This window comes from Glycine soja, chromosome 14 (genome assembly GCF_004193775.1).
Source record: "Glycine soja cultivar W05 chromosome 14, ASM419377v2, whole genome shotgun sequence".
In the NCBI taxonomy this organism is placed as follows: Eukaryota; Viridiplantae; Streptophyta; class Magnoliopsida; order Fabales; family Fabaceae; genus Glycine; species Glycine soja.
The window spans coordinates 42,151,302-42,223,390 of record NC_041015.1 but is presented as its reverse complement, the minus strand read 5'-3'; the positions used below and the strand labels follow the sequence as shown (position 1 = coordinate 42,223,390).

General features: G+C 36.9%; 1 protein-coding gene, 1 long non-coding RNA gene and 1 pseudogene across 2 annotated transcripts; 1 reads left to right on the top strand and 2 right to left on the bottom strand.

Moving 5' to 3' along the window:
• The window catches only part of LOC114383141, a 10,736-nt pseudogene extending 8,695 nt beyond the window's left edge, over positions 1-2,041 (bottom strand).
• Positions 2,042-14,610: 12,569 nt separating this feature from the next.
• Positions 14,611-15,171, bottom strand: LOC114383449. The gene is made up of 3 exons (XR_003660509.1): positions 15,112-15,171; positions 14,914-15,009; positions 14,611-14,833 (listed from the first exon to the last, which is right to left on the bottom strand). It is a non-coding gene; the product is annotated as an uncharacterized LOC114383449 (long non-coding RNA).
• Positions 15,172-54,233: 39,062 nt separating this feature from the next.
• On the top strand, positions 54,234-58,688 carry LOC114384068. The gene is made up of 4 exons (XM_028343747.1): positions 54,234-54,475; positions 54,813-55,126; positions 57,155-57,957; positions 58,041-58,688. The coding sequence occupies exons 1-4, from the start codon at positions 54,234-54,236 to the stop codon at positions 58,686-58,688; spliced, it is 2,007 nt and encodes a 668-aa protein (XP_028199548.1).
• Positions 58,689-72,089: the final 13,401 nt, after the last annotated feature.

Below are 72,089 nucleotides of genomic sequence, written 5' to 3'. Positions count from 1 at the left end.
CATGGAAATGTTTAAAATAATTTATTATTTTTGTTTTATTTTACCTTATTTATTTATTTATTTATTTAATATTTGTGTTTTTGAATTAAAATAAATTTAATAACATTCCTAAGAATTAGAAGTATTTATGAAACATCTTTGATGAGAATAACATTTGCATGAATATTATTTTCAAAAATATAATCAAATCCGTAAAACAAATGTTTCTCAATAACTTTTTTTTTAATAAAAAGTAACACACTATTAAAATGTTTTTTTAATTAAAAAACATTTTTTATTTTTTATTAGTGGGTTTTCTTGCTTAAATAATATTTTTCTATTGAAATAATAATAATACACGCACAAAGAGAGCGTTTAAGTTCAGTTTCATAAGGTTCATGCTTTAAGTGCGTCGACAAAATTTAAATGAATTTATTTAACTATTTTTTGTTTTTCAGTTAAATTAAGACTTTATCCCGATAACATACGAATTATTGAAATAAAGGCTCTTTTTTTTTTTTATTAATAGATAACACTTTAAGATTTGTCCTAAGATCTCGATGGAAAGAGTAGGGGTGGGTAAGCGGGCCGACCCGCCCCGCGTAAGGCCCGTCCGCATAAGTCCGCATTGGCAGCGGATCGGGTCAGTCCGTCCCGCTTCTTACACAAACCAAATAAATTGGTTCGTCCCCGCCCTGCAGACCCCACGGGCCAAACGGGCTGGTCCGCAGGCCTAATTTTAAGAGAATTTCAATTTTAATAAAAATATATTGAAATATCTTTAAAAATATTTATTTAACAATTATTTTTGGCTTAAATGATAAGAAATGATATTTTTATTATTTATGGTTTGCAGATATGAAAAGGATAGATAAAAAGAGAAAAAGATTGAAAAAATATCAAAAGGAAGATTTTTAGCACGTTATCACTTATCTTTTTATCTTAATCTTTTATTTCTATTATCTTTTATTTATCTTTATCATCTTTTAATTTAAATCTTTTATTTTTATCTTTAAATCTTTATCTTATCTAATATATTTCTTTATCTGTTGTTTTAAAAGAAAAATTTAAAATAAAAAAGAGAAAATCAAACCTAGTTAATTGGGTCAAGGTCAAATAAATCAAACCTAATGCGGAATGCGGACAACCCGCGGGCCAAACCCGCATAGTCCACGGGTTAGGTAGGGCGGGCAAAAAATATGACATAACCAAGGACCGTTTAAAAAAATTGATCCGTAACCCGCGCGGACCGTGGGCTCCGCGGGTCAGTTCATGGACCTGGACCCATTTACCCACTCCTAGGAAAGAGAAAGGTAGTGTTCAAGCTCTCATTCTCTTATTATCTTATTAGTTAAAATTTATTAAAATCAATAAAATTAATAGAAATTCATTAAATTGAATGTCAGACTTACTAAAATTTTAATTTTTTCCATAAATTTTATCAACGAAAAAAGGTGTTCAAAAGAAAATGTGAGAGATGATGATATTGCTATTGTTTAAACTAACCTGTAAGAAGGGGGGTTCTTAGGCCAGTAACGGTAGTCAATGGAGGAAGGTGGCCACACAGTGTGGAACAAATGATCCACCCACCCTTTCTTGCCATTCACCTCTTTCTGAAGCTTTGTGCCATACCCTTCAATAGAATCAGAACCAGCAGGTTTAGCAATCAACTCTTTTTCCTCTTGTGGCAACTCAAAGAACTCTTTGCCCACATTTTGCAACTTTCTAATCACATCACTGGGAATCTCATGGTTCACAATTTGGAACATGCCCTAGTCCTGACTTGCCTCCAAAATCTCATGCATCACTTTCCCTTCATCTGGGCCACTAAAGTCAATAATTGGCACCTCAAGGTTCACCCCTTGAACAGTTGTGATGCCTGGTTGCTCTGTCTCTCCCCTAACAAACATGACTGGGATGGCAGCATCTTTGGATTTGGAAGCTATGGTTTGCACCCTTAGCACCTTCATGTTGCGTTGTGAGTGTGTTGGTTTCTTTATTTTTTCTCACTTTTGTGATAGCTACTATGGGACTTGTTTTGGGTCTTAACTTTACAAGGGAAACTCACTACCTACCAGTTCTCAAATGTTATTGCATTCTTGGGCAATAAATGGATGACTGGGACATAGAAGTGAAACATTAATTGTGGGTGCAATCAATGTAATCCAGGTACGGATTTTGCTTTGCTAGCTAATTTGCACGTAACTGGGATGGTTTTCTCCATTAAAATAAAAAAATGTCTTCCGGGCATTCTAGAGTTATAGTTGAATAATCTTCCAAAAAGAAAAAGGTTATAATTGAATTAAAGTTGGTAAGATATTTTTGGAAATTCAAATATACATTGTATTTTTTTTATTTTAAAGAGATCTTTTTTTAAAAAAATTACTTTAGAACAAATATTTTTAAATTTCCCTAATAGATATTTAACTATCCGCTAGACAACTAACAAGTTGTTAATCTGAATGATAGTAAATTTGATTTCTTTAAATGAGATATTGATTTTGAATCTTATAAATAAAAAAATGTGATTGTGAGAAAATATCTCACTAAAAATGATCAATTAGGTTCTTCAATAATAGTCATTCCTAAGGTTTATAGATACACCATATCAAACTTATGAAAGTGAGCTAATTAAATTTAAATCATATAGCCATACTTAGAGTTAAAATTTAATGCCAAAAAGTCACCAAGATTTTTTTAAAAATTCACATAATATTAAATCTTGACCATCTATATTTGATTATACAATTTACATTTAATCATCTCACTCTCATATATAATCTTGAATGGGTGTGCCTTGTTACATAAATCTCAATTTCGATCAGTTATTTAATCAAAGTATAATGTCTCAAAAAATGTACTGATTAAGAAAATCAAATTTTACTATAAATAAATAAAGCTATTTTTTTAAAAGAAGATTGCATTAATAATATGTGAAAATTCTTTATTACAAACATATCATTTACACTTTTTTTTATCTCTTTCTTTATATTTATAAAGTATGATACCTATATTTTTCTTTTTTAATATTTTCATGTGTCAAGTAACATATGAGAGTCTGTTCATTATTTTTTAATAATATTTTTTATAAACAAAAACTTTTTAACTAGTATCTTTAGTATATTAATTACTATTTGTCTTTTTTAAAATATATAATTTTTAATTAAATAAACAGGAAAAGAAAAAAAAATAGTTATTTATACTCATAAAACAGTTAAACGATTTGTTATTACATTTTTTTTTGTTATTTTCACAAGAAGAAATAAAGTATGTTTTATTTTTTTTCAAATTAAAGGTTAAATTTATATTGAAATTGTGATTTGCAAAAATTACATGTTTAAGTGGAAGAATCTAGTCAATCTAGACTAGTGCAATGCATTGGCTTGCACCAATCCAACATTGCTCAGCTGCTGCTGCAGTATAAACCTTTGATCTTGGCGGTTGTTGAGATGGACGGTCCAAGTTTTGCTGCAGAGTAGTACGATATATTCCAGAAACTGCTTTCTAGAATCGGAAATATTTCTTAAACACCTTATATGTTAATATACGTCTTCGGAAAAAAAAAATAGATGTAACAACTATTTAATATGATAAAAAATATAATTTTTTTTAAAAAAATATCCAATCGAATGTCTAAAATATTAAGATGTTAAAGTATTATTATTCTTCTACGGTATTATTTTTTTTTTGGTAATGTGAGAGAGAAAGAAACAAAAAAGAGAAACCTAAAACCAAATTACAGTCTTAATTAAGGCACAAGCATGGCATCGGCTAGAATCAGATGTTGCATCTGAATCAGCGGCGACTGCATCTCTGTGAACCAAGCTCCTGAACCGGGACCAATCTTAGCTCCCTGAACTGGGACCAATCTTAGCCTGGAAATCAGCACACTGGTTTCCTTCTCTCAGCGAATGAACAAACTTCAATCTCTAATATGTTAGGAATTTTATAATTCCTAATTAATTAAGGTAAGTAATGTATTATATTTATAATTCTTATAATTTATATTAGTTATTTATATTTATGAACTCAATAAAAGTGATCTAATTTGGTGAGTTTATTGGACTATCATAAAAAATTAATATGAATTTGATAAGCGGAAATTAGTTTAGCCCGTTAGGAAATAATGAGAACTCTAACAGGTTAAAACCTAAAGTAAGATTGTGGTCTCCAACACACCAAAGGTCCCAAAAGAAAAATGATGATTTGGTTGAGGAAATATTTCCTCAGACTCATCAATTTCATTGCTTATCATAGATCCAGGTATTTTTCACAACCCCTCTTGATAACCAATGTGTTTCTGGTGTTTATTGATATTTTATTAAGATTCCTAAAATGCCAAACAAGTGGTATCACAACCACCATTATTGTTAGATTATCGAGAATTAAAGTTATTTGGTTTGTGTTATACCTGTATTATTTTGTTAAATGAATCCTAGTTTTATTTTGGGATTTTATCTTTGCAATTATAATTATGATTGTAAGTTTGGAATTTTTTTTTCATTTCAATCACGATATAATAATCATCATATGCGCGTTCATGTTTTGCGTTCGGATTCCATGAGAATTTTTTTTTTCACTCTAGAGTAGTCATCCATTTTTGTTTCTCGTTCACATGTTTGTTTGTTTTTTTTTTATGGCTATTGGTTTTGTTTCCTTATGCATGCCATGAATCCATGCCATGACATGATATACATGTGATACATAATCTTTGGTTTTATTATATCATCATAAGAAAACCCCTATTGCTAATCGTTAAATGCAATTTGACTTTTGCATTTTATTTTTGTTTTCCTTGTTTTTATTTGTGAATTATGTATATTAATTGGTGATTCCCATTATGTTTTGGTGTAAATTCAGAAATTACAAATTCTCAAAATTATTCTTTTTTTATGTCTGGTAATTTTAATTGAGTTGATTGAAATAATATATTGTCAAAACAATCTCTATTGCATAAATTAATTTAATTAAAATTGCATACATATTAGTATAAAATTATTTATGTGAATTGTGCAAATCCAAAGGAAGACCAATTTGGGCAAATAATTTTGTACCTATGATGATAAATGTGTGACAATTATAAGGTATTTTCATGTGAATTATAGTCGGTTCAAAGAAAGACTATAAATTGACAGAATTTATTGTCAATATTTGATCATTGGATTGAGAGTACCAATTACAAATTAATTTCTCTGTCCAAAGACTGTGAATTAATGTTGTGCTGGATATCTTGTGATGGGTTTGTTATGTGAACTATTTTGCACATGTTCAGTTTCTGTAGCTAGTGCTGCAAATGTATCTGCTTAAGTGAACAGTATCGCTATGCTGAATGGGACAAATTTTAAGGTCTAGAAGGAAACCGTAGAAATTGTTCTCGACTGTATGGATTTGGATTTGGCACTGAGAATGGAATGACCCAAAATTGAGAAATGGGATCGTTCTAATCGAATGTGTATTATGATTATGAAGCGCTCTATTCCAGAAGTGTTTCGGGGCTCTATTTCTGAGGGTGAAAATGCAAAGAAATTTATTGATGAAATTAAACAGTACTTTGCCATAAATGAGAAGGCAGAGACAAGTAACCTTTTGGCTAAACTCATCTCCACGAAGTATAAAGGCAAAAGTAATATAAGGGAGTACATAATGGAAATGTCTAACTTGACATCTAAACAACTTAAGTTAGAGCTTGGTGAAGACCTGCTCATGCATTTAGTTTTGATCTCACTTCCTGCACACTTTGGGCAATTCAAAGTGAGTTATAACACTCAGAAGGACAAATGGTCCCTTAATGAGCTTATACCTCACTGTGTGCAAGAGGAAGAGAGGCTACAGAGAGACAGATATGAAAGTGCTCATTTAAGCTTCACCTCTCAGAATAAGAAAAGAAAGAAAACTAAGGGTGTTGCTGAAGGGTCTTCTCAGCAAATGAAACCAAATAAGTATGAGGAATTTACCTGCTACTTCTGCAAGAAGTCTAGACACATGAAGAAAGAGTGTCCCAAGTATGCCATATGGCGTGTAAAGAAAGGTAAATTTCTTGCTCTTGTTTGTTGTGAAGTTAATTTAGCTTTTGTACCTAAAGATACTTGGTGGGTAGATTCTGGTGCTACTACTCACATAAGTGTAACCATGCAGGGTTGCCTGTGGAGCCGACTACCAAGTGATGATGAAAGATTCATATTGGTTGGCGATGACAAAAAGGTTACAGTGAAGGCTATAGGAACTTTTAGATTGCAGTTAAAGACTGGATTTTATTTGGATTTGTTTGAGACATTTGTTGTACCGTCTTTTAGACGGAATTTAATTTCTATTTCTAGTTTGGACAAATTTGGTTTTTCTTGTTCATTTGGAAATATTAAAGTTAGTCTCTACCAGAATTTGAATTTGATTGGTTCCGGTTTCTTAATTGATAATCTATATATGTTGGATGTTAATTGTTCCTATAATGAAATACTGCAAACAAATTCACGTGGTATAAAAAGGAAATTAAAAGAGAATTCAGCCACTTTATGGCACAAACGCTTAGGTCATATCTCTAAATAGAGAATTCAGAGACTTGTGTCGGATGAAATTCTTGAACCTTTAGATTTATCAGACATTGAAGTCTGTGTTGAATGCATAAAGGGAAAACGAACAAACATAAGGAAATTATGTGCCGAAAGAGCTAAAGACATATTAGAACTAGTACATACAGACATTTGTAGTCCTTTTCCAACACCTTGGAATGGGCAACAGTACTTTATCTCGTTCACAAATGAATACTCTAGATACGGTTACCTTTATTTGATACATGAGAAGTCCCAATCCCTAGACGTTTTTAAAAGTTTCAAGGCTGAAGTTGAACTTCAACTTGGAAAGAAAATTAAGGCTGTCAAATCTGACCGTGGTGGTGAGTACTATGGTAGATATGATGGATCAGGAGAACAACGTCCAGGACCTTTTGCACTTTTTCTCAAAGAGTGTGGAATTGTTTTGCAATACACTATGTCAGGCAAACCTAGCATGAATGGTGTTGCAGAACGACGAAACTGAACTCTTAAGGATATGGTGAGAAGTATGGTTAGTCATTCTTCTTTGCCAGAGTCACTTTGGGGAGAAGCCTTAAAGACCGTAGCTTACATCCTTAATAGAATGCCAAGTAAAGCAGTTAATAAAACCCTTTATGAACTTTGGACTGGCAAAAAGCCAAACATTAAGCATTTGCATATTTGGGGTTGTCTGGCTAAGGCACGACCTTATAGGCCACATGAAAGAAAGATGGATTCAAGAACAATTAGCTGCTATTTTGTTGGCTATGCTGAATGCTCTCAGGGCTATAAGTTTTATGATCCCACTTTAAGATCAATATTTGAAACGGGAAATGCAAGATTTCTTGAGGAAGTTGAGTTTAGGAAGAAATAGAACATAAGGAAAATTGTCTTTGAGGAAGAACCTGTTATTAATAGTGCTCAAGTCCTCATACCTATTGCTGTTCAAGAAACAACTCCAGCAATAGAAAACAATGTTCAAACTATTGTTAATGACATTGTTCAAGAACAAGACAACGATGAGGTTCTTCCTCAAATACCTATACAGCAACCTCAACAACCTCAATAAATGCCATTAAGGAGATTTGATAGAGAGAGGAGAAGTGCAATCCCTGATGATTATATTATCTTTCTCCAAGAACATGAGGATGACATTGGTTTAACAGAGGATGATTCGATTAACTTCTGTCAAGCCATGCGTAGTTCTAACTCTTAAAACTGGATCAATGCCATGAAGGATGAGATGAAATCTATGCAAGACAATGACGTTTGGGATCTCGTCGAATTGCCTGAAAGTGTGAAACCTATTGATTGCAAATGGATATTTAAAACCAAAAGGGATTCAAAGGGCAATGTTGAGAGATATAAGGCTCGTCTAGTCGCTAAAGGATTTACCCAAAAGGAAGACATTAACTATAAATAAACCTTTTCTCTAATATCTTCAAAGGATTCTTTTAGAACAATAATGGCACTGGTAGCTCATTATGATTTAGAGCTACATCAGATGGATGTTAAGACTGCATTTCTAAATGGTGACATTGAAGAAACAATTTATATTATGCAACCAGAAAACTTTGTATCAGATGACTCAAAGTCTATGGTTTGCAAACTAAATAAATCCATTTATGGTTTGAAACAAGCTTCCCGTCAATGGTATTACAAGTTCCATCAAGTCATTACCTCATATGGTTTTGAGGAAAATGCAGTTGATGATTGTGTATATCACAAGTTTAGTGGGAGTAAATACTCATTCTTAGTGTTATATGTCAATGATATACTGCTTGCTAGCAACAATATAAGCTTCTTACAAGAGACTAAGAAATTTTTGATGAAAATTTTTGAGATGAAAGATCTTGGGGAAACCTCTTTTGTATTAGAAATTAAGATACTAAGAGATCGCTCTCAAGGTATCCTAAGGTTGTCACAAGAGAGTTATATCGATAAGGTCCTAGATAGATTCAGCATGAAAAATAGTAAACCAGGAGATACCCCAATAGCTAAAGGAGACAAATTTAGTCTCAAACAATGCCCTAATAATGACCTTGAAAGAACAAAGATGCAAAAGATCCCTTATGCATAAGTAGTAGGAAGTCTAATGTACGCTCAAGTTTGCACTCGTCCCGATATAACATTTGTAGTAGGAGTTTTGGGCAGATATTTGAGTAATCCTGGAATGCAGCATTGGAAAGAAGCAAAACATCTGATTCGTTACCTAAAGAGAACAAAAGGATACATGCTCACTTATCAGAAGTCTAAAATTTTGGAGATCATTGGGTACTTAGACTTTGATTTTGCTGGATGTCAAGATAGCAAACGCTCTACATCTGGATACATATTTATGTTGGCTGGAGGAACTATCTCTTGGAAGTCTGCTAAACAGATTCTCATAGCTTCTTCGACCATGGCCGTGAAGTTCATTGCTTGTTTTAAGGCATCCAACCATGGGATATGGTTGAGAAATTTTGTCACTGGTTTGCGTGTGGTTGACGGCATTGAAAGACCATTAAAGATTTATTATGACAATAACTCAGCAGTTCTTGACTCCAACAATAATAGGAGTGCAACCAAATCAAAGTTTATTGACATCACGTTTTGGATTGGTAAAGAAAGAGTTCAGAATAGACAAATTTCCATAGAACATTTAAGGACTAATGATATGCTAGTTGACCCACTTACGAAAGGTTTGGTACCTAAAGTTTTTCATGAGCACACGACTCATATGGAATTGATTCCTTATAGTACCTTAGTTTAGTGGGAGTGCCATTTATGTTCTATATATGCCTTATGTTTTTTAGATATTTGTATAGATTGATTTTCTATAAAATAAAGTTGAAGGTTATCATTTCATTTTGAGATTGTTTTGTTTGCAATATTTATATTGTGTTTGGATTGATCTCTATAAAAAATAAAGTTTGAACTAGTTGGAAATGAACATGAATGAGATCACATTGCATGTTATTTTCATGCCGCTTATCCATATTAGATCTATGTCATCAAGTATATGTGACATTGGTGATCATTGTGGCTCAATCACGTTGGATTGTGAGGAAAACTACAATAGTTTTGTGTTACTATATAAGATGAACCAGATTGTTTAAGGAAAGTCTAAAAGTAAATAACATACGATTGTGCGCCTAAAAACTTTTGCAATATAAATGATTAAGGTTAATATGAAGCTCAAGTTGGAGATTGTTAGGAATTCTATAATTCCTATTTAATTAATTAGTGTGTGCTACATATTATATTTATCATTTATATTAGTTATTTACATTTATGGGCTCAATAAAAGTGATCTAATTTGGTGAGCCTATTGGACTATCATCAGAAATTCATATAGACTTGATAAGCGGAAACCAGTTTGGCCCGTTAGGAAATAATGAGAACTCTAATACGTTAAAACCTAAAGTAAGGTTGTGGTTCCTAACACACCAAATCAGAAATTGTATTATGTTCTTCCCATCTGACGAGAAACCTAAGGTCCCAAAAAGAAAACAATGATTTGGTTGAGGAAAAACACAAAACCAACAGTTCCTTAGACTCATCAATTCCGTTGTTTATCATGGATTTAGGTATTTTTTACAACCCCTCCTAATAATCTAACATAATATGTTTTCGGTGTTTATTGGTATTCTATTAAGACCCCTAAAATACCAAACATAATATTCTTACAAATAACCACGGATATTTTCAACAATGGTTGCATAACGGTGATAGCCATCAACACCTTGGTTGATGAGATTAATTGCTTGTAAAGAATTAGAAACACAAACAACATCATCCAAATGCATCTCCCAAACCAACTTCAACAAGCAACGGATCCAGAAATTTTTTTCGGTGGAAATAAAACATAGACTAATATTTTTTCAAACAAAAAATTATATAAATTTTATTGAAAATAATAAAAAAATTAATAATTAATAAAATATAAAAGGATAAAAATTTGAGTAAAATTAATATCAATTTATTTTTTCTTTTAATCTTTTACAACTATTTACATTTATCTTATTAATAAAATTATTTAATTGAGACAATCTATTTTTTTATAAGGCAAAAAATATATTTAATTAATATACTGAGACAATCTATTTTTTTATAAGGCAAAAAATATATTTAATTAATATACTCAAGTAAAAAAGATTATTTTGTCTGAATAATTCTTCCCTCTCCCGTCTACATGTAGGCTAAACTGGTTCTCACTAGCTCTAATATAGGTCACCCTTCGAGAAGAAGTAGCCATGGCACTATCATTAACCAATCCATAAGCATGTTGCACATTCACCAACAGATTACTTATTCCAGCAATAATAGCATGAGGCTGCAGACAGTTACTTTGGAATAAAGCATCATTTCTAGCTTTCCAAATTTCCCAAAAGAATGATTGGGAAGATAACCCCACTCGCTGCATATGCACGTACACCCAACTATGCCAATTAGATATAACCTCATTCAAAGGAGGGATGTTAGAACATTTCTCATGAGAATTTTTTTACCTTGATGGAGGATTTAAAATTTTTAAAAAATTTAAATACACAATATTTTAATTATCTTGATTTAAATTTATTTTATTTTATAAATATTTTGTTCAGATGAAATAATCCAATTTCTTGTATATTAATTTTTTTGTTTGGATAAAATAATTCAATTTTAATGAAATTTAAATTTTTATTTTTAAATATTTATTTAAAAATTAAAATTTCAATATTGAATAAAAATAAATATTAGTCATTTTTTAAATAGTTAAATATTCGAAATAAATTTAATGCAATACAATATTTAATAATCAATTTTTTAATATTTAATAATTAAATAATCAAAATAATTTTAAATCTTACACAATATTTTTGTATTAATACACAACAAAACTTGGATTAAACAATACTGCAAAAGTAAAGATGAATGATATGTAATTCCTTGTTCAATCTAATTCCTTGTTAAAAAAATTCAATTACTTAGTCTCGCAATAATTTTAAAAAATATATTGAAATTAAACAATTATGTAATTTAAGAACAACCATCTCATACAAAATTCTAATATTGATGTTAATTTCATTGTTGGTGAGAGAAGAAAATACTTCAATCCATATCAAGACCTAAAATCATATATCATCCATATTGATGTAACTTCACTTATGATACTCAATCATTCACGAACTATCTTACAAATTAGATGGTTCAAAACATACAACATAATCAAACAATTTTAGAAGAATCAACTTTTTTTCTTGCTTTGTAAGAATGCAACTCCTCTCTATTAGTTGTTCATAATAACCTGACATAGAAGAAACAAAATAATATAAGTCACAACAGGAAAAACAAATAACTATAGTGGAAATATCACTTCAACTAGGCATAAAAAAGACACAATCTTCTAATTTGAAAGTTGAAATTGAAAATGTAGACAAAAGGTTACTCACCAAGTTTCATTTTGCAAGATGTGTTAAAACATAATTTGTCTTTTTGGAAAGACTTTCACAATAGCTTAGCTAACTGCTTCGATCGTCAGTTAACCATTTAATATCTTTAGTCCATTGTTGTCTATTAAGATCTAGTATCAAAGCTTCACTTAACACTTCTTGAATATCTTCATCATCGACTCTACCATCTATTTTTTCTACCATCCGGTCAAAAGAGTTGGCCATTTTACCCAAAGAAGCTATTATTTCTTTCTTTTCTCCAATCTTTCTCTCTCGTGAGAATGTGTGCCAGAAGAAGTTGACCCTTGTCTTTTTCCTTTTGTATTAGAGTTTGGTTCTTCTAAGTCTATAGTAGCAGTAGCACCTAAACCCATGCACTTCATTTGTTTCTTTACTTATCACTTCATCAGCATCCATAGCAGTTTCAGCTCCATGACCAGTGGCTCTATCTTTAGCACACAAATTCACTATATCATCCCAGTCTTGAAGCACTTCGAATCGAAACAGTTTAGCCGATTTATGTAACTGGAAAAAAGAAAAAGTCAAATTCAATATGCTTTGAATAACAAATAGCATATATTAAAGAATATTTACCGTGCAATATTCATTCCAAGCATTTTCATTCTCAACTGTGATCATGTGCTTAGTGCCATCCCAATTAAACTCACTTTGGCCAAGGATGTCACTTACAATACCATATCACGATCTCCATAATTTGATACGATTTTTGACATTATTTGATGTGACATTAACATTGAAGCTTGTAGACAACACTGTGGCTGCAACATTCAATGCTGACCTTTTCCAACCAACCTCTGTCGCCCTTGTTGCCCAAATTCCTTTGATATCTCATTACATCAGCCAATACAAGTTCCATCTCCATAATTTGATACGATTTTTGACATTATTTGATGTGACATTAACATTGAAGCTTGTAGACAACACTGTGGCTGCAACATTCAATGCTGACCTTTTCCAACCTCTGTCGCCCTTGTTGCCCAAATTCCTTTGATCTCTCAGTACATCAGCCAATACAAGTTTCATCTCCAAATTACATGTAAAATAACTTCTTGTTTCCTCATTATTTTTTCCTAAAACTTTTCTTTTGTCCGTCATTTTTTCATTAGATGACTCCATTGAAGTTAATGTCACTTATTTAACCTGCACATAACAAATATTAGATACAACCTACTTTATTCATTTGATTAGTCCACTTCTCAATCATAGAAAATATTTCAAGCAAAGTTTTTATGCAATAGCAAAGTACATAAAAGTCTATCTTCAATAGCAAAGTACAATAGTAACAAAGCACACAAAGTTTGTTTGCAATAGCAAATTACATTTAAAAAAGAACTATCCCTAAGCAAAGTTTCTTCTCACTTGATAGTTAGCAAACATATTCATAGCTAATGTATCTCGAAATGTTGTCCATTCCTTAGTAGCTTGAATAGTTGTGATATCATCTATGACATTATTTTGAATTCCTTCCCTTCATTGATGAACTAACTCTTCATTAACAATAGATAAGAATTCTAAGTCTTGAACTTCTAAAAGTTGATCAGTTTGTTGTTCGTCTCTTATGAAATTGTGTAACACAAAACATGCATTGATAATTCTTATTTGTGTCTTTATATCAAAAAATGAAGAAGTTCTTAATATACTCCATCATTTTTTCAAGATCTCAAATGACCTTTCTATTGCATTTCGTGCACTTGCATGACGAAGATTAAATAACTCCTTGTAACTTTGAGGGGTGTTTCCAATCCAGTCATTGAAATGATATCTAGTCCCTCGCTCCAATACATCTCTACAAACAAGACAATTTCTTTTTAGATTCTAAGAAAATTTTATAAATAACTAATCTCTCCTAACAATTGATAAACTTACCTCAAACCATCTCCACTTGTTTGCTTCCGCACCTTCTAAAGTACAAGCACTATTAGAAAATATGCTTTCTATATCGGTTATTTATGACTTTCAACATCGGTTTTTGAACCGATGTTGAAAGTACCGACGTTGATAGTATTATCATTAACCGGTTTTTTAAAAACCGATGTTAACGTAAAATTACCAACATCGGTTATATAAATAACCAATGTTGCTAATATGAATTACACCCAGAAAATGTATATTAATGTTGAAAGTTAACATCGGTTTTTTAAAAAACTCGATGTTAACGAATATGTTACTATTGACAGTTAACATTGATTTTTATAAAAAACCGATGTTAACGAATGCATTACTATTGACAGTTAACATCGGTTTTTTCAAAAAACTGATGTTAACAGATGTGTTACTATTGATAGTTAACATCGATTTTTTCAAAAAACCGATGTTAACCCACGTTAACATCAGTTTTTATAAAAAAACCGATGTTAACGAATGTGTTACTATTGAATTTTAACATCGGTTTTTTCAAAAAACCAATGTTGACTAAAGTTAATATCGGTTTTTTACAAAAAACCGATGTTAACGAATGTGTTATTATTGACAGTTAACATCGGTTTTTTCAAAAAACCGATGTTAACGAATGTGTTGCTATTGACAGTTAACATCGGTTTTTATTATTTTCAGGAATTTTTTTTAAATAATGTCTCTGTTTTTACAAAAAAACCAAAATTTAACCTGTAAATTTAAAATCAGACCACATGGCACACAACATATATCATTTGCATTCTATTTTCAAATAGATTTTAGCAAAAAACTAGCTATCAACAAAGGTTGTTGAATGTTAAGATGAAACAACAATTGTAAAAAATGTAATGCAAAGTATGTAAACTAATTAATTAACCTAAAGTTACATAGTTGCCTAACATCCTATGTTTGATTTCTAACTTTTAGATAATACTGTGCCCACTGTATGCGAAGTGTCTTGAATCTCTTTGCTTCCAATGGTCTAACTTCATTAAAATACTGCATGATCAAATAAAAAATAAATTAATAATGTAATAACAATTATAAAAAAACCAAATTTGTTTGTAATAAACAATTACCGTCTCCCAATTATTCCCGAAAGATCCTAAGATTATCGTGGACATCCAATGCATCACGTAGTAGCCACATTCAGTGATTCCTTTTTGTCTATTACACTAAATACATAATGAAATTTGGATATTAATTAAACGTTAACTACAATTAGTGTACACACACATAAAATATATATAAGTAGAACTTTTATTTAAATCACGTACCTTAACAACAATCCACCTAGCAGCAGCCTTGGATTTCGGTTGTGGAGTATCATCAAGTCCTTTCAAAGCACTAGTGTTGAATATGAGGAACATTAAAATATTGATGTTGTTGAGTTATACCAATGAAAATGTATTGAAAACAATACTGACCTGTTAATTATTCCCTTAAGGTAGTTGTCTGGCCTGTTATGTAAAGAACAAAACCAGACAACTAGGTTTTCCTTAGGCAGAATGACGACCATTTGCCAGTGTCCGCTGCAGTAGAGACGAATATGGGTTATTGTAGTAGTATAGATTATTTAAATTCAATTATCGTGTTTGACTTACCCATTTAGGTAGGCTCCAAGGTAAACATCTCGTTTTGAACTCTGTATCCAACTCTTGATGTAACTTTCGTATTCAAATTGTGATTGCCCAGATCTCTGAATGGACTGTGGCTCGAGGAATCCATACACATCAGAATTCCCCGCTCGCACACTTGTCTCAGTCAGATGACTGTGTTGTTAAGTCAAAGTAAATTATGTATGAATTTAAAACAATTACTTTGGTAATTAATAGTAATCTAAAATGACTTACAAAATCCACAACTGTATAACAGATATGCTGAGACATTGACCACCGTGTGCAATTTCAGAGAGATCTTCGTGCTTTATATACAATGGGAAGTTTTGATTAAACACCCCGAATATGGTAGCATCCTACATAACCTAGAGCGGCTTCAAAAACAGTTGTGGGATGGTCAATGTCATTAGGTACAGGGGATCATCGACCTCTTCATCTGGGCTTTTTGGAGGTTTTGCTGGAGACACAACTGCCTGTTGAATAAACATAGTTAATTAGCAAGTTTTGATTACAGTGAACAAATTAATTGAAAAAAATAAACATATAATCAGAGTAAAATACCTGTTCTGATAAACGCTTCACAAGATGTGTTGGCCAAGCAAGGAAGGTGTTAAGTGTCTGCCCCACTAAGGTAACCTCATCAGTGGGTACAGGAACGAGAGCCTCTGCATCTTTAATCTCCTCAACACCAACCTTGACTTGGCCATGCAACAAAGGGATGTTGTGAACTGTTGTGGATACCACATAAAGTCTTCCTAGGGCAACCAGGCGGGAAGGATTTTCTTCAATATATAGCCCGCATTTGTCTGAGTCACCTGTCCCTAGATCGTTCCCTGAGGGAGCAACGCAACTCTCCTTTGTGCTGACACGAGGACCTGAGGGACCAACCTCTGGCTCTGGAGGTAGTGCAAGTCCTTGTGATTGCATCTGAGACTGAAACTGGGACTGCATTTGGCTTAAGGATTCCATTATCTTTCGAGTCACTTTTTCTGTGATTGACTCCTCCAGTTGGTCTCTGATTTGTTGGGTCAGCTGTTCTAGGTCTTCAGGAGGCATGGAGGAAGAACTGCGAGACGTTCGTGAAGCCGATCCAAAGTATTGCTTTATGGTGACACCGACTCCAATAGCACAAACACGGCCAGGGTGCTCTGGTCGCCCAATGGCAGAAGTCAAGATATCCTGACGTCCATGGGGGACGAACGATCCCTGTGACGCCTACTCGTCCAAAGAATCCTGTACCGAACACATATTTGTTCAAGGAATTCACAAAATACACAAAGATAATTACAATTATTAATTAAAAATGACTTACAATCCTGTCAGCTATTTCCTTTGCTGCCTCAGACGTCATCTGTCTAGTTTTCTTCGTGCGGGCCATCTTCCATTTCACGTGGCGTCTGATGGGAGATGGAGGGTCAATGATGTCCTCAGTGCTTCCAGACTGGGCAGCTTCTTCCAGTCTTTTCTTTGTCTTCTCAGCCATGAGCTTTTCTTCTAAATATTCATAACCCCCATGAGACAATATGTGGGGGCAGTGTTTTGCTTCTGGGAGGCCTGTGCCTTTTTCCGCACATCTTGCAAAAGTTGAACATTAATGAAAATGATTATTACAATAAATTATAAGAAGTGATTTTGTTGTGGAAAACAACTAAAATGACAAAGTACACTGTATGAGGAGGAGGAGGAGGAGGCAAGGCAGGTGGAGTAGCCATGGTCCTTTAAAGAGAAAAAGTTGAGTTAGTTAATATTATCAAAAAACACTGTATGAGTTATGTAAATGAATGTACCGAAATGAAATATTATATTAGAAAATTACGTTAGACGATGTTAATTAATTCTCCTTCATCATGATCATTACGATTAGCATGAACGTCGTCAGCTTCTTCTTCTTCGACGCTGTTAGAAGTCATTTGTGTAGACAAAGGACTAACATAAGTGTCCATGTATGAATCATCATCTTCTACATTAACACCAATTGTTTTCCCGTGTAGAACCACAGACCACCTTTCATCACAAGGGTCTTGCACATAAAGTACTTGCTTAGCTTGTTCTACCATGATGAAAGGGTCATTCTGGTAAGCTAGTTTCTTTAGGTTTACCAACGTAAATCCTACATCATCAGTCCGCACACTGGTGTTGCTGTCAACCCACTTACATTTTAAAACACAAACAATAAATTTGACATAGTTAAGCTCCCATATTTCATCAATGAAGCCAAAGTAAGGGATTGAAGTTACACAGGGATTGTCATCATGTATAGTTGCAAAGTGTTGAGATTCAACCCTTAGGGTGACCCCGTTGTTTTGCATTGTACTTTTGTCATCTTGTGTTTTTGTATAAAAGGAATACTTGTTTATGTCGTATCCTTGCCAAGTTATAACATTTCTTTTAGGCCCATGAGCTAGCTTTCTTAATATTTCAGAAGCATTTTTGTCAGCAAAGATTGTATCTTTAAACCAATCAGAGAAAGTCTTGTTATGATTTTTCAAGACCCAATTCTTTAACATTTTTGGATTACTTTGTTTGACTAAACATTCATGTTGAACTATGTATGACAAAACTTCATTACTGTTGTTCAACACATACAAGTGAGCTTGTAACAAATCTTCTACACTTGGAGTGATAACATGCAGTCCTCTTGAACCCTTACTGCCCACTCTGTCGTCATGGCGAGACTCAAGAAGGCCAACAGGTTTAGCCTTTTCAATGTACTCTGAACAAAATTCAATGGCTTCTTCTGCGATGTACCTTTCAACAATAGATTCTTCTGGATGATGTAGATTCTTGGTATACCCTTTTAAGATCTTCATGTAGCGCTCAACCGGGTACATCCAGCGCAGATAAACAGGACCACAACATTTGATTTCTCTAACCAGGTGAACAATTAAGTTAACCATGATGTCAAAGAAAGCAGGAGGAAAATACATCTCCAACTGGCACAGTATAATTACAACCTCGTTTTCCAGGTCATCAAACTTGACCGGATGAATGACTTTGCTACATATGGCATTGAAGAAAAAACACAGGCGAGTTATGGCTAACTTGACTTTGTTAGGCAAAATGTCTTGTATGGCCACGGCTAACAATTGTTGCATCAACACGTGACAATCATGAGACTTTAACCCCACCAGCTTAAGCTCCTTGAACTGCACAAGGCTCTTAATATTTGAAGAGTATCCTTGTGGGACTTTAACCCGGCGCAGACACTGGCACAAACTGATCTTCTTCTTTCTGGATAAAGTATGACAAGTTGGAGGCAAGTATATTTTTTTACCATCAGACCTTGGATGCAACTGCGATCGTATGCCCATGTCAGCTAGATCTTGACGGGTATTTAGACCATCTTTCGTCTTGCCCTGAATATTAAGGAGTGTCCCAATGACACTGTCACATACATTTTTCTCTACATGCATAACATCAATACAATGTCTAACATCTAGATCAGACCAGTACAGAAGATCAAAGAAAATGGACCTCTTCTTCCATATGAAACTCTTACTTTTATCCTTCTTTTGGGTCTTTCCAAATACAATATTAAGGTGTTCAACCCGCTGGAAGACCTGCTCACCAGTTAGTGGTGTTCGCGCAGTTTCGTGCTCTTGACTTCCATTAAAAGCTTTTTTCAATCTTCTGTAAAGGTGATGAGCTTTTAGAAAACGGCGATGTCTAGTGTACACTGTTTTTCTACCATGTTTCAGTTGTATGTAGCTTGTGTCTTCTTCACAGATGGGGCATGCATGATGACCCTTAACACTGTAATCGCTGAGATTCCCATATGCTGGAAAGTCATTAATGGTTCAAAACAACATTGCACGCATTTGAAAAGTCTCCTTGCGAAACCCATCAAACACTATCAGCTGGATGACAGACCATTCCATCAGATTTTCTCCCATTTGCATGCCAGGTAAGATCTTTTGCGTCGTCCTCATTAGCAAATAAACGCTTGAACCTTGGAATGATGGGAAGATACCACAACACCTTCGCTGGAGGGCCCTTCTTTGAGTTTTCATTAGAACTGCAGTCCTCATCATCCTTCACCTTGTACCGTGATGCCCCACACCTAGGGCATTTAGACATTTCTTCAAATTCATGTCTGTACAGTATGCAATCATTAGGGCAAGCATGAATCTTCTGATACTCCATACCCATCGGACACAATATCTTCTTTGCCTGATAGTAGCTTTTAGGCAATGTGTTATCCTGTGGAAGCAGATCGTGCACTATTTGAAGCAATGAAGTAAAGCTTTTGTCACTCCATCCATATCTGGCCTTGACATTAACCAGACTTAACACCGCCGACAATAGCGTCAAGGAATTGTTGCACCCCGGATACAAAGGCTTCTTTGAGTCACCCTGCAATCTTTCATACACAGGGGCATGTGCTTGCTGGAAAGACTCTTGTCCAAGGTCACGAATCATATCCTCCAAGTGATCTCCCATTTCTACATCAAACGGTTCGGATTGTTGCCCACTCTGCATGTCTGTCATTTCACCATGCCATATCCACGTCGTATAATTTCTCTTAATTCGATCACACAACAGATGCTCTCGTATGTCATCCAGTATTTGTCGTCTTCCGTTCAAACAATTGTTGCAAGAACAATAATATTTTTCATCTTCATCCGGTTGACCTCTTTGTGAAGCAAATTGTAAGAATTGCTCGACGCCTTCCTCATATTCTGGGCTGATGCGACTTTCATTCATCCAACTTCGATCCATCTAAGTAATAACTCGGTCATACTCTCAAAGTTATTCAATGCATGAAAATCTCACTTTTTTATTAAAGGTGTGACCCTATCCCATTCGGGAAGACCGTCTTTTATGGTAGCTTCATACATCAGGGTTAATTCTATTTTGTTAGATTTGACAAAATTTTGGCAGCATTTCGCATTGGTCTCCAAGTACATGACATGAAATCGGTGAAATTAATTTCCCGATAATCAAGTATGCACTCAGAGAACAACTAGAAATGCATTACCAAAATTTCATCAAATTAGACAAAATAATTTTAACCTTAACACATGAATCTACCATAAAAATATCAGTCTCCCCAAACTGTCCAAACGGACAATTCAAGATTGAATACAATGATTAATGCAAACTGTCCGCAAGAATCATTGCATCCAATCTCAAACGGGAATCTAAGGTTCACTCATCATGAACACAATTTGTATAGCATATGTCAATTGTCATTAATGGCAGTGAACACGTAATAAAAATATTCATTGGTAACAAACATTTGTACCGGTGATGATGAGCAGCACGGTCCAAAATGAAAGCAAGAATCAAAGAAATAACTGAATGAACACCTACATAAGACAATCTTGTGTATGATAAAAAAAGAGTAAGATTAAGTATAACAAGCGCTCAGAAGATACGAGAACAATTTATTCTAGATTATATCAAAAAAATTTCTTACTTCTTTCTCTTTTCGGACACACACACACACACACACACACACACACACACAACTTCTATTACCTCTCAGAAGATCACAGAACTGCACTGTGGACAGGCCCAGTCACGGGGTCCCCCACTTTCTTTATGGCTTCAAACGTTGTGCCATCCACTAGTTCCTTGTCATTGAATCAGAGACTTGTGTGTTAATTACTATCTACAACTACTCTCAGCAACTCTCTAATAAAGAAGGGTATTCGATCGTAAGTACTAAATTAGTCCAGATAAAATATTTACTGCATATGAGTCAAGTCGTGTTATTGCATGTCTCATTAGAAAATGACATGACATGAGTTTAATTTAATTATAACGAGAAGTGTTAAAAACCTATATATTTTTTAACGCATTCTTTTAATCAAATTTTTTATAACGAGTTAAACCTTATTGAAAATTATGAAATTAGTTGAAAAAAATATTAAATATTATATCATAACCCAGTAGTGTGTTTGATTGTACATCTTAAATCACTAGACACATATCCATTGAAAGCTACAAAAGAATAACTTTCATGTTATTTCATTATTTGATGTGAAAATGTGACAGAAAATGTTAGTTTCATCCAGCTCATCAGGCTAACCAAAAGGTAGAACAATTATGTCCCTTATAATTTTAGGAGAATGAACATGATCTTCAATGATCGTCTCTAGTGTTCCACATCAAGGAAAGTGTAATTGCAAGGACTTCAATGTTAAAATCAGTATACGTCAGAATGATCTCATGAGGTAGAGTGATGTGTACCTTTTAAGAGACTAAATTTAGAGTTTTAATATCCTTTTATCCTTACTCTCAGTCACTATAATAATGAAGAACAAGCTATTAAGCCTTTGTTAGGCCGTATAATATTCTAGAACAAGTATAAATTCACATATCAAACATTTACTACAATTAATTTAGTGAATCGAACAATCCAAGTAACCGAAATTGATAAAGTTAAAAATCATGAATCTCAAGTAATGGAATGAGAATTTTAATTATAGAAGTAACTAACTATATTAATTGAAGGAATAGGATCACGCTGATCTATATATATACCTTATTTATAAAGCCAAGGCTATACACAATTAAGTAGCAATTACAAGTACAACATTAAGTAGCAATTAAGTCCTCATTATCATGAAGGTTATGATAAGAATGCACATGATGAGAACGCATAATTAAGATGAGTTTAGCACCTAGAGCGGTGCAAATTATTACCTGTGGAAAATTTGGGATGGTGATATCTTTGTCGCTAACTACTAAGGCTTCCAATAGTTCACCTCATTCCTTCCTATTCGTGATCATCACCTGGAAATAATTTCTCAAAGAAAACCATATCGTAAGCAAAGTTACTTCAAAATTCACCTTTCAAATTAAGCTGTTTTAATTGGCAGCATGCAGTTTTCAATCTTAAATGCTTTAGTTGCAGTAAGATAGACAATTAATTAGTATGATGTGGATTTATAACTGTATATATATGTTGCAGTTTGTTTTCAACCTCATTGCGTCCAAATCCAACTATGATGGTGCAATTCGTTTCTAATTCTAACACTAGCTAGCTAGCATCAATCCAAATCGAACCAACATCCCTATAGCTTAATGGGTCACATCTAGCATTACTGAGTAATCAACATCAACTAGCTTAATGGGTCACATCAAACTAATAAAGATGGGTAAATATCCAAGAATAAAGCAAAACAATTATATAAGATTGAGGACAAAAAGAAAAGATTTGGGGGGAGAAGGGTGTCGGCGTGAGTGATGATTACTCCAAATTTTTTTACTGCAATAACATAAAATTATATGAAAAAGGATTAAGACAAAAGTAAATGAAAAAGGATTAAGACACAATCAAATTAATTAATTTGCCAACTATGAGCTTAATTTGCTCAGGATTTAATTTGCCAACTATGAGCTTATGACTATGTAGCAAAGCAATAAACACACACACGGGTCAGGGGAAATAATTTCTATCTTTTTTCTTCTTCTCAAGTTTAGAACTAAATAACACATACCAACCAGAAAGAAGAGAAAACATGCATCTAATATCAAATTAATTAATTAATACTGCAAACATCTAAATCATTTCAAACTAGAGCATTTCTTGCATTTAGCAAGCAATTAATGAATGAGGCAGGGAAGGGTTGGGATGTTCGTTTCTATCTCTAACAAGTGACCTGGCGTGGCAACTAGCAATTTGTTCATTGCATAAAGAAAGGAAGGGTAGCTTAGACACATCCCACTACTAGTATTATATGGTTATATGGGGTTGAATTGAAGATTTAAAGGTTCATGTTGGATGCTTCACTGAATGCAAGGGTGCAATAGAAAAAACAAGGGAAGCATTAGACAACGTATTTTTTAAAAGCTTTTCCTCAAATGGCTCAAATTCTCCCTTTTTAAGAAAAGAAGAAACCAAAATTAATCACAGCACGACTTTGGTTTTTATAAATGCAATACAAAGGAGAGAATCGGAGGGAAGAGAAGACAATATGTGAGAAGAGAAAAAGAATAAATAGGTAAGAAATAAAATAAAAATAACGGTGATTTGATGCAAGAAAAATAAAGGAAAAAAGAACAGAAATATTTGAATTAAAGTGATTTGATAAGTAAGAGAATAAGAGAAGAGAAATTAATATTAAATAAAATTATATTATTATTATAACATATTTTTATTATTTATTTTTAATAATATTATTTATTGTTATTTATTTATTATTATTATATTAGAAAAATGTGAGAAGGAGGCATAAAAAATAAAAGTTATTTATTTATTATTTATTTTTAATAAAATTATATTATTATTATAACATATTTTTATTATTTATTTTTAATAATATTTATTTATTATTATAGCATAAGTTCTAAGTCTTGACAAATACATTCATAAACATAGGCCGGTGAACCTAACTTGCAAATTTTTAGTTCAACAAAATTCCATCACGTTTACTAAGCAACATGATTGATTAAAACAAATCATAATATCACTATCAAAATAAAAGATGCTAGTCAACTGCCACTAGGAAATTTGTTTAATAGTCATCAGATTCCACAACTAATAAGGCAGATTAATTTAAAACCATCCATTTTCAAATTTATATCTCAAGAGTAGCACGGTTGGAAGAAGCCAGGCCTTGTAAGGCCGTATACAAGTTCTTTCCAACCCAAAAGAAAAAGCACTTAAAGAAAACATTTTGCTTTCCAATAAATACAGAACACCAAAAAATCTATAGACATAATGATTGAAACATGTCAAATATTTGTTATTTTCAGTTCAACCCTTTGCAAGTCAATTTCCAAATCAAATTCCACTTTAATTATATTTAGACACAACAAAAAGACTAGAAAGGTCCTCTAGATAACTGCCAAGCTAAATTTTAAAAAATAAATGGAAATATAGAGTAATATATGCTACGGAGGCAGCAAATATGAAAAGTTTAACAGTATTACAAGGTTGACCATGGAAGGAAAATATTCTTTACCTCAATATCAAAGTTGTTACAAATTCACAGACCAGTGACTTTTCCCACGACAACAGTTTTTCCTGCAAGATAGAATAAATCATATCGCTGAAACATATATTAATATTGGAGACACATTCACATGAAATATGTTCTAACTCTTACCCTCAGTGCGAAGAGTGAACCTCCCAAGTTGTGGAAAATCAGAGAACTTCTCGATGCAAATAGAGTTATTAACCTAAAAGTTTACAATAACAAAATGAAACTAAACCCTAGCCCATGGAGAAGAGTGAATCTGCTGGAAGTATGTGATGGAAGGAAGAGAAAGAGGCATTATAGTACCTGGAGCGAGCGAGGGAGAGTGAGTGAGCGGCGAGCGAGGGAGAGTGAGTGAGCGGCGACGAGGGAGAGTGAGTGAGTGAGTGAGTGAGAGGAAGTTCTTACGCTTCTGCCACTATTATGCCCTCCAACAACTTTGTTTGCGCTATAAATTCTTACGCTTCTTTCCACACACAAATCAACACTTAATAATATAATACTATATAATATCAAACGTTTTAAATGTTAATCGGAGTCCTTAACTCTCATTTGGGATCAGCTTTTTGGCAGAGCCATGCTTTGTTTATTATTATAAAATGATGAGAGAAAATATACCAAGGGTGGCAAGTTTATTATTATAAAATATGTCCCTTTAAATACACTTTGTTTTCAATTTAATCTCCCTAAATATTCTCTATGTTTCTAAATAAAAGTCAGAAGAAAAAAATATTTCAAAATAAATATCTTGTTAACTTTTCAATATAACATTAATTGATTTTTTTTTTATTAATTTTTACAATAAATATCACCTTAGCTTTTTTAATATAATATTAAGAAAAAATTTAAATATATTTTTAGTTATAAAATTTAACATTTTATTTCACTTTTTGTCCTTATAAAATTATTTTTTTTATTTTTAGTCTTTATAAATTATATTTATTTTATTTTTGTCTTCAAAACTCTTTAGATAATACTTTGGACAGTGAAAAAATCATTTCTAAAGCATTATAAAAAAATAAAATAAACATAATTTATAAGGAATTACAAAATGAGGCATAATTTAATATTTTTGTTACTCTACGTCTCTACTCATAATTTAATATTAGTGACTGAGGCATGAGAGATAATGCGTAAAAAACTAAATGATTTTTTATAAAGTAAATTTTTTAAAAATTGTTTTAGAAATATATTTGCGTATTTTTTTAATTAATATAAAATAATTTAATATAATTATTTATTTATTTTTGCTTTCTTTTACGTTCATTCAAACAAGTAATATTAATATTTTCACTTATTTTTCTTTTTCTCTATTTGCCTAAACAACACTTTTTCGACTATATTTATCTTTAATTTTTATTTGTTTTCTTTCATTCCTTTTAATTTTTTTCTCTTTATTAATCTAAACAATTGATAAATCACATTTGCACAGTAAAATCTATGTTGTAAAAATTAAATTAGAATGTTCTTAATTTTCCTTTTCTTAAAAAAAATTGTCCTCACCAAAGTCATGAAACCCCTTGCAACCTCATTTTTTTTTTGTTTAATTCCAATTTGAAGTCGTGAGTTTATCCATGATTTATTTCTTTCTTTTTCGCATTTTTCTTACCTTTTATTAGTAAATAAATATTTTATCCTTAATATTAAAATAATCATATTAAATAAATTAAATAAATTTTTATTTTAATAATACTTATTTCAAAAAAGAAAGAAATCCCTACATATTCTACGACCTCTATTTCAAACATATTAAAAAAAAGGAAAACTAAAAAGTCATCAGCCCAACGACTTCTAAAAAAATCAGATTTCATAATAAAGTCAAAGAAATTTGGACCAACAATGTTTTTTTTTCATCTACGAGATCCAAATCCGAAATCTTACTTTAACTCACTACTATTTGGACCAACAATTTATCGATATACAACTTAATATTTGATTTATTTTTCTATAATCAAAGTTTTCAAATAAAAATTAAATAAAAATCAGGAATACATGGATATTTATGTTTTTTTTATATATATCTAATCAATATCTCTTATTTATCTCTTCATATCTCAAATCTCATTACCTATAACATTTATACTTTTTTCTTACTTTTCTTTCTCTCTCACTAGGTATTGTTAGCATATTAGGTATTTATCAATAATTTTTCTATTCTTTATGATATACTTCCTCATCTGTTCTTAAAAATATAAGATTATTTTAAAAAAAATCCTTAAATACAAGGCATAGTGCATTTTAATTATTAACAATTATTTTTTATATAATGAATTGTAAATTTTTTCTATTTTAAATAATCATCATAATTAAAGTTTTTGACTCTATAAAGCTCAATATAATTTTAAAAATTTGGATCTTTTTGAGCAAATCATTATAATGTTGATTAATTTTCATGGGATATAATCACATTTTTTAAAATATGTATCTTTTTAACGGCATGTATTTAGTATTATGCAAGAATCATATCTTAAATTAATTTTTAGAATTTTTTATAAATAACAATGATTTTATGTATCTTTTTGAGCAAGTCATAATGTAGTTTAATTTTTAAATGTTTACCTTTTGAATTTATAATTGTTTCTTAATTATTATATTTTTTTAATTAAAATATAATTAATAACGCAATATATGATTTTTTTAAAAAATATATAAATAATTAAAAAAAAAGTTTATATTAACATCGGTTTTTCAAAAACCGATGTTAACAATGTTAACATCGGTTTTTGAAAAACCGATGTTATCGTGTATGCATTAACATCGGTTTTTTGGAAAACCGATGTTAACATATCATACGTTAACATCGGTTTTTCAAAAATCGATGTTAACTGATGACGTTAACATCGGTTTTTAAAAAACCGATGTTAATGTGTATGCATTAACATCAGTTTTTTAGAAAACCGATGTTAACATATCATACGTTAACATCGGTTTTTAAAAAACCGATGTTAACGTGTATGCATTAACATCGGTTTTTTGGATAACCGATGTTAACATCATTAGTTAACATCGGTTTTTGAAAAATCGATGTTAACGTGTATGTATTAACATCGGTTTTTTGGAAAACCGATGTTAAGAAGGATACTTTATTTACAAATATGCCACCGCGTTTAACTTAACATCGGTTTTGTACAAAACCGATGTTAATAAGCCGATGTTAAAATTGCTTTTTGTAGTAGTGAGGGTTGAAAATTCAAATAGTCTTTGCTCACTTTCATTACCGCTCTCAAGACATCGTTGAATTGCCTACTTATAGTTTCTTTAGATCTAGAATAACTAAATTGTACTACCCTATACTTTAGGTTGTGAGCAATGATATGTAAAAACATTGCTACTGCTTCAGTTGTTGGAACATTTCTTGTTCTTACTAATTCACACTTTTCTTGTAAAATTCTACTAAGGTTAAAAAATGCACTTTTACTAAGCCTCAGTTGTTTAATGCAATCTTTCTTTGTCCCTCTATAAAGACGATTAAGGAAGCTGTGACGTTCTAGTTCCCAATTACGGGTTGGTTCCTTAACAAACTAATTATTATGATACCATGTCACTACACCAATGACCATATGAACAACACGAGCAGCAACTAATAAAATTATCTTCTTATACTATTCTCTTTTACGTTTTCTTGAAGTAATTGCAGTGTCAACTACGCTAGAATCCATTTCTTTTTAATCCAAACTGCATGATAATGATATAAGATAATATGTGCATATACTATTTTGAGATTTAAAACAAATATCAAGGTAAGAGATGTAAAACAATGTAAAACAATGAGTTAAGTGACAAATCAAATAACTCGTGTAGGTAGTAAGAACGCCACGCCACAGGTCATGCAATCTAAAGTTTGAAATCAAGATGTGAAGTCCTAGTTATTATATATCAATCTTCATCTTTATATAACATATAGTTGGGTTTTTTAATTTGAGAAAAAATTAATAATAGTCTTTCGGATAATAATATATCTTAGGTTGAAGTTAGTGGGGAGCCATAACATTTCCTTGGCATATAAAGCTATAAACTGTTCAAATTCTGAGGAAATATCTAAGATCAGGGTTCATATGCTTATGCGTGGAAGATTGTAAGTATTACATCTCTAATACATTAGTATTAGTTAAACAAACTAAATCATCAACGAGTTTATAAGAAAAGAAAAGTTAGAAAACCTACTCGTATCAATTTTGTCACCTAAATCAGACAGTCAAAATATGATTTGTTTCTACTTCAATTGACATGAAATTTTTTTATAAAAAAAATTACTACATAGTACCTTTTGTAGACCAATGATTGTTTCGGAATGCTCCTCTGGAGAGGTCTAATCCTGGGGACGTAATTCCACAAAACTATAAGTTACTACTTCAGCCTACATGTGTCTGACATTGTGACTGATGGACATCATCAAAATGCACTTAGCTGGGTGGTATAGTTATAGGACATCAATGTTCAGTGGGTCTTGGGAGGGTGTCCTTAAACATATATGCATTCAGAAATATACGTAATAAGGAAAAACACAAAATAGAAATAGATTGAAATTGATTATGAAGTTGCAGACAATGCAATACCCATCCTTGAATGTTAGCTCCATGATACATTCTTTAGGTTTTGTATTTTATAATATATTCCTAAAAGTGTAGTTATTTTATTTAATTTTATTTTACAAAAGAACATAATATTCCATTTTTTTGACCTATTTTGATATATTGTAGATCACACGTTAATCAAAAGAACACATTTATTCTTTAGTTGCCTTCATTGATCATTTTGTGCATGCTTGGACTTTTTAAGTTTACAGGCTTAAGTACTTAGATTCCCTTATAAAAATGAATGTTCCCCATGTTACATTTTTTATTTGAAGCAATTTGAATAAATCCAACTAACTGTGTACTGAGAACTAAAACATGAACAAATTTTATCCAACTAATAAATTATATACTTCCCTTGCTTTGTTGTGCTTTAGTTTTTTCAAGATAGCTGCTACTAATTAAGCACTAACTTAGCATCTGATTTGGTGTGTTGTGGGAATAGGCAGAACTCATTGAGCAGTATGGTGAAGAAACAATAACGAACCTTCTGAATGCACAGACTACTGGCATTATTTGTATTGAGAATTGTCCTTGTACTTAAGCTAGCTATCTTTCATTTTATGAAATCCTTTGCTTAAAGTCTCTAAACATATAACTACTATTAATCTTTGGGAGGGTGTCCTTAAACATATAGCTGGTATTACTATATGCTGGCGGTATTTTAGAGGGGGTAAAAGTCTCTAACACAAGAAAATATAGCATATGTTGGGCTATAGAGCCTACAACATCATGCAAAAAAACAAAACAAGAATGTAGTTTAAAGACTGACCAATTTTCTGTTTTCTTCACACCTTTTTTCTGCAATAGTGCATACACATGTAGTATTTATGTACTGATAAGTGATTCCTAAATTACTAAAAAAGTTACAATATAAAAGAGTCACACACACTTATTGGCTAAATAACTTGGACCAAGTATTAGACAAGGAAAATGTTTGTCGATACAAGATCAAATCAACAACAGTGTGTTACTTGGACCAAGTATTAGATCGTGTGTTACTTGCCACCCTAAACTGATTCAAGTTCCAATCATTCATTATTCTGAGCATAGCCTAGAAACTTAAGAAACCTTCATGCGAAGCGGAATTTTGACACGAGGGTATAATGGTACATCCGCTTGATATATACATATCAAATAATTTAAGTACAAAGAAATGATAGTATAGGTACATTACTATATGTATTCTTAATTTTTTAACTGTAGCTTATTAGTATATTGCAGTATTGTATATTTTTAATAGATGATGGCAATCAATTTGTTGTCACTCTTATCTGCTGAAGTAACAGATCCAGGAAGTCTTACTCTAGAAATAGTCCAGCAGGTAGGTATCTAACTTAAAAGACTAGCCTAGAAATTGACTTACATCTACAACAGGGGAGATTGATCATTTTGATCTCCTCCTGAGCATGGATGAATAGATATCAAAAGCAAAAGAAGGGGCTTCTAGTAGGAAGGCTATCATGGAGAAAGTGGAGAAGTGGATGTTAGCATGTGATGAGGAGCGCTGGCTAGAAGAATATAGCAGGGTTAGAATTTTCATTTGAATTAATATTCTTAAATAGGTTTAAAAGGTGATTGTATCTATTGTATTGTATGTTTCACTATCCAAGTGTGCTATATCTGGATGAAAATCGATACTCAGTCAGTAGAGGAGCTCACAAAAACTTGAGACGTGTCGAACGTGCCCGTATAATGGTCAGCAGAATGCCAGACACACACACACATATGATGAAAACAAATAATTTGGACCAATTGGAAGTAAACACACTGTGCTTACAAACAATTCACAAAACCTTCTTCTGCTCCTAAGTTAGAGAATCGTTTGGGAAGAAGGCACATCAATCCCTATTCACATTTCCAATCCCCTAATAAGACAATTGTGACATAAAATAGCTCAACAAATAATAACTCCCAGTTTAATCAACACAAACCCCTTCATTGACAACAAACAAACAACAAAAAACAATAGCTACACTACCAGAGGGTGATGAACCCTAAATTAGACATTGAAGGAAAAAATCATAATACGATTAAAAGAAGACTCACCAGAGAGTGATGAACAAAGTGTGGAGAACAAAACCCTAGAGAATAGAACAGAGCATGTGAGGGAGAACGAGAATGAGCCACTGCGAGAGAGAAGAACCCACCGCTTATATCTGGATGAAAATCGATACTCAGTCAGTAGAGGAGCTCACAAAAACTTGAGACGTGTCGAACGTGCCCGTATAATGGTCAGCAGAATGCCAGGCACACACACACATATGATGAAAACAAATAATTTGGACCAATTGGAAGTAAACACACTGTGCTTACAAACAATTCACAAAACCTTCTTCTGCTCCTAAGTTAGAGAATCGTTTGGGAAGAAGGCACATCAATCCCTATTCACATTTCCAATCCCCTAATAAGACAATTGTGACATTAAATAGCTCAACAAATAATAACTCCCAATTTAATCAACACAAACCCCTTCATTGACAAAAAACAAACAACAAAAAACAACAGCTACACTACCAGAGGGTGATGAACCCTAAATTACACATTGAAGGAAAAAATCATAATACGATTAAAAGAAGACTCACCAGAGAGTGATGAACAAAGTGTGGAGAACAAAACCCTAGAGAATAGAAAAGAGCATGTGAGGGAGAACGAGAATGAGCCACTGCGAGAGAGAAGAACCCACCCCAGAGAGAGCGAATCGAGTGAGGGAGAACGAGAGTCACACGAGAGAAAGGGTCACTGGAGAGGAAGTGAGGTCCGTGAAGGAGGATAAGTGAGGTCTGTGAGAGAGAAGAGTCGCTGGAGAGGTGAGAGAAGAATTGTAAATTCTCTTTATTTAGGTGCAATTTTAATTCTCACATTTTCAAGTGATCATAATTCTTTTCCAAAATGACGTGAATTCAAATTCTCTTAAAATGTTTTATCCAAACAGCTTAACAAATTACACAGTAATTTAAATTCATTAAATAATTGATTTGTTTAGTTAAATTACCGCATCCAAACGCACAATTAAGGAATTTTTAGATGAAAAAATTATTTTCTTAGAATAAATTTATGTGACAATGAGAATTTCTTAAAAATAAAATATGTATTTTTTATAAGAAATTACAAGAAATTATTTTTTTAGTAATACAAAATAATATTTTATTAGACACATAATAATACTATAATTAAGTTTAAATAAAAATATAAAAAGGAGTTTCTTAAATTTTTTTTAAAAATTTATTACCATTAAAATAAAATTGTGTATAAATTTCTTCTATATAATAACATAATATTTTGAGAATCACACAAAATAACGTGAAAACAAAAAAAAAATAATTAAAAAAATTCACTTAACATACAAAAATTAAATCCTAGATCCTAAATCTAGTTAACATACACAAACTTCCAAACATGATGCACAGTTCCACACTCCCAAAAAAAAAAAATATGCCTCATGTCCTCATTCCCACGCCACACCTTGTACTAACAGCGTTAAGAGTGATATGCCTCTATACCAAGAAGGTCCTCGTAGGTAAGGCTTCACGGCCAAGCTGCCACAGAAAAAAATTAATAGTCTCTAGAATGGTACTTCTCCACACCCAATTCCACGTCATCAAGTCACCTTCCTTGGCTCGGTCCAACAACTGATTGTACCCAGATCTGGCAGAATAATCACCAGAAATATCACATGTCCACACAATCATATCATCAACAGCAGGAAGTAAAGTCAACTTTATGGAAGAAATGTTGTCCTTAACATCCTGGGGAATGAAAGACATAATATTCCTAAAATTCCAGCCGAGTTGTACACATCCTTCACTCTGAGGTCTACATCTATATATCAACAAAATCCACATCATTGGCCAAAAGAGTCACACCCTTCCAGGGGTCGTGCCAAAAACTGCATTCACCCTTCCCAACTTGCAGCTGAAATCCTCCATTTATCAAGTTGTACGCATGGCTTAAAGAGGTAACAAGATAGGATCTCTTATAATCGAAAATATCATCAAAGTCATCCCAAGGGTATTTGGAGCCGCTAACTTGAACCCAAAGCTTGTTTGGGTGATGTAAAATATCCCAAATCAGCTTAGTCAACAAAGCCACATTTTGGAACCGAGCCACTCGAACACCAAGACCACCATTCTTTCTTTTCCTAGTAATTGTGTTCCACTTCACCAAGTGAACCCTTCTCTCCAAATGAACTGATAGCGTTTGGTATTCGAGGCCCAAACAATCCTCTAGAGAAAGGAAGAAGGAGAGAGAGAACTTGAGAACGAGAGAGAGAGAGGAGATCTTTTTCTTACATTCCTCAAAGCTTGTTCATACATTTATAGCCACTAGTGGTGGTTACAACAGAAAACTAACTTCCTAATAGAAAGCCTAATCTACTGATTTATTCTTCTTTATTCCTTCTAGAATATTTGAGCGCCTTCCTACGCACGTTCATGCCTTCATGGTCTGTTTATTACGTAGTCTTTCAGATGCATGGGCGTGCTACTGTGCCTTTTGGGCCTTGCTGCTTGCACCCCTACTCTACTATTCATATCATTACCGCTTGCTTCGAATAACACCTTGTCCTCAAGGTGATGTAGTGCTTGGAGGGTCGTCCACTCTTCCTACGATGTTTCGTCAGGGTGTAGGCCTCTCCATTGAAATAGCACAAGGTGCTTCGGCCTTGTATCCGAAGGAATGGTTTTATGAGCTAGAATAGCTAATGGGGTAAGAACTGGTTGATTATCCACGGCTAACGGGGGAAGCTCCTCCATTGTTGCTGATGTGGGAGTCCATACCAAGGGTTTTAAGTTTGAACAATGGAACACTGGGTGGATTCGTGAGGTTTCAGGTAAGGCTAGCTTATAAGCAACTTGTTCCATCTTTTCGGTGATCCTGAATGGCCCATAAAAATGCCTTGCGAGCTTAGAATGAACTGCACCCAAGGCTGTGGACTAACGATAGGGCCGTAGTTTAACTAAAATCCATTCGCCAACTTGAAACTCGTGATCCCTTCGATGCCCATCTGCAACAGCTTTCATATGCGTTTGGGCCTTAAGTAACTTCTAACAGAGTAAGGTGAATACGACCTCACGTTGACTGAGCAAGTCATCAACTGCTTCCACCTTGGCCGTGCCTGTTAGATATTGAGGGAAGGTGGGAGGTTTGCGTCCAAACGTTACTTCGAAGGGTGTCATTCCCGTAGAGGAATGGACGGAAGTGTTATAGGACCACTCAGCCTATAACAAGATGCAACCCCAGGAGTTTGGTTTACGGTGAATGAAAGCTCTTAAGTACTGTTCAATGATCCTATTTGCCACCTCCGTTTGACCATCTGTTTGGGGATGGTAGGCGGAACTCATTCTGAGTTTAGTGCCACTCAAATGAAACAAAGCCTACCAAAATTTGCTGACGAACAGCGGGTCACGATCAGAGACAATACTTCTGGGCATGCCATGGAGTTTGCCTACTAATTCCATGAAGAGCTGAGCAACGCTTTGTGCCGTATGATGGGAAGGAAGCATACCAATGTATAAGCCTTTCGAAAAGCGATCAACAATCACAAAGACACAAGTGTTGCCGCGATAAGTTGGAAGTCCCACAGTGAAGTCCATGGAGAGGTCCTCCCGTGGTTGTGATGGAACTGGTAACATGCATAATAAACCCCTAGGTTTTGCAGGTTCATACTTCACGAGTTGACAATCCATACACTGGGCCACAAATTTACGAGTGTCACTACTTGATGCAAGCTCCATTGGAGCTTGTAGGTCTAGGATCTTCTTCATCAATAGATTCCTTTGCTTCTTGGAAGATGAATGGCAGCAGAATGGAGAAAGGGAGAGAGAGAGGAGACGCCACTTCAAGGAGAAGATGAGTCTAGAAGAAGCTCACCACCATAGGAGGCCATGGATAAGAGCTTGGAGGAAGAAGAAGATGAATGAAGGGAGAGGAAGAGAAGAGCACGAAATTTTGTGCTCTAAATGAGCTTTGAAATTTGAAGTTTAATATTCAAATCATCAAAGTTCAAAAAAATGCACACACATGACCTCTATTTATAGCCTAAGTGTCACACAAAATTGGAGGGAAATTCAAATTTCACTTGAATTTGAAATTGAATTTGTGGAGCCAAACTTTGGAGCCAAAATTTCACTAATTATGATTAGTGAATTTTAGTTATGGTTCAGCCCACTAATCCAAGATCAATTCCAAGATTCTCCACTAAGTGTGCTTAGGTGTCATGAGGCATGAAAAGCATGAAGGACATGCACAAAGTGTGACTATATGATGTGGCAATGGGGTGTAGTAAACAAATGCTCACCTCCCCCTCTAAAATTTAATTGGATTGGGCTTCTACCAATTCAATTAAATTTATTTCCAACCACACACATCAAATATCCACTTAGTGCATGTGAAATTACAAAACTACCCCTAATACAAAAACTAGTCTAGGTGCCCAAAAATACAAGGGCTGAAAAATCCTATATTTCTAGGGTACCCTACCTACAATATGGAGCCCTAAATACAAGGACCAAAGATAATGACATCCTAGTCTAATATGTACAAAGATAATTGGACCCAACCTTGGCCCATGGGCTCAGAAATCTACCCTAAGGTTCATGAGAACCCTAGGGCTTTCTTCAGCAGCTCTAGCCCAATCTTCTTGGAGCATCTTGCTCATGGTTCTAGTGATTGGTCCCTTCCTAGGGAGGATTGCATCATCCCCTTCCCCTTGAAGAGGATTTGACCTCAAATCTGTTAGTTCCTCCTCCTCAATATCAACTCCACCTGCAAAAGGAGTTAAATCAGAAATGTTAAAAGTGGTGCTGACTCCATACTCTTCTGGGAGGTCCAACCTATAGGCATTGTTATTGATCCTCTCCAAAACCTGAAAAGATCCATCCCCTCTAGGGCTAAGCTTGGATTTCCTTTTAGTAGGGAATCTATCCTTCCTAAGATGGAGCCAAACCCAGTCACCCTTATTAAGAACTAGCTCTTTTCTTCCTCTATTGCCTTTAGTTGAATACACCTTTGTTTGGTTCTCTATTTGGTTCTTAACCCTCTCATGCAACTTCTTTACAAATTCTGACCTAGATTCCCCTTCTTTATGTATAAAAGAAGTGTCCAGTGGGAGGGGAATGAGGTCTAACGGTGTTAGGGGATTGAACCCATAGACAACCTCAAAAGGGGACTGCTTGGTGGTTCTATGAACCCCCCTGTTGTAGGCAAATTCTACATGAGGAAGATACTCATCCCAAGACTTATGGTTGCCTTTCAGAAGAGCCCTTAAAAGGGTGGATAAAGACCTATTCACTACCTCTGTTTGCCCATCAGTTTGTGGATGACAAGTGGTAGAGAAAAGAAGTTTAGTTCCTAGCTTAGCCCATAAGGTTTTCCAGAAGTGGCTAAGGAACTTAGCATCTCTATCTGACACAATGGTCCTAGGCAAACCATGGAGTCTCACAACTTCCTTGAAAAAGAGTTTTGAGATGTGGGAAGCATCATCCACCTTGTGGCATAGTATAAAGTGTGCCATCTTGCTAAACCTATCCACCACCACAAAGATAGAGTCTACACCTCTTTGGGTTCTAGGAAGCCCAAGGACAAAGTCCATACTAATGTCTACCCAAGGTGCAGATGGGATGGGTAAGGGTGTGTATAGCCCATGAGGCATCACCCTAGACTTGGCTTGTAAACAAGCCACACACCTAGTGCAATGCTTATGGACATCTTTCTTCATATGGGGCCAATAAAACTTTTCTTTGAGTAAGACAAGGGTCTTGTCTATCCCAAAGTGGCCCATGAGCCCACCCTCATGGCTCTCTTTCATAAGTAATTTCCTAATGGATCCTTGGGGTATGCAAAGCTTTCCCTCTTTGAACAAATACCCCTCAGCCAAATAGAATCCATCTTGGGCCTTTTTCCCACAACTCTCATAAATGGGAGAGAAATGTTCATCTAAAGCATACAAGTCCCTAATATTATCAAATCCTAAAATTTGAGCTCCTAGGGAGCAAAACAATGTGTGTCTCCTAGAGAGGGCATCAGCTACCACATTTGTTTTTCCCTTTTTGTATTTGATAACATATGGAAATTGCTCTAGGTACTCTACCCATTTTGCATGCCTCTTGTTTAACTTGCTTTGCCCTCTAATGTACTTAAGTGATTGATGATCACTATGAATGACAAATTCCTTGGAAACAAGGTAATGTTCCCAAGTTTGGAGGGCTCTTATTAAGGCATAAAGCTCTTTATCATAGGTGGGGTAGTTGAGGGTGGCACTATGAAGTTTTTCACTAAAATAAGCAATAGGGTGCCCACCTTGTAACAATACAGCTCCAACTCCCACTCCAGAGGCATCACATTCTAGCTCAAAAGTTTTAGAAAAGTCAGGAAGAGCTAGAACAGGTGCCTTAGTAAGCTTTTCTTTGAGCAAAGCAAAGGCTTGCTCTTGTTTTTCACCCCAGGTAAATGCCACATTCTTCTTCACCAGCTCATTGAGAGGTGATGCAATTGTAGAGAAATTAGGAACGAACCTTCTATAGAAGCTTGCTAACCCATGGAAGCTCCTAATATCTCCCACACTTTTTGGGGTGGGCCATTCTTGGATGGCCTTGATTTTCTCAGGGTCCACTTGGACCCCATTTCTACCAACTACAAAACCTAAGAAAACTATATTATCTACACAAAAGGTACACTTCTCTATATTTGCATAGAGGGTGTTTTTCCTAAGGACTGAAAGAACTTGTCTGAGATGTCCTAAGTGATCATCTAGGCTCCTACTATACACTAAAATATCATCAAAATAAACAACTACAAATCTACCTATGAAATCCCTTAAGACATGATGCATAAGCCTCATAAAGGTTCTTGGTGCATTAGTGAGCCCAAAAGGCATCACTAGCCATTCATACAAACCAAACTTGGTCTTGAAAGCAGTTTTCCACTCATCACCCTTTTTCATCCTGATTTAGTGATAACCACTTTTAAGATCAATTTTTGAAAAGATATTGGCACCATGCAACTCATCAAGCAAATCATCAAGTCTAGGAATGGGGTGCCTATACTTTACAGTGATGTTGTTGATGGCCCTGCAATCTGTACACATTCTCCACGTACCATCCTTTTTGGGCACCAACAACACTGGCACAACACATGGGCTTAGGCTCTCTTGGACCCAGCCCTTCTCCAACAATTCTTTAACCTGAGACTCTATCTCCTTAGTCTCCTGAGGGTTAGTCCTATAGGCTGGCCTATTAGGAAGGCTTGCTCCTGGGACTAAATCTATTTGGTGTTCTATTCCCCTTAAAGGAGGTAGCCCAGGGGGTATCTCTTTGGGAAATATATCACCAAATTCATGTAAGAGTTCTTGGACCTTTGGGGGTAAGGTCTCAAATGTAGGAATTGTGGCAGTGCTAAGGGATGTTTCCCTTGATAGGAGAAGGTAGAAAGATTGTTTAAGAATGAGTGCTCTTTTAATATCACCTTTTGTTGCAAAATGATTTTCCTTCTTAACAATCTTCTTGGAGGAATCCTCTCTCTCTCCCTTTCTCCATTCCGCTGCCATTCATCTTCCAAGAAGCAAAGGAATCCATTGATGAAGAAGATCCTAGACCTACAAGCTCTAATGGAGCTTGCATCACTACTCATTGTCTGCCATGTGAAATTTTTTGCTACACGATTCATGGTTTTTCGAAAACCCATATGGCCTCCTGTTGGTGTTTGATGAAATTCTGTGAGCAAAGCTTTGATGAAAGTACAGTCTGAGGGTAACCAAATACGCCCTCAATGCAAAACGAAGTTGGGTGTTAACACATGGTCAGGGTAGGTGGCTGGGTTTGCATGAACCTTCTCCCTTAAGGTTATAAATTCATTATGCGACTGCAATTCCTCAGACAGATCCTCAAGAAACAGAAAGTGAGGCATTGAGAGGATGAAAAGCGAGGCACTTGGTACATCTAAACATCGTGATAACGCGTCTGCAACCACGTTAGTTTTGCTCGTTCTATATTGTATAGAGTAATCAAAACCCAACAAATGTGCCAAATATCGGTGTTGCTCCGGCGTTTGAACAACCTGGTTCATTAATTCTTTTAAGCTTCTATGATCCGTCAAAATTACAAAGTGGTGCCCTAAAAGGTATTGCCTCCAATTCTTAACAGCAGTGGTAATGGCAGCTAGTTCACGAACATAGGTGGAGGAGCTAAGCATCTTAGGGCAAAACTGTTTGCTAAAGAAGGCTATTGGGTGTCTTCCTTGTGACAGCACTGCGCCCATTCCCGAGCCGGAGGCGTCTGTTTCCACCACGAAAGGTTTGGTGAAATCAAGAAGTGCTAATATTGGGGAATTAGTCACGACATTCTTCAAGTTTTGGAAGGCAACTGTAGCTTCAGGAGTCCATGCAAACTCTTCCTTAGTTAAAAGTCACGAGAGTGGTGCTGCTAAAGTAGCGTAGCTCTTTATAAATCGTTGATAAAAGCCAGCGAGACCAAGGAACCCGCGGAGTGCTCGTGCTGTGCATGGCTATGGCCACCGCTGAATGGCTTGTACCTTATCCAATAAGGGTTGTACTCCTTGGTTGGAGACCACATGACCCAGATACTTGATCTGTTGCTGAGCGAAGGAACATTTGGAAAATTTTAGTGTAAACTTACCTTCCATTAAGATCTGAAATGCAACCTCCAAGTGTTCCAAGTGATCCCTGAAGGAATGATTGTAAATCAAAATATCATTGAAGAAGACGATGATATACTTGCATAGATGTGGCTGGAACAAGCGGTTCATTGTTGCCTGAAACGAAGAAGGTGCGTTACAAAGTCCAAAGGGCATTACACGAAACTCATAGTGTCCATGGTGAGTGCGGAAGGCTATTTTGCTTGTATAAGATTCTTTCGTCAAAATCTGATGGTATCCTTGCATTAGATCGAGCTTAGAAAACCATGTTGCTCCTCCTAGTTCATCTAATAATTCATCCACCGTAGGTATAGGAAAGCGATCACGCACTGTGATAACATTCAATGCCCTATAATCCACGCAAAATCAACATGTTCCGTCGTGTTTCTTGACTAATAAAACTGGTGACGAGAAGGGACTTGAGCTGTGTTGTATATGACCATTGTGAAGCATCGAAGCCACTTGTCTTTCAATCTCTTGTTTTTGGAAGTATGGGTAGCGGTAGGGTCTTACGTTTACGGGTGTTGAGTTAGGAAGGAGGTTGATGGAGTGGTCTGTGGCTCGTGATGGGGGAAGGTTCGTTAATGGTTGGAAGACGGAGGAATATTTGGTGAGTAAGGTTTGAATTGCCGGTATCGAGTGAGTCAATGGTAAGGGTTTGGGATGATGAGAGTCAAGCTGAATGTGAAAATAGGTACTAGTGTTACCTGTGTTCATAAGGCGTCGCAGCTGTGATGGTGATATCTGATCAATATTTGCATCACGATCACCCTTGAGCTTAATCAATTTATCGTTATAAATGAATTTCATGGTGAGAGTTGTGTAGTCTGTTAGAACAGGTCCCAGTGACTTTAGCCACTGTACTTCTAGCACTACGTCAGCTCCGCAAATTGGAAGAATATGGAAATCAACCAAGAAGGTGTGTGCCTGAATGTGTACCGCAACTTCCGAGCAAACTTGGTTGCACTGCAGCTCCTCGCCATTCCCTACTGTTACTCGAAGAGTAGAAGTTGTTTGTGGTTGCAAGCTTAATGTTGTAACCAACTCTTGCTGTAGGAAGTTGTGTGTGCTTCCTCCATCAATGAGAATCTGAACACGGTGGTTTCCAATGAGGCCCGTGACTCGCAAGGTTTCTGGGGCTCCGTGACCAGAAAGCGTATGAAGACTTATCTGAGCTGGTGATGTCTCCTATGGAGCTACAAGAGCTGTTGGAGACAACTGGTTGGAATCAGAATCCTGCAGGCACTCCTCATCCTCTGTAACAAACAGAAACAAGGACGGGGTGCACTTATGGCCTCGTGAGTATTTTTCTTCACAATTTAAACATAATAGCTTCTCCCTTCGAATAACTAATTCTGTGGAAATGCGTTTAAAGGGAATGGTGGTTGTGGCAGGTTTAGCTGATGAAGGAGTTAAGAGCGGCTCAACTGGTTTAGTGATAACTGAAGGTGATGATCGTGAAGGAAGACTGTACGACAGACTAGGGGAGGTTCGAACCGAAGATCGTCGCCCAACTAGCATCCTTTCCTCATGCAGTCTAGCAAAGGAGATTTCCTGAACCAACGAGTGAGGTTGCATAACTTGCAGCTCCCGCCGAATCGCTGGATTCAGTCCTGACACAAAGCAACTTAAGCACAAACGGTGTCGACAAACCAATTATACGGTTGGCAAGAGCTTCAAACTCCGAGAGGTAAGCGGAGACAGTTGATCACTGCGCCAACTTACAGAGCAAACCTGTTGGATCTTCATAGGTTGAAGATGAGAATCGTGCATGGATGGCATGTAAAAAAGAGGACCACAAAGACAATTGACCATTCCTATGCATCCACTGAAACCAGGCTAATGATGAGCCTTCCATGTAAAAAGATGCTATGGTGAGTCTTTCGTGATCTGGAGTTGCATGATATTCGAAGAACTGTGTGATCTTGAATATCCAGCCTTCTGGATCGGAGCCATTGAAGTGCGGAACTTCGAGCTTCATATGGTAAGTCAGATTCGTGGTCGTCACACCTAGAGATGGCGATGACACTCGCGGCGATGCATGCACTGTCTCTAACTGAGTTATACGATGCAGAAGCTCGTTAAACTTGGAAGACGAGAGTCTCACAAATGCCTCTTCCCAGCGATCAACACTTGCTTTTGATCGAGTAGCTTTAGCCATGGCATGAGCAATGAAAGCACCAATGATAGCGTTTGGTATTTGAGGCCCAAACAATCCTCTAGAGAAAGGAAGAGGGAGAGAGAGAACTTGAGAATGAGAGAGAGAGAAAGGAGATCTTTTTCTTACATTCCTCAAAGCTTGTTCGTACATTTATAGCCACTAGTAGTGGTTACAATAGAAAACTAACTTCCTAACAGAAAGCCTAACCTACTGATTTATTCTTCTTTATTCCTTCTAGAATATTCGAGCGCCTTCCTATGCATGTTCATGCCTTCATGGTTTGTTTATTACGTAGTTTTTCAGATGCATAGGCGTGCTACTGTGCCTTTTGGACCTTGCTGCTTGCACCCCTACTCTACTATTCTTAGCATGAATTGTCTCTCCCTTCATATCCAAAAAGAGTTACAAATATGTTGGGGCAGCCATTGCATGTGCATGGTATAGGTTGGGACTGAAGCAAGAACCGAAAATCGAGAACCGAGAACCGAGTTAACTAAAGTAGCTCTATATTAAGCAAACACCCCTTCCAAGCCGCAAGATGCTTCCTCACGTTATCCATAAGAGAAAAAAAAAGACTAGAAGTGATACGTTCATGCACTATCTTGAACCCCAAATATCTACCTAAATTGTTAGTGAAGTGGATATTTGAGACAGTATACAACTTGTGCTTTCTTGCAATGGTGGCACCTTTAGAAGCAAAAGCTTTAGGCTTCTCAAGGCTCACTTAAAGACCTGAACAAGCACAAAAATCATCTAAGATGTTGATGCAATCCTCCTAATGAGAGGACCCATCACTAGAGCAATGGCTAGGAGACTCCGGGAAGATTGGGCCAGGGATCCAGGAGAAGGCCCTAGGGTTCTCATGAACCTTAGGGTAGATTTTGGGTTCATGGGTTAAGTATGAGCCCACTTATCTTTGTACATATTAGATTAGAGTTTTATTATTTTTTAGGCCTTGTATTTAGGGCTCCATAGTGTAGGGAGGGTGCCCCACAAGTTTACGATACCCTAGTAATGTAAGATTTTTCAGCTCTTGTATTTTAGGGCACCTAGACTAGTTTTTGTATTAGGGATAGTTTTGTAATTTCACATGCATTAAGTGCACTATTTGATGTGATGTGATCTTTACTAGGAGCAGATCGCTTGATACAGGTCACAGAGTTTTGGGTTGTCGCCACTTCTAGAGAGGGAAGATAAGTCAGGGTAAATGCCATAAGGATTACCTTGATAAGTTCGAGGTTGGTTCAGCGAGGAATCTAGAGAGAAGTTCTCACAAAATTTTATCAAATGCCAAAAGTGCTTCTATTGAAAATGAAATCCATACATATAGTGTATCTGAACGAAAAAATAGAAATAGACATGGGACTTCAAAACAGTTTGACCAAAATTACAATGAAAAAAATTATAAATAAATAAAAAAGAACATATTTGGCATGTGCCTTCAATTAATATTGATTAGAAAAGAAAACACAAAAATGTAAGTGTAAATCACTTCATTTATGTTGTCTTAGAGTCATGTTTAATCATAATAATTGTCACATTATGTTCTAAGTTTGTGCTGAATTTTGATTTTGTTGATTGAATTCTAGATACATTTGTTCATGTATTCTTGCAATTTTTAGCCTGTCATTTGAATTTTGGGTCTAATTCATGCATGTTATTTAGTTCATAACATGTTCTAAATCAATTCCTAGAAGTAGTCTTGTTGAACTTTTCTTGTTTTCTAAATTTTCTATATGATGCATATGAAGAAATCGAGTTGTGGTGCTGAGTTGTGGCTAGATTTGTGAATTAAAATAAGTCTTAAGATCTCTTAAATTGTGTTATCTAAGACAATTGAGCATAAGCAAACACAAATTGTAACTATCAAAGCCTCAAGCAACATAAACACCACTCTTGATTTCTAGGTTGAAATTCTGGTTGCTGTCAGTTTTGGCACACTATCTTCTTAACTCCGCTATGGCTTGAATACTTTGAGTTTTGAGCTGAAATTTTAACTGGAAAAAATATGAATCTGGAAGAAAACAATGAAAAAAGAATGAACAAAAATGAAAAAGAAATGAGCAAGAAAAGGTGATAAAGATTAACATCAAAATACACGTCCAGAACAACATAGAAAATAAAAAAAAAAATGTGTATGCTTGATTTTCTTGAAAATTGTTCATTATTTTGAGTTGTATTACAAGCCTATTTGACTTCTAGGAGTTTTTAATATTTAGATGTGTTGCCAAATTGACATAAATAGAATTTTGCTTTGTGTCTTGTTTTTAATTTGTCAATCTAATCTAGTGCCATTCTAGGACTTCCTTTGTGTTCCACGTTGGCTTGTGGTGTTTTCCTTTTGCTTTATTATTCTTTGAATCTCATTTAATTAATGTCATGTTAAATTTCCTTTTGATTTAGCTTTAATTTCATCTTTTGGTTACTTGCTTGTCTTCATCTTCTTTTTTGTGTTTAAGTGTTGCCTACAATAAGGATTGGAAGAGGAAATTGGTGCATTGCTTGAAGGAAGATTTTTTAGTCTTGGAGGTTGATCATCCTAGGAGCACTATTGGATTTGAAGCAACCAAAGGCTCAACAAATTTTGAGTGAAACACTTGAGAAAACAAATAAGCATTGAAGACAAATTTGAAGACCTTAATTCCTTTGCTAAATTTGTTGTAATAGAACAATTGAGTGCTGAATTTTTTTTTCTATTGCAATTCCTTGTATTTGGACATTCTTCAGGGGTGTATGGGGAATCTCCAAGAGACCACCCAAACCTCTATTTGTGTGTAATATATTAGTGTGAACTGTGTAGACTAAGTGAAGAGCCAGTTGGGACCTCCAAAGGGTCATCCAAGCCTTCACATAGAAAACTGTCTAGCTTGTCGTAAATTTCCTTTACCTTCCATTGTCAAACTGCCTAGATAGCTTGCTTTTTATCAATTAGATTTTACCTTATCTTTCACACCTCTTTTAGTGTTTATTTTGGCTATTTTCAACCATAGTTTCTTTTAACTTTTGTTTTCAAGCCCCTAACAAGAAAGAACCACAACTTAGGAACCAACATAAGTCTTCATTCTTCATCTAGTGTTAATGGTGAGGTTTCTACTCCTAAGGACCCCTTGTATAGGATATTAGATGAGTTGAGATCCCTTAAATTATGGAAAGAAAAACAAGAGAGAAACGGAAAAGAAAAAAAAAGAGTGAAAGAAATAAGTCAAGATGAAAGAAAGAACATAAAAGAGGAAGAAAGAAGAGAAAATGATAGAAGGTCTCAAGAGGTTAGCATTAGCCTCCCATGTTTCCATGGAAAAGTTAATATTGAGGCCTACCTAGATTGGGAAATGAAGGTTGAACAACTCTTTATTTGCCATCATATTAGTGAAGAGAGAAAAATTTCCATTGGCTACCCTTAGCTTCTAAGGGTATGCCTTATGTTGGTGGACTTCCCTTGTTAGGGAAAAAAGGATTCATGGGGATCCTCCAGTAAAGTATTGGAATGATCTTAAGAATGCCCTTAGGAAGAGGCACATTCCCTCCTACTATAAAAGGGAGCTTATGGACAAGCTCCAAAGGCTTAGACAAAGAAGTATGAGTGTCAAAGAATATAGACAACAAATGGAACTACTCCTTTTAAGAGCTGGACTTAGGGAGGTGGAAAAAACAAGCATAGCTAGGTTCCTTAGTGGGCTTAATATGGAAGTGGGGGACAAGGTTGAACTCCTTCCATATAGGGACCTAGATGAGCTAGTCCAACGAAAAGGAGATATTAAGAGAGCTTTTCTTCTCAAGCAATCTTTCTACCTTCTCCTCTCAAGTGGGACTTACCTTAGCACTGCCACAATTCCCACACTTTAAGACCATTCTGATGTAGCTCCATGTGAAGCTTGTAGGCCTTGGATCTTCTTCATCAATGGAGTCCTTTTCTCCTTGAAGTTTAATACCAGTGGAATGGAGAAGGAGAAGAGGTGAGAGGAGACGTCACTTTAAGGAGAAGATGAGTTAAGAACAAGCTCACCACCATAGGAAGCCATGGATAAGAGCTTGAAGGTATGAGAAGATGAGTGAAGGGAGAAGGAGAGAAGGAGCACAAAATTTTGTGCCTCAAATGAGGTCTGAACTTTGAAGTGTAATTCTCAAATGATCAAAGTTGAAGGAAATGCACACACATGACCTCTGTTTATAGCCTAAGTGTCACACAAAATTAGAGGAAAATTTGAATTTCTATTCAAATTTCACTTGAATTTGAAATTGATTTTGTGGAGCCAAAAGTTCACTAATTATGATTAGTTAATTTTAGCTATGGTTCAGCCCACTAATCCAAGATCAAGTCCAAGATTCTCCACTAAGTGTGCTTAGGTGTCATGAGGCATGTAAAGCATGAAGGACATGCACAAAGTGTGACTATATGATGTGGCAATGGGATGTAGTAAGCAAATGCTCACCTCCCCCTCTAAAATTTAATTGGATTGGGCTTCTCCCAATTCAATAAAATTTATTTCCCAACACACACATCAAATATTCACTTAATGCATGTGAAATTACAAAACTACCCTTAATACAAAAACTAGTCTAGGTGCCCTAAAATACAAGGGCTGAAAATTCCTACATTTCTAGGGTACCCTACCTACATTATGGAGCCCTAAATACAAGGCCCAAAAATAATGAAACCTTAATCTAATATGTACAAGATAAGTGGGCTCATACTTAGCCCATGAGCCTAAAATCTACCCTAAGGCTCATGAGAACTCTAGGGTGTTCTTTGGCATCTTTGGCCCAATCTTTTTGGAGTCTTCTATCCAATGCCCTTGAAGGGGTAGGATTGCATCATTCCCTCCCCCTTTGTCAGACCCTAATTTCGTCTGGGGACTATCATTCACTGATGTTTTGATTCTCGCTAGCTGAGCTGTGTTGTTCGACACTAGTTACCGCATAAAACAAAAGATCGTTCAGTGTTTTGATCAAGAATGTGAAAGATACCAAAAAAGGGGAGGCGAAAAGGTCTTTTCCTTGAGTTTCCTGGGCCCTAGCTCGCCCAAGCTAACCTCTAGCTCGCCTGGGCCACCAAATGTCTTCAGGGTGAAGGAACCAGCTCACTTAGGCATGCCAGTTACTTCAGGACTAAGCTTTAGCTCGCCTGGGCGAGCTACAAGTCCACCAAAATGACACTTTGCCTATAAATAGGCGTGCTAGGGGGGCTAAGAAGGGGTTCCAGTATTGAGAGCGAAGGAAGTTGAGAGAAATAAGAGAGAAGAAGAAGAAAGAAGAGGAAACGAGGTCAAAGCACTGTCGAATCGTGACTATGATCAATCTCTACATCATTCCTTGTTCGGTGTTCTTCATACGACTGTCGGTTAGTTTTGTTTTTAAGATTTAAATGTGATCTATGCACCCTTATGGGTCCCCCTTGTTGTCTGTGCATATTCATCTCCTCATTCTATCATCGGTAATCTCATTTTTTGTAAAGTTTAAACTTAACTGATCATTAGCGCCGTAAAGTTGTCTTTTAAAGAGATTGAAAGTTAATAAACAAAGCCAAGATAAAATCAACACATAACTGAATTTTTGTCCATCGAAGTCACTTAAGATCGTTCAAGGTCCGATGCCTTAATGACTCCTTTTTGTTCTTGTTATTTAAAAGAATATTTCAAAATCATAAAAACCAATTCGACACACAAACTTTCTCAGACTAAAGAACTACATAGGTCTGAATTCCTCATTGCACTTGAGGATATGTAGGAGCAAGGGCATCCCCTTGTCGACCCCAAAAAAATAAAAAAATATAAAAAGGGAAAAGTAAATAATTCTGAAGTCACGTTGCGCACACTCGATTAAAGGCTGCCGTCCCTTGTGACAGGCGCGTGGGGTGCTGATAACTTCCCTACGAGTAAACAACTCCCGAACCCTTATTTTCAAAATTTGCAGAACTCTTTTTGGTTTTTCTAACATTTTCCTCAAATAAACGTTGGTGGCGACTCCCGCGCATTCTTCTTTTTGGAAGACACACCTTTTTCTTTTCGCCTCGCCCTCCCGTTAAAGGGTAGGTTCTGACAAATGGCGTCTCCACTGGGGAATTTTGTTAGAGAGTTAAACCACTCGATCAGTGTGCATTTTTATCATGACTTTTTTCTTTGTTTAGGTTCCCTTTTTCTCTTTTACATTTTGTTTTGTTCATATTTGTATATAACCTTTTGCTATGATGTTGTGTTTGGTGTGTGTCTGTCTATTTATTACATTCATAGTTAGAAATATTTGTTTATTCTATGCACATATGGCACCTACACATTTACACACACATTAAGGTATTAGGCCTTATACCCGGGTCTGTGTGAAACATAGGGAGTGGAGGTCGATCTGTGGTCATGCTGGGTCTCCGACTCGCTTGATAACAGTGAAGCCTCATCTAGAGTTTTTCTCGTTTGATGATGCGTTGTCGCTGGTAGTCCCTTCCGCCACAATGTTGTTGCCAAAGAGGATGATATCTCTAGAAGCCTTTGAAAGTTACATACGACCACCCTTGGGAGTTATCACTAGATAGCAAACTTTTGATCCCCTCCATTAGGATCCTAAACTAGGGACATAGAACAAACTCACTGTGTCTTGTTTCCTTGATCTAGTCATGCATATCTTTATAATGTCATAATAGTATACATCATTCCTGTGTTTACCATGTTATTATGTTCACACGTGGCATTTTGCATTAAGTCATTACGTTATCATGCTCATTCGTTTAGCATGTTTTCTTTGTGCTACCAACCTCGCACCTTCTATTGTCGTTAGTCACTATGTTCACTCATGCATACCCCCGCCATGTAGTTACTCATGCCTTGCATTCTTAGTTGCATGCATCAGGTACCATGGTAATAGCCACAAACAAACTATGATGCCCAATGCATTGTGGATAAGAAAAGATGGTCTTTCGGGCGTCTTGTGTCGGTTGATAAATACGTTTGTCATGCATAGCATAACCATGCCCTGATGCATTCATCATATCTCCTCTATGATAGAGTGTTGAAGTATTGGTCATCAGAATTTTCATTCTCGCAAACATGGGGTCGGACCAAGCGCCATCTTTTAAAAAAAGGTTCTATCATGTCAAAGTCAAGAATCCAGAGCTAGCCAGCTTGCGAAAACTAGGGCAGCGGATGGATCAAGTTCAACGTCAAGCTTTCAGCAAGGTATATGGGAAGATCTAGGACCTGACAATGATAGAAGTGTCCATTGAAGCCATCGCATCTCTCACTCAATACTATGACCAATCACTTAAACTTCACTTTTGGGGACTTTCAGTTAGCACCAACCATAGAGGAGTTTGAAGGGATCTTAGGATGCCCGCTAGGGGGAAGGAAGCCATACCTTTTTTCTGGATTCTATATTTCTATGGCAAGAATAGAAAAAGTGGTCAAGATCATGGAACAAGAGCTAGACTGAGTGAAGCAAAATAGTAATGGGTGGCAGGAATACCAAGGAAGCGCTTGGAGGAAAAGGCAGAAGCTCTGGCCAGCCAAGGAGAGTGGGCAACATTCATCGACGTATTAGCTCTGCTAGTGTTTGGGACAGTACTATTCTCGAATGTAGACAGGTTGGTGGATCTAGCGGCAATCGATGCCTTCCTTGCTTATCACCACAGAAGGGAAAGCCCAGTCATCGCTGTTTTGGCGAATACATATGATACATTTAACTTGAGATGTGATAAGAGTAGTGCAAAAATTGTCTGTTGTACGCTCGCTCTTTATGTATGGTTGGTATCCCATGTTTTTAATCATGAAGGTAGATCTGTTTGTCCCCTACAAGGTCATCGCATGTGCTCCGGAAAGGGAAAAGCAAATTGGGAAGAACTCTTGGCAGGCATGACGAGAGCGTCCATCAGTGGTTCCCATGGTGGAAAGAAGGAGAGGCATGAATGTTACGCTCATGTGAAGGATTCCTAAATATCCATTTGATAGGGACGAGGGGTTGTATTAATTATAATCCCGTGCTGGCCATAACACAGTTAGGCTACCCTATGAGAGGTGCCTGTCGGAGGAAATCATCGCGCCTTTCATCGCGCGAGGTTTCAATGAAGCAAATGCGAAGACACTCCAAAGGATCCGCAAAGCATGGAATAGAGTGGAAAGAAAAGATAAGGAGCTTAAGGGAAGTAGCAATGGCATCATAGGCGGCTATCGCAAATGGTTGAAGTCTAGAACGCAAGGGATAACTTGGCTCCTAAAGCTAAAAGGTTTGAGTGGTGAAGAGGTTGAAATTCCTGAGGAAAGTGAAGAAGTGCAAGCTTTGAAAGCCGAGCTCGAAAGAATGAGAGTGGTAAAAGAGAAGCTGAAGGTGGCGGTCACTAGGGTCAGGAAAGAATGATGAGCTGAAAGATATCAACATGACCACGACTGAAGCGCTAGAGCGAGAAACGAAAAAGGCTCGAAAAGAAGAGTGGAGTAGGAACAAGTTTTGAGGGGCTTTGTGGGGCACCAGTAAGGAGCTCAAACTTAGAAAGGTTGAGAGGGGAAAATCAAGGATGGAAAGCATGGTGTTAGAGGATAAATTGAAAATTTGTCAAAGGTCGAAGAGAAGTTTGACAGAGCAGTTGAACCAAACGAAAGAAAATATGTTGGCAATCATCGATCAATATAAAGAAAAGGTGGACCTAGCTGCTAGTCATGGGCAAATGCTGGAAGATGAACAGGCAAAGGTATCAGCTCTGCAAATTGAAAGGGAAGTGAGAGAGAGGGTGATAGAGTTATTGCACGGGGAAGCTATGAAATGGATGGATAGATTCGCTCTCACTCTGAATGAGAGTCAAGAGCTTCCAAGGTTGTTAGCCAGAGCTAAGGCAGTGGCTGACACGTACTCAGCTCCCGATGAAGTTCACGATCTTTTTGATTACTACCAACACATGGTTGAACTAATGATCCACATAATTAGGAATCGCTGAGGTGTTTGTGTTGTTTTTAATGAAAATGGGATTTGATTCGACCCTATGTTCTACTGAACGACCTGTGTGAATTCAATGCTTCGGAAACTTATCATCATCATGCATTCATATTTATTTAGTTGTTGCATTAGTCATTGCATTCTATTTTAACAGTCATTATCGTCATCAAAAAGTAATCATAGTAACCAAAAAGAATGAACACACTTTATGGCACCCTTACTGAACACGTGCCAAGGCTAGAATCATGAACGGGATAGAGGAAGTGCATGAACAAATGAAGGCTGACATGGAGGCCATGAAAGACAAAATGATCACCATGATGGAGGCTATGATGAGCATGAGGAAAATGATGGAGGTCAACGCAGCTGCAGTCGCCACTACAACTGTCACCACTGAGGTAGACCTGACTCACCCATCTGGTTTGAATCAAGTAAGTTGTTCAGTCCCGGATATGGTAGGTCAGGGAGGCGAAGCATTGGGAAGTACGGGTGGCCCCCATTTTGCATAGGTCTAGAGCAAGCATCCTTTCCCACCGTATGGCTTGCCTTCCAACTATCTACCACCTAATGCTATACATGTGCCTGAGGAGAATGTTGACCACTCCGCTCCTATACCCCTTGAGAGCGAACAACCTCAGTCTAGGCATGCACATGTTTCTCAACCCATGGGGGAGACACATGAAGTACCCCGAGACCACACTTTGGCCGACTTCGAGCCTTACCCCAGATATGCCACCGAGGGGCAAGCATTTGGTGGCATACCCCAGCCAAACATCTTGGGGGGCCCTCAATATCACCCACAACCGCAACTACAACCCTTACATTTTTCGATAGGAAGACTGCCTCCTGCCATGGTGGAAAGGGAAAAATTTGATTACATAGAAGAAAGACTGAGGGCCATTGAAGGAGGTGGAGACTACCCTTTAGCCGACATGGCAGAACTTTGCCTAGTACCCAACGTCATCATTCCTCCAAAGTTCAAGGTGTCAAACTTTGACAAATACAAGGGGACTACTTGCCCCGAGAACCACCTAAAGATGTACTGTCGAAAGATGGGGGCGTACATGAAGGATGAAAAGGTCTTGATGCATTTTTTTCAAGAGAGTTTGGTTGGGGCAACTATCACTTGGTACACTAATATGGAATATTTTTGGATCCGTTCTTGGGAAGACCTAATGGCTTCCTTCACCAGGAAATACCAATACAATTGCGACATGGCCTCGGATAGAATGTAGTTGCAGAACATGTGAAAAAGGGAGCATGAATCCTTCAAAGAATATGCCCAGAGGTGGAGGGATTTGGCGGCTCAAGTAGCACCCCAATGATGGAAAGAGAGATGATCACAATGATAGTAGACACTTTATCCATGTTCTACTATGAGAAGATGGTGGGATACATGCCCTCGAGTTATGCGGATCTGGTATTTGTGGGCGAAAGGATAGAAGTAGGCCTAAGAAGGGGCAAATTCGATTATGATGCTTCAACCAGTGTTGGAAATAGGAGGACTGGAATAGGTAGGGCAAAGAAAAAGGAGGGAGATGCCCATGCCGTAACCACAACACCCACATGGCCAAATTCCCAACAAACCCCTCACAACCCCATGTACCAATATCCCCCGCACCAATACAATTACTCGACCAATATCGGATCTCCCCCCTGCCTGGCGCCCATCCGACCGAGCATGCCCAATCAACCACAAAGGCCTCCTCAACATCACCCACAAAATCCTTTCCCCGCACAGCCTAGACCAAGTGTAAATCCCAACCCTAACATAAACACCAACCCAAGGAGGAACTTCCCAGAAAGGAAACCCGCAGAGTTCACCCCAATACCAATGTCGTATGCCGACTTGCTACCATCCTTGCTCAGCAACCAAATGGTTGTGGTGAGCCCAGGAAAAGTCTATCAACCTCCATTTCCCTAATGGTACAATCATAATGCCACATGCGCCTATCATGGCGGTGTCCCGAGGCACTCTATCGAGCAATGTGTAGCCTTTAAGCACAAGGTACAAAGCGTGATTGATGCTGGATGGCTGACATTTCAAGAGGATAGTCCAAATGTGAGGACTAATCCACTTACCAATCATGGAGGCTCGACGGTCAACGCAGTGGAAGAATGGAAGTCTCGAGAGTTGAAGCAGATACGAGATGTGTTGACTTCCAGTTGGTTCATATTGGAAGCATTGCACGAGGCCGGTATAATTAACCTTGATGGTAACAAAGGAGATCCATGCTTGATGCATCTAGGGGCGTCGCACGATGTGGAAACATGCCCGATAGTTGAGGAGTTGCTGCAGGGACTGATAAACAAGGGTCAAATTGAAATTTGCAGTGCAAAGAAGGAGGAATGGGAGGTATGCATGCAATCAGGTGACAGAAACCCAAGTAAGCCTAAGGCTTTGGTGATCTATTTCACCAGGGACGTCACCACTCAGATGCCCCGAGGTTTCCAACCCCCTATGGCAAAAACGCCAGCACCCTTCCCTTACAAGAGTGATAAGGCAGTACCATGGAAATATGGCGTATAGGGGCCCAAAGGAAGCAAAGCGCATCCATCATACATGTCAGGAATGGCATGCCGACTGCCTAAGATCACAAACATTTCTGGTACAAGTGACATGACTCGTAGTGGATGCATTTTCGCTCCTCCCGAACTGCTGGCAAGGTCGAAAGAAAAAGGGAAGGCAAAGGCAGATATAGGTGAGAGGGAGAAGACGGGCCGACCGCGAATGACGAGGCCCCTGTTGGAAAAATTACAGAGGAAGGAAATGACTTTAGCAAGAGGGAGATATCAGCTGAGGAGGTGACTGAATTTATGAGAATCATTCAACATAGTGAATTCAAAGTGATTGAGCAATTGAACAAAACTCCAGCCATGATCTCTCTAATAGGGTTGCTCATGAACTCCGAGCCTCATCGGGTGCTGTTGGTCAAAATTTTGAATGAAGCTCATGTAGCGCAAGACATATCAGTGGAGGGCTTCGGGGGAATAGTCAACAGCATCACTACCAACAAGGCTTTGCATGTGTCCGTCAAATTCATGGACCACATAGTGGCCAAAGTACTCACTAACAATGGTTCTTCCCTCAATGTCATGCCTAAAACTACATTGAATAATCTACCATTTGGCGTTTCACACATGAGGCCAAGCTCCATGGTGGTAAAGGCTTTCGATGGTAGTCGACGTGACGTGAGAGGAGAGATCGATCTCCCAATTCAAATTGGGCCACACATGTGCCATATAACTTTCCTAGTAATGGACATAAACCTTGCCTATAGTTGCCTACTAGGTCGGCCTTGAATTCATTTTGTTGGGGTGGTCCCGTCAATGTTGCACTAGAAATTGAAGTTTGTGGGGGAAGGACAACTGGTTATAGTGTCGGGTGAAGAAGATATACTAGTGAGTTGTCCATCCTCTACACCCTATATGGAAGTTGCGGAAGAGTCATTGGAAACATATTTTCAAGCACTAGAAATTGTGAACAATGCTTATGTGGAGGCTCCTCCGGTGCAACCACGTTTATCAGGTGCCTCCCTGATGGTGGCCTGAGTCATGTTAAGGGATGGGTATGAGCCTGAAATGGGTTTAGGCCAGAATGGTGATAGCACGACAAGCTTGGTGAAGTTCTTTGAAAACTATGGGAGGTTCGGTCTGGGTTACGAGCCAACACATGCCGATAAGAGAAGGGTCGCCTTAGAAAGGAAAGAAAGAAGCCTAGCCCATTTACAAGGGTGGAGACCACAGATGGAAAGGGTCCCTATCTGTGACATTAGCAAGAGCTTTGTTAGCGCAAGGTGGATGCATGAGAATCAGGTTGTTGTGCTAGATAAAGAAACCAACCAAGAGCAGCCAAGCTGGGTGCAGCCGTGCTCCCCGGGTTTCGAATTGAAGAATTGGCGAATCATGGAGCGACCCAAGATTTCGGTATGAAATCCAATGTAATCCAGTAGTTTGAACCCTATTGCTGGGCCTAGGCTTTAAGGTCTGCTTCTTTTATTGGGCATACCTTTTCTTTAAATGTTCCCGCAATTATAAATATACAACCCTTTGTTGATATGTTCCCTCTCGCACTTTCATCCATTTCATTCTTCTGCATATTTATTTTTGTTGCGATTAAATGATTTAACGCAGATCCAACAATGAGTCCTGTGAAAGTAGTGATACCGAGAACCCGGATGTTGATTTTAAGCAACTTGTAAATGAAGCCGAGGAGGAAGAAAATGAGGATTGGGAACTTCCCCCAGATTTGAGGAGAATGGTGGAGCAAGAAGAAAGGGAGGTGAAGCTGCACCGGGAAGAGACAGAGGTAGTGAATTTAGGCATTGGTGAAGAAAAAAAGAAGGTCAAGGTTGGCACTCATATGCCCGCGAACGTCCGAGATAAGTTAGTGACTCTGTTGGGAGACTACCAAGACATCTTCGCTTGGTCTTACCAGGATATGCCTGGTTTGAGCTCGGAAATCATCCAGCACTGTTGGATCGAGTGGCCTCAGAATAATTAAGAAGGGGGGGTTGAATTAATTATTCCTAAACCTTTACTAATTAAAAATTTACTCTTCTAAGGCTTTTACTTATGTTGTTAAGAGAATAAGAAGTAGAAGAGAAACTTAACCAAAAGTAAAAGCGGAAATTAAAATGCACAGCGGAAAGTAAAAGAGTAGGGAAGAAGGAGACAAGCACACAAGAGTTTTTATACTGGTTCGGCAACAACCCGTGCCTACATCCAGTCCCCAAGCGACCTGCGGTCCTTGAGATTTCTTTCAACCTTGTAAAAATCCTAATACAAGCAAAAATCCACAAGGGATGTACCTTCCCTTGTTCTCTTTGAACCTAGTGGATGTACCCTCCACTAGAACTGATCCACAAGAGATGTACCCTCTCTTGTTCTCAGTCAAACCCAAGTAGATGTACCCTCTACTTGTACCACAAAGGATGTACCCTCCAATGTGTTATGACAAATATCTCAGGCTGTTAAACCTTTGATACTTTGTGAATGGGGATACAAAAGAATTCTCAGGCGATTAGTCCTTTGAACACTTTTGTATTAGGGAAAGGGAAGAATCAAAAGAATTCTCAGACTGTGTCGTTTTGAATTCTTTGACAAGGGAGAAGGCAAACACAAAAGAATTCAGGCGGTTAGTCCTTTGTTCTTTTGGAAAAGGGAGAAGAGAGACACAAAAAGAATTCAGGCGGTTAGTTCTTGGCGAATTCTTTTTGGCAAAGGGAGAAGAGAATGAAAAGATGAATAGCACAAGTTTTCAAGGTTTAGAAAACCAGAAAACTTTAGAAAGCTTTTAGTACAATGAAGAAGAAGAAGTTCAAAGAGATTCAAGGCTTGTAAAGGATTGATTGAATAAGTGAAAAAGTGTATTGAAAAGCAAATCAAAGCCTTGCATTTATAGACTCTTCATGTCTGGCCAAGAGGACCATGTAGAAGAGTTATAACTTTGAGAAAAACTTAAAACCAATTTGAAAAAGTCAAAAACCATTTGAAGAGTTACATCTTTTGATTTATTCAGAAACGGTCACTGGTAATCGATTACCAAATCAGTGTAATTGATTACACAAGGCTTTTATGTGAAAGGACGTGACTCTTCACATTTGAATTTGAATTTCAACGTTCAAAGGCACTGGTAATCGATTACCAAAACATTGTAATCGATTACAGCTTTTTGAAATTAATTGGAACGTTGTAAATTCAATTTGAAAACTTTTTCAAAACAATTTTGCTACTAGTAATCGATTACAACAATCTGGTAATCGATTACCAGAGAGTAAAAACTCTTTGGTAAACATGTTTTGAGAAAAATCATGTGCTACTCAATTTTTTGAGAAAAAATTTTCATACTTATCTTGATTAAGCCTTCTCTTGATTCTTGAATCTTGAGTCTTGAATCTTGATCTTGATTCTTGAGATCTTGAACCTTGAATCTTGATTCTTGACTCTAAACTTTCTTCTTGAGTCTTGACTTCTTCTTGATTCTTATCTTGAACTCTTGAATTGTTCTTGATTCACTTGAGTTGTTCTTTGATTGATCTTTGAGCTTTTTGTCATCACCTTTGTCATCATCTTTTGTTATCATCATTGTTATCATCAAAACACCTTTGAATCACCTTTGATTCATCATGAAGCTTTGCTTCTACAAGCACAAGCTACTTTTGAATCCCGAGTGCTTCCCGGTAAAACAGAAATTAAGGAGAATGAAACCCGAGATGTCCCTAGAGATAAAGGAGGAAGTGAAGAAGCAATTCGACGCCAGTTTCTTGGCCGTTGCTCGGTACCCAAAATGGGTCGCTAATATCGTGTCGGTCCTGAAAAAGGATTGGAAGGTGCGAATGTGCATGGACTATCGGGATCTAAATCGAGCCAGTCTAATGGATAACTTTCCTTTACCATACATCGATGTTTTCATAAATAACACGACCAGTTTTGCCCTATTCTCTTTCATGGATGGGTTTTTGGGTTACAATCAGATAAAGATGGCACCAGAGGATATGGAAAAGACAACCTTCATCACTCTATGGGGAACCTTCTGCTACAAGGTGATGTCATTTGGGCTGAAGAACGCTGGGGCAACATACCAGCGGTCATGGTGGCGTTATTCCACAACATGATGCATAAAGAGATCGAGGTCTACGTGAATGACATGATCACCAAATCAAGAACGGAGGAGGAACACCTAGTCAATTTGCAAAAGTTGTTCGGGTGGCTGCGTAAATATAGGTTAAGGCTGAATCCTACAAAGTGTACGTTCAGGGTAAAATCCAAAATATTACTTGGCTTTGTCGTTAGCCAGAAAGGAATAGAGGTGGATCCAGACAAGGTAAAAGCAATTCTTGAGATGCCCAAGCCACGTACCGAGAAGCAGGTTCGGGGTTTCTTAGGAAGGTTGAAGTACATAGCGAGATTCATATCACAGTTAACTGCCACTTGCGAGCCTTTTTTCAGATTATTGCATAAAAATCAGTCTGTCCAATGGGACGATGATTGTCAAGTGGCGTTTGAAAGGATTAAACGGTCTTTAATGAATCCTCCTGTGCTCATGCCACCGGTGCCCGGAAGACCTATTATCCTATACATGACAGTATTAGATGAGTCGATGGGGTGTGTGTTGGGACAACACGATGAACCCGGAAAAAAGGGAACGGGCCATCTACTACTTGAGCAAGAAGTTCACAACATGCGAGATGAACTACTCGTTGCTAGAGAGGACGTGTTGTGCCTTGGCGTGGGCAGCTCACCATTTGAGGCAGTATATGTTGAATTACACTACTTGGTTGGTGTCTAGTGTCTAAAATGGATCCTGTTAAGTACATCTTCGAAAAGCCTGCTCTCATTGGGAAGATAGCTCGGTAGCAGGTTCTGCTGTCAGAATTCGATATTGTCTATGTCACTCAGAAGGCGATAAAGGGGAGCACTTTGGCAGATTATCTAGCTCAACAACCCATAAGCGATTATCTGTCTATGCATCCAGAATTCCCTGATGAGGATATTATGGCCTTGTTTGAAGAGGAGGTTGAAGAAGAGGACAAGGATAAGTGGGTTGTGTGGTTTGACGGTGTGTCTAATGCACTAGGCCATGGGATTGGGGCGGTGTTGGTTTCCCCGGACAAGCAATATATACCTTTCACAGTTAGGTTGTGTTTCGACTGCACAAACAATATAATAGAGTACGAGGCATATGCCCTAGGGATTCGAGCGGCGATTGACTTTAGGGTCAAGTTGGTCAAAGTATATGGGGACTCGACATTGGTCATTCATCAATTGAAAGGTGAATGGGAGACCAGAGACCACAAGTTGGTGCCTTACCAGGTTTACATCAGGAAATTGATGGAACTCTTTGATGACATATCATTTCATCATATTCCTAGAGATGAAAACCAGATGGCTGACGCCCTTACCACTCTATCGTCCATGTTCAAAGTGAGCCCACATGAAGATTTGCCATACATCAAATTCAGATGTCGTGTTGATCCTGCATATTGTTGTTTGATAGAACAGGAATAGGATGGTAAACCTTGGTGCTTCAATATCAAGCGATACATTAAGGATAAGGAATACCCACATGAGGCCTCTGACAACGACAAGAGGACATTATGGAGATTGGCAGCCAGTTTCCTCCTGAGTGGGAATGTCTTGTACAAAAGAAACCATGACATGGTGTTGCTTTAGTGTGTGGCTGTAAAAGAGGTTGAACAAATGCCAGTAGAGGTGCATGAGGGATCCTTTGGTACATATGCCAATGGACATGCCATGGCCTGAAAGATTTTGAGGGCAGGGTATTACTGGCTCACTATGGAGAACGATTGTTGGGTTCATGTGAGGAAATGCCATAAATCCTAGACCTTCGCTGATAATGTTAATGCTCTGCCTATACCATTGAACGTATTGGAAACACCATGGCCATTCTCAATGTAGGGCATAGACATGATCGGGGCCATCGAACCCAAGGCTTCAAACATGCATCACTTCATTTTAGTCGCCATTGATTACTTCACCAAATGGGTGGAAACAGCTTCATATGCTAGCATGAATAGAAATGTGGTGATTAGATTCATTAAGAAGGAGATAATTTGCAGATATGTGTGAGGACTTCAAAATCCATCATCGACAATGCCCCCAATTTAAACAACAAGATGATGAAGGAAATGTGTGAGGACTTCAAAATCCAACACCATAATTCCACGCCTTATAGGCCCAAGATGAATGGGGCAGTTGAGACTACCAATAAGAACATCATGAAGATCATTTAGAAGATGATCATATCATACAAGGATTGGCACGAGATGCTCCCCTTTGCACTGCATGGTTATCAGACTTTTGTATGCACATCTACTGGGCAACCCCATTCTCTTTGGTGTACGAGATGGAAGTTGTGCTCCCGTTTGAGGTGGAGATTCCTTCTTTAAGAATCCAAGCAGAGTCGGGATTGGAAGAAGCAAAGTGGGCCCAGGCACACTTTGACCAATTAAATCTTATCGAGGGTAAGAGATTGGCTGCCATGAGCCATGGGCGACTATATCAGAGCAGAGTGAAAAATGCTTTTGACAAAAGAGTGCACCTGCGTAAGTTCAATGAGGGGTCCTTGTTCTGAAGAAAGTATCACAGGTTCAAAAGGATCGCCGAGGTAAATGGGCCCCAAACTATGAAGGACCGTTTGTGGTGAAGAAGGCTTTCTTAGGAGGAGCGTTGCTGCTCATGAACATGGATGATGAAGAGATGCCTTCGCCTGTGAATTTCGACATCGTCAAGTGATATTACGCGTAATACTTAGGGCAATTGAAAGGCTTAATATTTGGACCTCCTCAAGGACTCATTAGGATCTCCACATTCTAAGTTTTTTGTAAAACGATAATTGCAGCATTAATCAATATGGATTAATGATTTGCATCTCTCCCTCTAGTGTTGTGTCCTTTGCACTTTTTTATTGTCGTTGGGCATGAACGTACACTCTTGTTTTTTGCTCACTCACACGACCGGTATTCCGGAGCCATTCGACATGTTCAGCATGGGTGTCTAAGCGTTAAGTAAAATTGAACACGACAACCAAAAGAGGAAATCTCGACACATTTTTAATTATTACGTTTAATGTTCAATCATAAACATGCATGCATCTATATCTTATTATCAAAGTATCTTGCAACGGGGTAAATGAATGAAGGATCTTTTTGGGTGATGGTCAACACCACAACAACTTGGGTAAAGACTAAGGACAAATGGAAAGGTGATACGAGCATCTCATAGCATTTTTTTTCACATTTGCAAGTTAACATTTTCTTTGTCAAAGCATTAGAGCAGGTGCCAACAGGTGCTAGGTCCACGATTAGATTTGCTCACAATTGAGGAAAGTAGTTAGGAAGGATGAGACGGTGAAGCCTCGACCATGACCCCGCATCCGACTAAAGACGTCCTAGGAGGCAACCTAGTATCTCTAAAACTTTGCTCTTTAATTTTATGTTTTTATGCTTTCCGTTGCGAGTTAGGATTGTTCTTTTTCTTGAATTATCTCATGAATTCGCCTAAATGTTTGTACATAATTATAAGGCTTAGAAGGGAAATATATATAATAATAATGATAACAAAAGAAACTTTGCAGAAAAATTTTGCAAAAAAATAAAAAAGGATGGGTGAAATCAGATTTCACCCCATCTTCCCCCATTCTGTTCAAAACTCACCAAAAGCTTAACAAGGACCCATGGGGCCTCCATTTTTGCAGCAACTTCAAGCTTTTTTCTCCACACTTGCCTCATTTATTTTTGCATTCCTTTCATCCCATTCAAGTTAGTGCCATCTCCATTTAATTTTACCCTTTCCTTGCGATATGTGGTTCTTTGATTGTTGCTTTCTTTGCATTGTTTGTGAGATGAGTTATGCATAAACCCATGACCAATTGCTTTGATTGATGGCTGTATTGGATGGCTCTAGGCCTATCTTTTCTTCTTTTACGAATTTGCATGTCATGCTGCTCCTTATCCCTTATTTATACATGTTTTAACATGCTCACACCAACTGTTTGATGAAATGTCACAATGGCTATTCTATGTGTTATTTTGAAACTTGAATGGGTAATGATCCTTACACATGTTCAGCCACTATTTTAGGTTGTTAAATTAAATGCCAAGGGTATGAACTAAGCTTGAAGTTTTGGACAATGCTTTAAATGCAAATACATGAGTCATATGAATGCTTAAAGTTGTTTGGATTGAATTGGCCTAATTGTTTGGTTAAACTTGTTGCACTAGGGTGGGTACATTGCACATGAATTGCTGTAGAATATCAAATTCTTTTTTTCAAAATAATAAACACTGAGTTGTGATTTTTATTAGTTGTATGGTAACACATACAATTCGTGAAAACCACACAAAATTGATTGACTTATTGGTTGCTATACTTGGGATAACTAAAATAATATGGTTATGTATTTCATGCAAAATATTTTTATGCTAAATTTTAGTTGGATGTGTCTTTGTAGGTGATAGCTCTAAAGAAGCTTTCTGCTAAAAGGGCTAGGAAGGCCACTGATGTGCCATCATTTTCTTCTATTTTCTAAACCCTTTTTGCACCATTTTAATTATTGATTGGTCTTAATTGTCAATTAATTAGGCAGTTTTATTATTTGGGCTCATTTAGCTAATTTGATGTTTTTAATCTAATTTCAGGAATTAATGAAACATTGGGCTTAATCCGGATTTTGGTTGTGGACTTGAAGAGGGCAAATAAAGCAGCGCTTACCTTAGTTAATTTCTAATTAGGAAATTTCGCAATTTTATTTTATGTTGTTCAGTGTTTATTTCGTTTTGGGCCAGAGTATTGTAATAGGGCCCAGTGACTTTGAGTGACTCTTTTTAAATAGCTGCCTTGGGATTCGTGCAAGGCATTCTATTCTGCTATGCTATTTTCATTATTCAGAGCTTTGGTTTTAGGTTTTCACGTTTTTCTGTGCCCTTGTTACAGTTTTCGTTCTTAATGCAAATTTCCGTTTTCTGCTTCTAATTACGAGTTCATTCTTGCTTCCTCTTCTACTTTCATTTACGTTTCTGTTCATTTACGTTCTTGTTCATTTACGTTTCTGCTTCATGTTTCATTTGCGTTTTCTGTTTGAATCCATGGAAGGCTAGATTTTCTGGTGTTGTTTCCTTTTGAGGACGAAGCCCAACTCTCTTTGAGGTTTCGTTTGTAATGTGGTTTCCTGACAGTTTTCCCTTCACCAGTTATCCCAATTTCGTGAATATTAATCAGTGCACGCTTCGTGTTCGATTAATTGCCTCTGAGCCTAACTTGCGTTCATGCTTAATGGATGAAGGGCTAACTGGTGTATGTGGTGCCTAATCACGTATTGAAAACCCTAAGTTGATTTTCGCTTAGTAAATTGAAATAGGGTTGGATTAAGTGGTTGACTGTTAGGGACGAATTCTCCATAACCCAGGATAAGCGAGTGGCTTCTGAATCAGAGGAAACAACCCGTTTTTAATATTAGTAGTTTCGTATTCCATTTTATTTATTCTGCTCTTTAATTACCAAACAACCAAACCCCCCCCCCATCGTTACTGTTACTGCAAATATATTATGAACATTTGGCTTGTCACTGCTCGTTGGGAAACGACCTAGGATCACTTCCTAGTTACTGCATTTTCATGTTTATTTGATTCGGGTACGGCCTCGATCAGCCACCGTAGGGGAGGGATCCAGTGCAGCCTCGCAAGCGAAGATTGAGTTTGGCAGACACTGTTTCTGAAGCGAGGAGCATCAGCGCTGTTTCAAAGCGATTAAGTATTGGTCTTTCCTCAAAGAAAGACAGGTCCAGCTAGCAGAAGGAGAGTTCATAGAATTCCAGGTGGAGGTTGCCAGGAGGCAGTGGACCCAGCTGACAAAGCCCATGGCTAAGTATGACCCTGAGATAGTCATGGAGTTCTATGCAAACGCCTGGCCCACTGAAAAAGGAGTCATGGATAAGCGTTCCAGATGATGCTTCTGCTCAGGAACGTCCTTCCCAGTGACCATAATTCTGATCTCTCGCTGCCTAAATGCCAATTGGTCTACGCTATCCTGACCCAAATCAGTGTTCATGTAGCACAACTTATCTCGGACGCCATCTACCAGTTTGTAGGTATTGCACCTCCGAGACACCCAGTGGACCCAGAGAAGTCCAACAGGGCACTGGGATTTCCAGCATTGATCACAGGCCTCTGCCAGTTCTACGGGGTACCGGTCACGCCCACAAAGCTGATCCGGACCCCCAATTAACAGGTCCTTCATTGAGAAGTACTACATGCCAAGGCAGGCACATCAGTTGGGGCAAGACCAGTAGCTGCAGCCGGTAGCAGACGCACCACTATCGCCTCCACATCAGCCACTATCCCTAGAGTCCACCTTAGCTCACATGCAGAGGATGGAGCTCCAGATGCACGCGTACATACAACATTTGGCTGACCAGCAGGCAGTAAACCATAGAGGCCAGGTGCAGTTGAACAATAGCTTCTATCAGTATACATGTACCAAAAGCGCTAGGACCCCATACTCCCAAGCAGTTCAAAGCCATTGTCGCATGGCCTGGGGACAGGCCTAATTTTCAGGGAGGTACAGGTCCCACAGAGGCTCAAGGAGATGAAGACGAAGCTGATGAGGATGGAGATATGGCAAATGTGATGGATTTCTTCCTTTAAGGAGATTGAGCCTCCCGACCAGAACCTTCTAAATTTGTGAACTTGTCTTTATCTTATTTATCGCTTTCAATACTTTGTTATGTTATTTCTTTGTGATGATTGTTTGAAACAAAAAAAAACTGAAGGAACTTACGCGTGGTTTCGTTTCTATTTTTGTGCGCCCTTTGATTTTTGATAGTGTAGTCTCGGATTACAACTTTGTCTAGGTTTCAAACTTTTTCTAAAACTAACATGCTTTTTTAAAAGAAACAATCACTAGTATTCTTCGAAAATTTTGCGGATCAAAACACAACGAAAAGGGTTTTTGAAAAAAAAAATGTGTATCTTGGGGGTGAAAATAATGAAGGACTTTCCCGAATACCAAATGGACTCGAATGTTTTGCATGAACTATGATAAAAGAATAATTGTTGAAACACTAATTTGATCTGAAAGTGGAAACATACCCTAAGCCTTAGTGATTGTGTAACCACAAATTTTATATTGAGTGTCCGCAGGATATGCTCAACGATTGATTTTGCATGAATTTCTAGTTGTCATAACATATGATTCATGGAAGTGATCTAGGCATTCCTTCTTTCTAAGCCATTGGTCAAACAGTTGTCCCAGTATACATTATTTTCTGCTATTTGCAAGCCTTTTAAGCCATACATTTTATTTTTACTAGAACCCTGACCTAGGATGAAAGTTTCCTACCTTACCCTGGGATAAGAGAGTAGGGGTATCTTCCAAGGGAGATTTCTATCATCTTTTGGTTAGTCATGGATTTTTGAAGGAAGTTAAATGTTCATAAAAATAAGAAGAAAGGAAAACAAAAAAAAAAACAAAGAAAAAAGAAAAAAAAAAGAAAAAAATCAATAAAAAATGGAGAACAGCAAAAGGAAAATAGAAAAGAGAAACAAGTTCTTTGGAACAAACAATGTTTGAACCATGTACAGAGTTGTTGTAAAGAGTAAAAAGGAAGGGAAACAATAGTAACTTAGTCAAGTGATCGCCCGTTTAAGTTACTAACCAAATCTTTATGCCTACTCTCCTACTCACACCAAAAAGAAGAAAGACCAGAGCAACTAAAGCCAAAATTTCCTACAAGTCTGACCTTAAAAAGTCCTATTGATCCATGTTGATTATGCACATTATCTTTGATTTGATGGGAAATGACTTGCAAAATCAATTTATGACGTATCTATGATCTGGAATTGAGATGAAACACTTGTGTGTGTGAGGTTTTATACACACTTGAGTGGTTTTCCTCTATTCAGTTGAACCCAACATTTCTTCTAATGCTCCCTTAGAAATGAAATGCAAAATGTCTTAATCTCATTATTGGTTATGAGAAACTCTATCTTTGCGCTTTCATTCCTCATTCGTTGCATTACTTTTGAAAAGAAAAATTTGTGTTCTTCTGATTGGTTTGGAGGTTTGTTTCTTTACCAAGTGTGTTTGCTTTTTTTAGCGAAAGCTTTCAAGACTTCAATGTCTTTTGTCTTTGCATTTGAAAGACTTCAATGTCTTTTGTCTTTACATTTCAAGACTTCAATGTCTTTTGTCTTTACATTTCAAAGACTTCAATGTCTTTCATCTTTACATTTCAAGACTTCATTGTCTTTTGTCTTTACATTTCAAAGACTTCAATGTCTTTACATTTCAAGACCTCAATGTCTTTTGTCTTTACATTTTAGGACTTCAATGTCTTTTGCCTTTACATTTCAAGACTTCAATGTCTTTTGTCTTTACATTTCAAGACTTCAATGTCTTTTGTCTTTACATTACAAGACTTCAATGTCTTCTGTCTTTCACATTTTTCAAGACTTCAATGTCTTCAGCCTTTTACATTTAAAGATTTCAATGTCTTTAGTCTTTCCATTTACAAGACTTCAATGTCTTCAATCTTTTACATTTAGAAGACTTCAATGTCTTCAATCTTTTAAATTTCAAGACTTCAATGTCTTTAGTCTTTACATTTACAAGACTTCAATGTCTTCAATCTTTTACATTTCAAGACTTCAATATCTTCTGTCTTTTACATTCCCAAAGACTTCAATGTCTCCTATTTTGTTGTGCAAGACTACAAAGTCTTTTGCTTAATACTTTTGATACTTCCATGTCGATATCCGTTTGTTCTTTTTACAGGTTTCACCTCCTTGGTTTTTGCTAGTTCCCGGTCGGATAGCAAGATCGCTCGAATGAAATTAGTGTCCTTATCTTTACTTACCTTTTCATTTTCAATAAAAGATAAGTAAAGAGGGGCAACTGTCAGACCCTAATTTCATTCGGGGACTATAATTCACTGATGTTTTCATTCTCGCTAGCCAAACAGCTTTGTTCGACACCAGTTACTGCACAAAACAAAAGATCGTTCAGTGTTTTGATCAAGACTGCGAAAGATACCAAAAAAGGAGGGCAAAAGGGTTTTTTCCTTGAGTTTCCTGGGCCATGTCTCGCCCAAGCTAGCCTCTAGCTCGCCTGGACCACCAAATGACTTTAGGGTGAAGGAACCAGCTTGCCTGGGCGAGCCAGTTACTTCAGGACTAAGCCTTATCTCGCCTGGGCAAGTTGCAAGTCCACCAAAATGACATTTTTCCTAAAAATAGGTGTGCTAGGGGGGCTGAGAAGGGGTTCCAACATTGAGAGTGAAGGAAGTTGATAGAAATAAGAGAGAAGAAGAAGAAAGAAGTGGAAATGAGGCTGAGGCACTATCAAATCGCGACTGTAATCAATCTCTACATTGTTCCTTGTTCGGTGTTCTTCGTGCGACCGTCGGTTAGTTTTGTTTTCAAGATTTGAATGTGATCTATGCACCCTTAGGGGTCCCCCTTGTTGTTTGTGCATATTCATCTCCTCCTTCTATCATCAGTAATATTATCTCTTTGTAAAGTTTAAACTAAATCGATCATTATCGCCGTAAAGTTGTCTTTTAAAGAGATTGAAAGTGAAAATCAACGCATAATTGAATTTCTCTCCATCAAAGTCACTTGAGATTGTTCAATGTCCAACACCTTAATGACTCCTTTTTGTTCTTGTTTAAAAGAATCTTTCAAAAGCATAGAAACCAATTCGACACACAAACTTTCTCAAACTAAAGAACCACGTAGATCTAAATTCCTCATTGCACTTGAGGATACGTAGGAGCAAGGGCATCCCCTAGTCGACCCCAAAAAAATAAAAAAATATATAAAATAGAAAAGTAAATAATTCTGAAGTCACGTTGTGCATACTCGATTAAAGGTTGTCATCCCTTGTGACGGGCGCGTGGGGTGTTATACCTTCCCCATGCGTAAACAACTCCCGAACCCTTATTTTCAAAATTCGCAGACCCCTTTTTGGTTTTTCTAATGTTTTCCTCGAATAAACGTTGGTGACGACTCCCACGTGTTCTCCTTTTTGGAAGACACACCTTTTTCTTATTGCCTCGCCTTACCGTCGAAGGGTAGTTTGCAACACCCTTGAAAAGGATTTGACCTCAAATCTAGAGGTTCTTGAAACTCTGGGCTACTTCCCTCACACCTGTAAAAAGAATAAAAACATATATATTAGTATTGTTTGGTATGTTGGAGTAAGGTAAGGTCTGAAAACCTATTTCTTGGGCATCTTCCCATGAGGGAACATGGTTCCTCACCAACTCAATGAGTAGTGCTACAAGTATAGAAAAATATGGGACAAACCTTTTGTAAAAGTTTGTTAAGTCATGGAAGCCCCAAATTTTCCTTATACTTGGTGGAGTGGGCCACTCAGGAATGACCTTTATTCTCTTAGGGTTCGTGGGAACCCCTTGATCATTATTTAAAAAATTAAGGAAAATAATGCAATAAAACATACCTTTTTCTGTATTTTCATGTTGATTATTCCTACCAAAAAGTATGACAAACCTAAGGTGTCCCATATGAGCACCTAAGTGTGTATTGAAACTAAAAATAAGAACAAACCTACCTAATGAGTCCCTATGAATGTGAATCATGAAGATGTTGGATGCATGGGTGATTTTACAAAAGAAGGTTGCACCACTCAACATATTCATCATACCACCTATCTTAGGGATTTGGTGCCTCATAATACCTATTTTGGGGCACCAACAAAGCACAAAGAGTTAAGCTCATACAAACCAAATCCTCATCCAACAACTCCTTTACTTGAGGAATAACCTCAAGCTCAAGAGGTATGGTAGTGCTAAGGGATGTTTCCCTTGATAGGAGAAGGTAGAAAGATTGTTTAAGAAGGGGTGCTCTTTTGATATCAACTTTTGTTGCAAAATGATTTTTCTTCTTAACAATCTTCTTTGAGGAATCCTATTCCTCTTTTTCCTTCCCCTTGGCCTTTGAAGACAAAGCCTTACTATCCTTTTTTTTCTTTTGTTTATCTAGTTTTTCTTTCTCATCGCTCTTATCTTTAATAGTTAGTTGATCTTTGGCCACCTGTGAAGGTGTTTGAGGATGCAATGCAAATTTAGTGCCAAGATGGGTGAGGGTAATCTCATTAGTTAGTCCATTGTAAATGATCTTCCTATCAAATTGTCATGGCCTTCATAAACGAATATGTCCTGCCTCCATGGGAACTATATCACAATGAACTCCATCCTTATATGCCCCAATGAAGAAAGGTACCTTCACTTGTTGGTTAACTATCATTTCCCCTTGCTCATTGAGCCATTGAAGTTTATAAGGTTTTGGGTGGGGAATGATAGTGAGGTTCCACTTGGAAACTAATCTTGTGCTACAAAAATTGCAACAAGATCCACTATCCACAATGAGAGAACAAGTTTTATCTAAAATTTTGCATCTTGTATGAAAGATGTTCTATCTTTGGGATTGAGATATATCACAAGATTGGCCTCCAAGGAGTCTTCTAACCATTAGGAGATCACCTTCTTCATGGGGGTAGACTTCCTCACTAGACTCATCACCCCTTACTTCATCTTCACTTCCACTAGAGGAAGGTGAAGTATTAGTCTCCTCTTAACTACTATAAATGTCTTGACCCCTCATAATCATGGTTTTCTTGGGAACTAGTCTTAGGGGTGGATTTCTCTATGGTCTTACCCTTATCTTCCTTGGGTTTTGAAGGTGCAGCCCCCAAAATTCCTTGGGCTTGGTCCTTCCTTGAATAAAAGTGAAAGCCATAAGATTTTGAAGAAGGCTTTCTTTTAAGTTGTTGCTCCACTCTTATACAACGTTGGACTAGCTCATCTAGGTCCCTATATGGAAGGAGTTCAACCTGGTCCCCCACTTCCATATTAAGCCCACTAAGGAACCTAGGTATGCTTGTTCTTTCCTCCTCCCTAAGTCTAGCTCTTAAAAGGAGTAGTTCCATTTGTTGTCTATATTCTTCGACACTCATACTTCTTTGTCTAAGCCTTTGGAGCTTGTCCATAAGCTCCCTTTCATAGTAGGAGGGAATGTGCCTCTTCCTAAGGGCATTCTTAAGATCATTCCAATACTCTACTGGAGGATCCTCATGAATCCTTCGATCCCTAACAAGGGAAGTCCACCAATAGAGGGCATACCCTTGAAAGCTACGGGTAGCCAATGGAACTTTTCTCTCTTCGCTAATATGATGGCAAGCAAAGAGTTGTTCAACCTTCATTTCCAAATCTAAGTAGGCCTCAACATTATCTTTTTCATGGAAACATGGGAGGCTAATGTTAACCTCTTGAGGCCTTCTATCCTTTTCTCTTCTTTGGGAATGATGTTTAGTATGTGAACTATGACGCCCTCTATAATAGTCGCTAAATTCTTCACTTAAACTCTTGCAAGAGTTATGACTACTATAGGAGGCATGTTTTTCTCTTTTCATTTCTTTCATTATTTTTCTTCTTTCTTCCTCTCTTATTTGTTCTCTCTCATCTTGATTTATTTCTACCCTCTCTTTTCCTTTTTCTTTTCTTTTTAGTTTTTCTTTCCATAACTTGAGGGAACTCAACTCGTCTAAGATTCTAGATAGAGGATCCTTATGACTAGTACCCTTACCATTAACACTAGATGAATGATGACTCATGTTGGTTCCTAAGTTGTGGTTCTTTCTGGTTAGGGGTTTGTATAAGGTAAAAGCTAGGGCTCAAAAGAACTCAAGATAAGCGTGATAGGCAAGAAGAAAGTATTATGTAATTACAAGATAAACTAGGTGTGACTAGTAAAGAAAATAAGCTATGAAAGTAAGCAAAAAATTGAAGTGCGAGAAATGTAAACTAGGCGGCTCCTAGGAGTGTATGGATGACCACATTTAAGGTTCCAAAAAAAAAACACTCACTATCCTAAGGGAAAATTGCCTAAAATTATTACACACAAATTGAAGTTTGGTAACCTATAGGAGGCTCCCAACACACTTCCAATGAAAGACCTTTTTGTTACAAAACTTGAAAGCAATGAAGGTAAGTAAATTGCCAATTACAAAATTACAAAACGGTTCTCAATTTTGGTGGTTGTTCTCTCTTTTGGTGATTCACTCAATATGGAGTGCTTCTTAGTCCAATAGCTCTTAAGGTGGTTGACTCCTTGCTTCTTGACTCAAATTCTTCAAGAGATGGCACCAATCCCCCTTTCCAATTTCCTATATGGAAACTCAAAAACAAGGAAACAAAGAGACAAGCAATAACCAAAGACCCAAAATGAAATGAAAGCTAAACCAATAGATTTTTAACAAGACAAATTTTTAAGGATTATTCAACAATTAAAGTAATAAAAAGAAGTATGAGTGTCGAAGAATATAGACAACAAATGGAACTACTCCTTTTAGGAGCTGGACTTAGGGAGGAGGAAAGAACAAGCATTGCTAGGTTCCTTAGTGGGCTTAATATGGAAGTGAGTGTAGATCATGCATTGTTTTGAAGATGTCGAAAAGAAATCACTTGATTGTCATCATCAAAAAGGGGGAGAATGTGAATGTATGTATACATGATTTTGATGATGCCAAAGATAAGCGCTTCTCAAGTTTGATCCAAGTCAAGAATTCAGAAATTCAGAAAATAACTCCCAAGAGTCACATCTATTCAAGAGATTTCTGAATGGTCATCAAAGGCCTATAAATAGGTGACTTGGGACACAAAATGTAAGAGAGAGATATTCCAAAAGAACATCATTGCCAAATTCTCTCTCAAAAAGAAACTCTTGGGCAAACACTTGCAAATCCATTAAGAGTTTCTCCATGGACTTTAATTGTAATATCCTTCTCTTCAAGAGAGAATTCTTCTTTCATTCTTTCTTCTCTTTCAAAGAGATTGATTAAGGGGCTAAGGGTCTCTTAAGTTGTAAGGATTCCTGAACACAAGGGATGGGTTGTCCCTGTGTGGTTCAGACTTTGTAAGCGGATTTTTACAAAGGGAGTGGAAAATCTCAAGTGGGCTGCTTGAGTACTAGACGTAGGCACGGGCTTTACCGAACCAATATAAAAACAGTGTTTGCATTATCTCTTTCCTTATCTCATTCATTTTATTGCAATCATTTTTTTCTTGCATGTTTAAAGAACATTATTAAATTAACTGTTGCTTCTTCTGCATTCTGAGCCTATCTCTTATTTTAGAAGAGGATTAAAAGTTTGTTAGTGGGAAATTAATTCACCCCTTCTTAAGATTTCTGAGGCCACATGTCTAACAAGTGGTATCAGAGCAGGATTCTTGTATAAAGTTTAAAAACTTCAAGAATAGATATGGACTCATCTAACTTTCCATTTCCTAAGGGAAATTCTATTAATAGGCCTCTGATGTCAATGGTGAGGGTTATCATTATTGGAAAACCCAAATACAGATCTTTATAGAAGCCATATATTTAAAGATATGGGAATCCATTGAATTTGATTCTTTATTCCTACAATGGTAGAGAGAAATGCAACTATATAAAAAAATTAGAGAAGAATGGAATGATGATGAAAGAAGAAAGAAGAAGATTCCTCCTTAGCCCCAAAATGCTGAATGCGATCAATCTGGGTACATGAGATTCAATTGTCCTGTCTTTAAAAGAAGAATGAAAAATATGACAAGAGGAATTTCAAAGAGAAGAAAGAAAAGAAAGGATACATCACTTGGGAAGATAATGTCATAAATTCTTCAAGTGATTCAGAGAATAAAATCATAAGTTTGGGTATCATGATGAAAGACTATGAAAATGGAGAAGAGCAAATTCGATACATTGATAGCAATTTCTCCAAACACATGGCATGCATCAAAGTTTATTCATATTTCTCCCCAAGATAAGTGGATATGTGATTTATGAAGACAACAAACAAAGGCCACATTTCTCCCCAAGAAAAGTGAATCTCAAG

Excerpts from the sequence above, each read along its gene's own strand:
- LOC114384068 (XM_028343747.1), top strand. The coding sequence starts at position 54,234 with ATGTTAAGGGATGGGTATGAGCCTGAAATGGGTTTAGGCCAGAATGGT. Across the intron at positions 54,476-54,812 it reads AAGAGCTTTGTTAGCGCAAG|ATCCAACAATGAGTCCTGTG; the intron begins GTGGATGCATGA and ends GATTTAACGCAG. Across the intron at positions 55,127-57,154 it reads GTCTTACCAGGATATGCCTG|ATAAAGATGGCACCAGAGGA; the intron begins GTTTGAGCTCGG and ends GGTTACAATCAG.